This window comes from Balaenoptera ricei, chromosome 8, assembly GCF_028023285.1.
Source record: "Balaenoptera ricei isolate mBalRic1 chromosome 8, mBalRic1.hap2, whole genome shotgun sequence".
Taxonomy (NCBI): Eukaryota; Metazoa; Chordata; class Mammalia; order Artiodactyla; family Balaenopteridae; genus Balaenoptera; species Balaenoptera ricei.
Window position 1 is genome coordinate 21243200 of NC_082646.1, and position 72089 is coordinate 21315288.

A 72089-nucleotide genomic window follows, 5' to 3' on the forward strand; every position below is an offset into this window, starting at 1 on the left:
AGCCATAAATAAATAAATAAATAAATAAAAATTAAAAACTTAAAAAAAAAAGTCAGTGTTTATATAATTATGACTATCAAATATTATTCACCACTGAACCAGATAGTATATCATAATCATATCTTCTTCTTGTATAACCCTTGTTTTTCCTGCCATTCATAACTGCTAACCCCCTTACTCCTGGCTAAATTGCTTAGTTTTCTACATATCATCACTTTTTTCCTCCAGATGATCCAACAGACTTGGCAAACTCTTAGTAATAATTTTTCCCCCAAATTCTCAAACACATTAAATAATCTATCAGTTCCATTTTTTCCTTAAATGACTCCCCTTCACACTTGCACAGGCCTCTGTTCTAGGCATGGTTGCTTGCCAGGTGTGATAAACATCTATCATCCTAGGACTTCCCCTTTGCCACTCTCCTGGGCGCATCCTCGGGTTTTTTGTTTTGTTTTGTTTTGTTTTTTTCTGGAGTCCGTGTCTTCTGCGGTCTTGTTCACTCCACATTGTGTTGAATTATGCTTGTTGGTAACTTCCTCCTAAATGATGTGTTGTGGGCAAATTATTCAAAACTTGCATGTCTGAAAATGTCTTTACTTTCCCCTTACATTTGGTGGGAGTTTGGCTGGATAGAAACTTTTCAGCTATAAGCTATTTTATCTCAGAATTTTGAGGGTGTTGCCATATTGTCTTCTAGCATCTTGTATTGCTGTTTTAAAGTCTTATGTCAGTCAGATTGCTGGTCTTTTGTACATGAAGTAACCAGGTTTTTTTTCATTCGGGAAGCTTTTAGAATCTTCTCTTTATTCCCAGTGTTCTGAAATTTTAGGATAATGTGGCAGACATTGCTATTGGGCCATCAAAAAGCATGCCTTCCTTCTCGGCACAGAGGGGTGGTGGGAAGCCCAGGCGGCCCTGCGTGGCATCTCCCAGCCGCCCTGCTTCTAGGAAGAACCTTGAGACCAGTTCTCTCCAACAGAGGGAATGTGAGTGGTACTGATGTGGTGGTGAGATTGGGGGAATGGACTGAGGTTGGGGAGGCGAGAAACAGGGATACACCTCACTCTTGGCTGGCCAGTATCAAACAGGGGATGGGGCAAGCGACCCAAAGCCGCATTCTTACTGCCAGTCTCCTCCAGTTTCAGCCCCACTCCCTGCTCCCGCCCCTCTGGGGTGCTTGGTGACCCTGAGCTTACAGCTCTGGGTGAAATGACTCCCGGCTTGTTCACAGCCCTTTCTCCTGGCTCTTAGGGTTGCAGTTTTCTCTACTCTGATGAGTAAGTTGCCTCTCATTCATTTTTCCATCTTCCAAAAATTTACGGGAATTCTTTACTGCTGCTCTCTTTATCTTTATGAGTTGCATCATTTTCCCTCCCTTAACTGTTATTTTGGTGGAGTTTGGGTGGATCCAGAAGTGTATTCGTTTTCTAGGGATGCTATGCAAATTACCACTAAACTGGCGACTTAAAACAACAGAAATTTATTCACTCACATTTCTGGAGGCCAGAAGTTTGAAATCAGTTCCACCGGACTGAAATCAAAGTGTTGGCAGGGCCACATTCTTCCTGGAGGCTCCAGGGGAAAATCTGTTCCTAGCCCTTCCAGCTTTTGGTGGCTGCTAGCATTCCTTGGCTTGCTGGCTGCATCACCTCAGTCTCTGCCACTGGGATCACACTGCCTTCTCTAATGTGTGGGTCACACCTGTCTCTTCTCTCTCCTATAAAGATGCTTGTTGTTGCATTTAGGGCCCACTCAGATAATCCAGGATAATCTCCCTATTTCAAGGGCTTTAGCTTAATCATATCATAACGTCTTTGTCATTTAAAGTAACATTCATAGGTTCTGGGGATTAGGACATGGACATATCTTTGGGAGTTGTTATTTATCCTACTACAGGGAGAAAAGATAAAAGCATATGGTCAGTCCACTGTATGTAATGCGGATCCTTTCTATGCTTTGTTTTAGTACCTTTAGATTTTCTTTTATACATTTACATCTTTGATCCAGTTGGAATTTGTTTCAGAATGGAGCTTCCCTGTTATCCCGAACACTAATTATTAAATAGTTTTTCCTTCCCCCTTAGAGAGGAAACAAAGGTAAGTAGCTCTTAAGAGAAAAAAAATAAAACACTCACGTTTATTTTTCTGTATTAAATACAAAAGTATTTTTAAAAAAGTAAAAAAAAAAAAAGATATAATTTTGGTGAAATTACCTTTCTCCTTTGGATCGTGGAGACTGTGAGTGACATGCCCGTCTGTGCATGGAGAACAGAAAGCCCCATCTCCTGTATCACTCATCTGATGGGAACACCCCAGCCTCAGGCTGCAGGATACAGTATTATAGGCATTAGCATTACTGCTCTAGACAAACAACAGTGGGAGAATGATGTGGGGTAGGAAATGATACCCTTAGCTTCCTTCTGGCTTCCCAGCCTCATAAGGAACAATACCCTTTGAGGCCTGCAAGCCTGTCCCTGCAAAACATGTAGTGGGTGGTAAGAAGACAAAGCAAACCAGGTCCCTAGTCAGACTTCCCAGGAACCACAGGCTTGGCCGGTCCCCCAACTGAACCTGAATAAGTGCAAAATGTTCACATTTTCATCCCATTTCTGACACATCCTGGGGCAAATAGTCAATTGCCTCCATAGGGGTTTTTGTGTAGGCTATGAATAAGGATTTTTGTATCTCTGCCTTCTTTTAACCTATTTAAGGAAAGTTTAGAGTATGCCAGGAATAATTGTTTTCATTTAAAGCACTGTAATTTAGTTCCTTTCTGGACTTTGTATGTATGAGTCTCAGTTTGCAGCAGTGCCAGGAAATGCAAATAGAAGAATAATAGTTCTGAAAACTTGAGATTTTAAGCTGGGTCTTTTATTTCTATTTGTTAGTTTTAGTCTTAATTGTGACATTCATATTATTGAAAGAATAACAGATTCAAATCACATTTTTGTTCCAAGTACTAATGCAACAAGTTGCTTCTCAATTTCACACTATTTCTTTTATATATGGGTTATATAAAAGAAATAGGGAGGTTGCCCTCCCCATCAGGGCAAGGTTCCTCTCTCTCTCACTCACACATACACACATATTTCTGGGATCCCAGATCTTTCTCTATAGGTGATACAGATTTTTATGCATTCTAATTTTCTTTTTGTTTTTTACTTTTCATACCTTCTCAGTACCCTTTTTTGTCTAAGTTTGACTGTTTTTTACATGTCCTACACCCGATCTTCCTTCTTGTAATAGTACAGCAACTCAGTCTAATTCTGTATCTTTGTTTTGAGGGTGCCCAGAGAGTGAAGAAGGGATGTGGTGAGTTGAAAGGAAGCATGAGCCAAGGACAAAGAAAGAAGAAGAGGGAAGTACAGTGAGAGGAGATAGTGGCCCTTAAAGAAGATCTTGGGTCTTCTCCTTTGAAATTTGAACCCACTATCAGAATGCACATTTGATTTTGAAATGTATGGAATGTATAGGGTGCCTAACACATGAGCAAGTGTCAGAGCAGTAATAAAAGTTAGGGCCACAGCCACTTTGCTTGCATCTCCTATTTTTTTCCTTGGCTTTTTGTGAAAACCTTGGCATAATGCACTATTGCTTGGTTTACAAGCTATTTATTTATTTATGAAAGTTGCTAAGGTGAGAGCAGAGCTTTTAGAATCAGAAAGACTTAGTTATAATTCTCAGCTTTGCTATGTGCCCTTGGTCAAACTATAAACCTATTAAAGCTTTAGCTTTTTCATAGTGAATGTTTATCTCACGAGAGATAAAGGAGAAAATGTATGTAAAAACCTTAGTATAGTGCTTGGCACTTGAACCAGTTCAGAATATCGGTTAATTCATTCAACAAATATTTACAGAAGGTTTCCTGTGTGCTGGACTGTCTGCTGGGTGCTAAGGATGCTGTGGGAAATGGAACAGATGAGGTCCCTGCCCTCATGGAGCTTATATTCTAGCAGAAGAGGCAGATAATAAACGTGCAAACAAATAAATGAAATAATTACAGGTGTGTGATTGGGAACAGCAGAGAGGACCTGTGTTAGCTGAGGAAGTCACAGAAGGCTTCACCATAGCCTGAGGGATGAGAATGAACCAGTGGACCCAAGAGTTGTTTAAGGCAGAGGAAACTGGATCACTGGTTAGAGATTGGGCTCTACTCGCTGTCAGAGGCCATCAGGGCAAGGTTCCTCCTTGCTTTCTTATGGCCTTTGTCCTTCTATAACCCTGGACACTGAGAATAGGCTCAGACTGTGCCTGTGACTTTCCTTCCTCATTGATCTTCTTATCTAACTGAAATTCAGTAGCCAATCATTATAATCACCACCTTGAACATACCCTAACCTCCCTTTTCCATCTCATGGTACTTTACTCCCTTGGCCCACCCCAACCTTGTTAAATCCAGGTATCAACCCTATGCCCTTGTCTGCCCGCATTGAGTGTAGCAGAAGAACAGCATGTAACCTCATTGACTGGTCTCACTTTACATTCCTGGAGGCCCTTATGCAGCCCAGCAATCTTATGAGATTTCCCTGGTCCTTCTCTCCCCTACTCTCCTCACAGGTTGATGAAGAGAGAGGATAGAGCATTATGATCCCTGCCCTCCCCCACCAGGTGGATAAGAGAGGGACAGGCCTGTGATTCCAAGCTCACTTAGCCCCAGCTCCCCTTCCTGCCACTCTTTCTTCACCAACACCATGTCATGTCACTCCCCAAAGCACAGCTCCCCTCTCTTCAGACATGTATTCTTATTCAGTCACGCCCACAAAATCTGTTCAAAGAATCAAGGGCGCAGGTGACTCTTGGTGGTTGACAGGAGCTGACAGCAAAGGAGTGCAGGTACATAAGACAGGGTCATTTTTTACTAATTGCGCCGTTAATCTTGGACTAATGATCAATTTCTGCCTCTGAGGTTTGCTGTCAGGAAGATCTATGGGAGACCATCTTAAAAGTGGTAGAGTACTAAGTGCATCCACGAACTATAATCCAATATTTGTAATTCAATAGATTTTATTAGCATCACAATGTTCAAATGTTGAATAAACTTTACGTATCTGGTTATTAATCAGTCAGTAATGGGAATCACAAGCCTTCTTTTACACTTTTTTTCTTTCTTTCCTTCTAGTACACATGTGTTTACCATAAAACCACAGCCCTATGGCTTTAATTTTAATACAAGGACTAGCCCTATAATTTTAATATAAGTACTCATTTTTTATTTCTAATCCAAAGAGTGTCACAAATCCACCTCCATCCCATCTCGGTTCCTAAAGTTCAAAGTTTTGCACACTTGCAAAAACAAACCCTTGGTGTTCAAATTAAAATCAGATTTGTTTTCTTTCCATTGCACATTGCTTTTCCCTGCTATATACTCTATGAGTTCATTGAGTTCATTTCAGACTCCTTCCCCTCCCCCCACACCAACCGACTGGAGAGCCCTGGCTGGATGCCTAATGGGCTCTTAGGGGCTGGAATCCACAGTAGATTCCCAATTCCAATCTCTCTTTGTGAGATTTCACAATCTGCCAGAAATTGCGTCCTTTCTACTCTGGCTCCATCTGTTGGACGAAAATGACCAATGCTGCCTAAATTTCCCCATTATGGCTTTGTTTGCAGTCTCCAAATTAAGCAGAACTCTACTACATCTTCCCTTAACATTATACTTAAATGTGACTCTGTGAAGCTCTATTCCTGGACAGAAGGAGTTTAAATGGTTTTTGATCGTACCTCCTGTACACATTTTCTTCTTTGGAGGAAAGTTCCAGTGTTCCTTAAGAGTAAATACTTACTTTGGTTAGTGGGAGCTTATGGAAGCTGGAAACTCCCATTCATTTTCAGTGATCCTCGGTTACTATTTTCAATATGTAAAGGTTCCCTTTCTGGAAGATCTTCTGCTGATAATTGCTACCTCTATTAGAATCACAGGAACTGACCTGGGTCTTGAGTTCTAAGTGAACACATTGCTTATATAGCCTTCCAGTCCCTTTGCCTTCCTTATCTCAGGGAAATCTGGTCCACCATGTTATCTACATATTTCTAACCTTGGAATTGCATTTCTGGCGGTTTCACTTTACTTCTACTCTCAAGTCCAAGGATAAATATCTTTAGTTCATTAATTCTTTCAGCTAATGTTTATTGACTGCCTACTATGAAAAAACATTGATTTATTTAAATAAGAGTATTTAATATACTCGTTGGGAGTATATTAAAATTGCTACCCTCTTGGTGGGGAGAAAAAGGAACACTTCTACACTATTAGTGGGAATGTAAATTGGTACACCCACCAACTATGGAGAACAGTATAGAGGTTCCTTTAAAAACTAAAGATAGAGCTACCATATGATCCTGCAATCCCACTGCTGGGCATATATCCAGAGAAAACCATAATTCGAAAAGATACATGTACCCCAATGTTCATAGCACTATTTACAATAGCCAGGACATGGAAGCAAACTAAATGTCCATCAGCAGATGAAAGGATAAAGAAGATGTGGTATATATATGAATATTACTCAGCCGTGAAATAGAAAGAAATAATGTCATTTGCAGCAACATGGATGGACCTAGAGATTATCACACTAAGTGAAGTAAGCCAGACAGAGAAAGACAAATATCATATGATATTGCTTATATATGGAAACTAAAAAGTGATACAAAATGAACTTATTTCCAAAACAGAAAGAGACTCACAGACATAGAAAACAAATTTATGGTTACCAAAGGGGAAGGAGGGGTGGGGGGAAGGCTAAATTAGGAGGTTGGGATTAACATATACACATACCACATATATAATAGATAACCAAAAAGGACCTGCTGTATAGCACAAGGAACTATCCTCAATATTTCATAATAACCTATAAGAGAAATGAATCTGAAAATGAATATATATATATATATCACTGTGCAGTACACCTGAAACTAACATGATATTGTAAATTAACTATACTTCAATTAAAAAGTTAAACTAAATTTTAAAAATTAAGTTGCTACCCTCCTGAAGAGTATATTCTACGAGATGGGGAAGGGTGGATATGGAGACCGACAGTAAATAAGCAAGTAAACATAAAGAATGTGAGATAGCAAATAAGTGCTGTAGAAAACAGTAAAGCAAGGGAGAGGAGATAAGGAGTGCGGGGTGGTGGGCAGTTGCTATTCTGTGATTTTCAAAGGCCTCACTAAAAATGTAATATTTGAAAAGGTACCTAAAGAAAGTGAGTGAGTGAGGCATGTAGTTATCTGCGGGAAAACATTTTAGGCGGAAGGAACAGCAAGTGAAAGGCCCTGAGGTAGAAGGCCTGAGTGGCTGGAACAGAACAGGTGAGGGGTAGGAAATAAGATCAGGAGGGAGCAGACCAGGTGGGGTCTTATAAGCCACTGTAAGGCTCTTACTTCTGCACTGAATGAAATGGGAATCCATCTGAGTATTTTGAGCAGTGGAATGACATGATCCGACTCAAATTTTTAATAAAATTTGTGTTGAGAAGAAACTACAGGGATAGCAAATGTAGAAGGAGAGCTACAATAGGGGGATATTGCAATAATCCAGGCAAGAAAGGATGGTGGTTTGCTACCAGGGTGGTAGCAGCTGAAGCATAAGAAGTGGGCTAATTTTAAAACGTCCTAAGGATAGAGCTGACAGGATTTGCTGATGGATTGATTGGATGAGGGATGAAGGAGTAAGGCCTCAAGGATGGCAACAAGGTTTTTAGCCTGAGAAAACCGGAGGACAGAGTTTCCATTAGTCGAGACAGAGAAGACAAGGAAGAGGAAATTTTTCTCATGGAGATGATTCAGAAGTCAGTAATGTGATTTAGCATATGTTAATTTGAGAGGCCTTTTGGACATTCAAGTAGAGATGTCAAGTAAGTAGTTAGAAAATCAGATTTGGAATCCAGACTAAAGGCCTGAGCTGGAGGTATACATTTATGCTTCTGTGTGTGTGTGTGTGTGTGTGTGTGTGTGTGTGTGTGTGTTTGTGTGTGTGTGTGTGTGTACTTATTTATTTATTTATTTTGCTCACGCAGCTTGCAGTATCTTAGTTCCCTGACCAGGGGTTGAACTGGGGTTCTGGCAGTAAGAGCACCAAGTCCTAACCACTGGACCACCAGGGAATTCCTTATAGATATACTTTTAATGTCAGGAGCCTTCATGAGATCGCCCAGCAGAAAGAGGACAAATAGAAGGTTTGAGGACTGATCTCAGGGGCACTCCAACATTTAGGGTTGGGGACATGAGGAAACACCAGCAAGGGAGATTGCGAGGGAGCAGAACCAAGAAATATGTCCTTAACATCCACATGTAAATCAATGAAGTTAGAACACTCCCTTACACTTTCCACAAAAATAAACTCAAAATGGTTTAAAGACCTAAATATAAGACATGACACCATAAAACTCCTAGAAAAGAACATAGGTAAAACATTCTCTGACATAAATTGTAGCAATGTTGTCTTAGGTCAGTCTCCCAAGATAAGAGAAATAAAAGCAAAAATAAACAAATGGGACTTAAAAGCTTTTGCTCAGCAAAGGAAATCATCAACAAAATGAAAAGACAACCTACGGAATGGGACAAAGTATTTGCAAACAATGTGACTGACAAGGGCTTAATTTCCAAAATATACAAACAGCTCACACACAGCTCAATATCAAAAAAACAAACAACCCAACCAAAAAAATGGGCAGAAGACCTAAATAGACATTTCTCCAAAGAAGAAATACAGGTGGCCAATAGGTACATGAAAAGTTGCTCAACATCACTAATTATCAGAGAAATGCAAATCAAAACTTCAATGAGGCAGCACCTCACACTGGTCAGAATGGCCATCATCAAAAAGTCTACAAATAATAAATGCTGGAGAGGGTGTGGAGAAAAAGGAATCCTCCTACACTGTTGGTGGGAATGTAAATTGGTGCAGCCACTATGGAAGTTCCCTAAAAAACTAAAAATAGAGTTGCCATATGATCCAGCAATCCCACTCCTGGTCATGTATCTGGAGAAAACTCTAATTCGAAACACACCCCAGTGTGCGTAGCAGCACTATTTACAACAGCCAAGATGTGGAGGCAACGTAAGTGTCCATCAACATATGAATGGATAAAGAAGATGTGATATGTATATATATATATATATATAATGGAATACTACTCACATATATATATAATGGAATACTACTCAGCCATAAAAAAGAATGAAATAATGCCATTTGCATTATTTCCACATGAATGGACCTAGAGATTATCATACTAAGTGAAGTAAACCAAAGACAAATATTATATGATATCACATTATGTGGAATCTAAAAAAAATGATACAAATGAACTTATTTACAAAACAGAAACAGACTCACAGACATAGAAAACAAATGTATGGTTACCAAACGGGAAAGGGGGTGGGGGGAGGAACAAAGTAGGAGTTTGGGATAACAGATACACACTACTATATATAAAATAAATAACAACAAGGTCCTACTGTATAGCACAGGGAGCTATATTCAATACCTTGTAATAACCTATAATGGCAAAGAATCTGAAAAAGAATATAAACATATATATATAACTGAATCACTTTGCTGTACACCAGAAACTAACACAACATTGTAAATCAACTACTATACTTCAGTTTAAAAAAATGTGTCCTTGGGACTTCCCTGGTGGTCCAGTGGTTAAGACCCCATGCTTCCACTGCAGGGGGTGCAGGTTCGATCCCTGGTCAGGGAACTAAGATCCTGTATGCTGCCGTGTGGCATGGCAAAAAAAAAAAACAAACACAAAAAATTAAAAAATTTAAAAATGAGTCCTTAAAGACAAGGGGAGGAAGCATTTGTAGAAGGAAAAAATAATTAGCATGACAAATGCTGCTGGTAGATCGGAGAGGACTGAAAATTGACCATGATATTTACCACGAGGAAGTCATTGATTACCTTGATTCAGGCAATCTCAGTGAAGTGATGAAGTGGAAGTCTGACTTTAATGGTTTACATAGAGAACGGGAGAAGAGAAAAGGAACACAGAATACACATAACTCTTTCAAGGAATTTTTCTGTAAAAGGGAACAGAGAAATAGAACAGTAGGTGGAGGGAGATGTGTTTTTAAACCAAGTCCATGGAGGCATATTTTATATACAATATAATATAAAATAAAATGCTTACATTTTAAGTATACTCTTCTATGAGTTTTGACAAATATACACAAACTAGTTATCACCACTACAATGAACATATAGGATGTTTGCATCACCTCAGAAAGTTCCTTCACGCTTCCTGCTGTCAGCACTTCCTCATCCTCAAACCCAGGCAACCACTGATCAGATTTTTATTACCATTGATTTTGTGCCGGTTCTAGACTTAATATCCTGGAATCATACAATATGCAATCTTTTGTGTTTGGCTTCTTTCTCTTCTTTCTCCCTGTTGTGTTTATCAGCAGATCATTCCTTTTTTTTTTTTTTTTAAACATCTTTATTGAAGTATAATTGCTTTACAATGGTGTGTTAGTTTCTGCTTTATAACAAAGTGAATCAGTTATACATATACATATGTTCCCATATCTCTTCCCTCTTGCATCTCCCTCCCTCCCACCCTCCCCATCCCACCCCTCTAGGTGGTCACAAAGCACCGAGCTGATCGCCCTGTGCTATACGGCTGCTTCCCACTAGCTATCTATTTTACATTTTGTAGTGTATATATGTCCATGACACTCTCTCACCCTGTCACATCTCACCCCTCCCCCTCCCCATATCCTCAAGTCCATTCTCTAGTAGGTCTGTGTCTTTATTCCCGTCTTGCCACTAGGTTCTTCATGGCCTTTTTTTTTTTTTCCTTAGATTCCATATATATGTGTCAGCATACTGTATTTGTTTTTCTCTTTCTGACTTACTTCACTCTGTATGACAGACTCTAACTCCTTTTTTTATTGCTAACTCGTATTCTATTGATGGACATAACACGATTCGGTTATCGATTTACTTGCTGATGGGATATTGGAGTTGTTTATAAATTATATAAAAATATATACTTATAATGTATATATGAGTATAGTATATACAGAAACAAAAAAAATTTGTAACTATGTGTGGTGATGGATGTTAACTAGACTTATTGTGGTGATCATTTTGCAATACATACAAATATAGAATCATTGTTATATACTTGGATGTTAATTTCTTCACATTTTTATAATACAAAGACATTTTATTGAATTCTGCACATGTGCAGAATTTATAAACATGTAAACATTTATATATAATATGTATACTTTTATAAAAATAATGTATATCATTTATATGTATATAATTCATTGTATCATTTATACATAAATAATTTTTACATAATTGTATTTATATATATTATATATTTAATCTTGTCTGGATTAAATCGTCTTCTTTATGTGAGAAAAACCTTTTCTAACCACCAATTAGATGTCAAGGAATATAATGTTAGCATACACAAAATAATTAATATTTATTTATAATCTGTTAGATCCTATGATGACAACAAAATAAAATCTGATTGCATACAAGAGATTTTTTTCCTTTGCTCCCATCCAAATACATCAGGTTGTTATCTTTTCTTTTTTCTACAAAGGCTCATATTGACTGAGCAAGCCAAAGTAGAAAAACTGCTGTAATGAGTTAGAGGAAAACGAAGTGCATTGAATCTAAGGATTATACAGGGATGGAAAGAGTATGAGAATTTTAAGTGAGAAAAGCTAGATTGAGTTCTTGACCCACCACTTCTTAACTATGTGTCCTCGGGCAAGATACTCAACCATTCCCCCAAATCCCAGTTTCTCATCTGTAAAATAAAAGCAATAACAGAAATAACATTCAGGGAGCACATGTTAGGTGCCAAGCTTGCGCTTCATGTGCATTACTCCGTTTACTCTTCACATCAACCCTTTCAGGTGGGTACTGTTATATTCTCAATCTGCAAATGAGGAAACTGAGGCTTGAGAAGTTAAATAATTTGTCCAAGATCTCACAGCGAGTAAGCGACGAGGCAGAGATTCAAAGTTTGATTCCAGAGCCCACAATCTTAGCTATTACACTGTACTACCTTACCATAATAATATAATGTGATAATCAAACTAGTTAATGTATGTTAAAACGCTTAAGTTACTTGGCACGTGTTATTTTCACCTCATTAGAGGGGGTATCATTAATCAATAGAGAGCATCAAGATATAAAGAAATGAGCACTGAGATTGTTAATCAGGGGCCCTGGGATTGTCCATAAATCAGAGCAGTGGCTGTGGCAACGCCGCTTAACACTTCCAGCCTCAGTTTGATTAATCTGCAAAAATGATCAGGTAACATTTAGCTCTTTCTAGCTAGAAAATTACGTTGCTTTGTCATTTTATGACTTTCTGGGCCTAGCTTTCTCTCATCTGCTGGTTCTAAGTTTTCTTCTCGGAGACTTTGTTGCGTTTTTCTCTCTTGTTCCCACCTCCTGAATGCCTTGAGCTCATATACAAGATTTTCAAAACGTATAACATACTTAGAAATATTTGTGAACAGTGGAATGACAAATCTTTTTTTCCTTTGGAAAGTTTTGCTTATTTTGTTTTGTTTTGAGAAGGTAATGCATTTTCACTGTCCAAAAGTCAAAACCCTATCACAAGTCATACACTGAGGAGTTTTGCTCCCCACCCTGACCCTGTCTACCCTTTTTCCCCTGCCTCCATTTCTTACTTTCTGATTCACCCTTCCAGTGATTATCTGTCTATGCAAGTTCAAGCAATATGAGTATAAATATTCCTATTTTCTCCCCCTTCTTACACAAAAAATGATACATTATATTCAGTGTTCCACACTTTGCCTTTTTCTCTTAACAGTGTACCTTGGAAGTTACCTTACATCAGTACACACAAAGAGCTTCCTTTACTTTATTAATTTTTTTAGCTGTGTATTATTCAATTGTGGGACAATACCATCGTTTATTTAGCTAATCTCCTAATGAAGGACACTTGAAGGGCATTTCTAATATTTTGCTATTACAGACTATGCTGCAAATGAACAAACCTGTACACATATCATTTCATATTATACACGGCTGTATCTGTAGGACAAATTCCCAGAAGTGGAATTCCTGGGTTTAAGAGTAAATGAATTTGTAACTTTTATAAATATTATCATATTGCCTTGCATAGAAGTCAGACCATTTTACACACCAGCCAGGAATATATCAGAGTGCCTACTTCCCCACAGATTTACCAACATCGTGCTGTCAAACATCGGATTTTTAAGTAATCTGACAGGGAAAATGGTATGCAGAATGAGTTTAATTTGCATGAAGAAGTAGCTTTTAAAAAAGAGCTGGAACCGCGGTGGGCTGGGGATGGTGGTGTGATTGGGCGATTGGGATTGACATGTATACACTGATTTGTATAAAATTGATGACTAATAAGAACCTGCAGTATAAACAAACAAACAAACAAACAAACAAAACAACTAATACTAAACTTTCTTTGGGTTATTTGTATGGAAATATGTTAATATAAATGTTTCAGACATTACATGAAATTTCTAAAAATCTTATATGTTCTGGTATAATGTTATAAGTCATAATTCTAGTTATTACTTTAAAATGTATATCTCAGAAATAACTAAATTTCCTTGTCAATTGCATTATTATGAACTTTCATAAAATCTTTAACCATGGTCATTTTTAAGTCTTTTGTCATTTACAGACAGTTCTGGGTGTACTCTGATGCTTTTGCAAATATGTTCCTATAAAAGGGTTTCATCCTCAAGGGACTCATGGAAAAGACTCTGACAAGTACAGGTTTCTGGTAACTGACTATACTGCTGAACTGAATGAATAAGCATTTTCAGAACTCTAATAGAAAACTGATGAACTCATAAAAGTGCTAACAAAAGATCAAGATGAAAAAAAAATTAATTACATGGGACTGAGTGAACTGATGAGGATGATTATAATTTTTGTGACTTTCTGCTTGAATAAAAAAAAAGATAAGTACTAGGGATGTAACGTACAACATGATAAATATAATTAACAGTGCTGTATGTTATATATGAAAGCTAAGAGAGTAAACCCTAAGAGTTCTTATCACAAAAAAAAAAAAAAAAAAGAGTTGGGAAGTTGAAATGCTGGTCAAAATTCAAGGTAAATTTTGGTAGAAAGGGATTCTTCAAAGCAGACCCTAAGTCTGAAGCTTTGCAGCAGACTAATACGTAAAACTGACTTTGGAAAGAAACAAAAATATTTTTCAGTAACTCAAAGATTTATGTCAAGGAAGTTCACGGAAATTTGGCAACTGCTCTGTAGTTACTCAATCTTAATCCAGAAAGATCAAATGCTGCATTCCTGCAGACTGGCCTTGAGCTCTCCCGCAGCCCTGTTAACTGAATTTTATTTATTGTTGGGTTCTAGTATGGCCTGCATATTAGTAACTCCAAATTAATAATTGCATATTAATAAACTCCAAAGGCAAAATAATACACATATAATGTCTTGAACAGATATCATAGAGCAAAAATGGCACAAATGATGAAAAATAGGACCGGAGGAAATCCCTTTTGTTAGTGAGTCAATCTCTCCCTCTCCTTCCCCCTTTCTCTCTCTTTCTCTCTCTCTCTCTCTCTCTCTCTCACACACACACACACACACACACACACACACACACAATCCCAGCAGAAGCATTCCTTTCAGAATCAAAGAAATAGAAATGTGTAGATTCTGTTCTACTTTTCCCCTTGACTCCAAGGGAGGAAAGGAATAAATCCATTTTGGGGGGTAGAATGTAATGTAAAATATGTAGTGTTTCTGCTATGTTTGTATGTTATAGAAACCACTGTACTGAAGGCCATCTAGTATCATTTCTTTTGGTAACACTTCACACCTCATTTAATTTAAATACAAATTATGCCTCATCTTATTCATCAAAATAAAATGGTAATAATGCTGATAGCCACCTCATAGGGTTTTTGGTGCAGATTTAAAAAGTCTAACATGTAAAGTGAGTGCTTGGCACAGAGTTAAGCATTCAGTAAATGTTAGCTGTTATCATATTTACTTTTTGCTAGTAAGAAATTTCATGTGACCGTAGAATCTTTGGACATGGAAGGCACAATATGCATTGCTTTTATATATTTAGGAAAGTCTTGAAAACTTAGTGCACAGTGGTCAAAATCGACACAGAAAGTGAGAGTGATGATGGAAAGAGTCCTGCAATGGTTAGTGTTAATGCTAAACTTGTTTGATTTTTAAACTCAAGTGTGAGAGGCAAAATAATGGCCCACATAGATGTCCATGCCCTAATACTTGGAACCCATGAAAGTGTTCACTTATATGTCAAAAGAGTTTTTGCAGATGTTATTTTGGGTAGGACCCTTGAAAATGATTATCCTGTATCATCCAGATGGGCCCAAACTAATCATGATTCCTTAAAAGACAGAACCTGCTGTGGTCAGAGGGAGAGATACAATGATGGAAAAAGGGTCAGAGAGAAGTGATGTGAGATCTCACCCAGCAGACCAGCTGTTGTTGGCTCTAAAAAATAGAATTGAGCTAATCAAACGCAGGAGGCCCCTAAAACTGGGAAAGGCAAGGAACCAGACTCTCTCCTTGAGCATCCAGAAAGGAACAAGGCCCTGCCCACACCCTGATTTTAGCCCAGTGAGTCCCAGTTTGGATCCATCCTATAGAACTGTGAGATAGTCAATTTGTTACAGCAGCAAAAGAGAACTAATAAACTGTCTACTGAAAATACTGCACAACATGAGAGCTGTGAGTTTCAGTTTTATTTGGGGACTTACTGAGGACTATAGCCCAGGGGATGCCTCTCAAATAGCTCTGAGGAGCTTCTCCAGAGAGGCTGGGGGTGAGGAGGTCAGTAGATAGATATGTGATTTTGGAGAAGGGGTATGTGCAATCAAGCACACATCTTGGTAGAAGGTTACTGTTAGTCATGAGGAACAGGTCTCTCAGTTAATGATTTTAGTGCTTTTCTAAGTATGGGAAGATGCAAGAATCTGGGTTCATGGAATTTTCTCCTGAAAATATCTAACTATCTGAGAGCCTGTTCTGACTGTTTTCCCAGAGCACAGAGTGCCTCATCGTTGATCTTCACCCTGAATTCTTTCCAGAGTGTGTTGTACGTCAGTGAGTGCAGTGGCTAATGACTCGATTCTTATAGAACTGGGTGGCGAGTGACATTCCTTAGTTGGCAACACCAAGGTAGCAATCTTTTGCAAGGACATAGAACTTAGGTCCATTTATTACATGTTTTGTACTAAAAAAAATTTAAATGAAACATGCCATGAATAAGTAAACAGCACCAAAACTATACATTCCACTGCCTTGAACTGTAGATGAATTAGGTACACAATATGCCAGTTTGCTGTTCTACATTTGAGATGGCTTAGCCCAGGCCTGAGGCTGAAGACTTTTGAGGTATGGGCAATAAAGTCAAATCACTGGTATTTCAGGGCAATGCTGAATCCATCTCTGTTGGGACATTCAGACATACATTTATAAATGCACTGTGTGGTTTTATCATGCTTGGTGAAATTACATTTTTTGGAAACTCTTTTGGCAAGAAATAGTTTGGCCCACATTTCAGAAATTTAAAATATGGCATATCCTACATTGCTAAAATTGTAGAATTGAAGGACTTTCAGATCATTTTGTGTGACAAAACTTAGTGAAAATAAATTAACATTGTGCAGTTCACCTTTTACAATAGCAATAATGTAAATGAAGACTACTGATGTTTGTTACTGACTCACAGTGCAATATGGTCTTAAAAAAAAATATGCCGACATTGAAATATCAGAATTTTATAAATATCTCAGGGGTGGTTAACTTACATATAAATCCATTTGGAAAGTTTCTGTCTATCTTCTGATGTACTTACACTGTAGAACAAAAATATGTAAAAGACACATTCTAACATTTCAACTATATTGTGTTCTCTATGATATCATTTTTTTGAAACTTACTGACACTTTATTACCTAGTACATTGTCAATTTTATGTGTTCTCTCTGAACTTATTAGAAAATTGGATTAAGTACAGGTTACTACATGTCTGAAATTTATTATATTCTTATTGATAGTTTGATCTATTAGTTACTGAAAGAGGTATGTTAAAAGAATCTCCAATATGATTGCATATTTGCCCATTTCCATGAAATTCTGTTTTATAAATAATATGTATATATACATATATATATCACATATACATAGGCTATGTTACGTTTGGAGTCACAAGATATTGCAGGTTAATTTAAATGTTTAGCATTAGATAGTGGTCCCATTTATATTTTATAATGCATTTTCCCCCTGAAAGTCCATTTAATCAAACAGCACTACAGAAAATTTACTTTCTTTGAATTGTTTTTACCTAGTATTTGTTTTTCTATTCTTTTGTCTTCAACCTTTCTGTTTTCATGATTTTGATGAGTCTCTTCTAAATGTGGTAGAGTCAGAATTTTTGCTTCCTAAATGAAAGTCTGCCTTTTATATTGGTGTATTTAATCCTTTTGATATATTGGAATTTATTTTCAAGATTTCATTTTACTCTTTTAAAACACGTGCCTTTTAAATGCTTTCCTCCTCCTTTTATTCTTTCTTTTGGAGCTTAAATGATGTACTTGTCAGGATAGAGGCCAACCTGCAAGAATAACAAAAAGACTTTAAAATAAGTACCTTAAAGAGTGTAAATGTTGACTTCTCTCTCATGAAACATTTCAGAAGTGTGCCAGGATGCGGGTAGGGGTGGGGTAGGCACTGCCACTTCAACATAGGTAGGCAACTCTACTACCTGAGGTCCTTCAGGTACTCAGGCTGGTAGATTGGTTCTGCCACTCTGCTATCCTTAATGCTTAATTTCCATTTATTTTTACATCTCATGTGATCACTCTGGTTGTTGCCATTTTCTAGCCTGTGGAAAAGGAAAATAGAGAAGGCTTCCTTATAAAAAGTTTATCTGTTTTCACACATCGCTTCCACTTGCAAACAACTAGCAAAAACTGTAATAGGGACACACCTAGCTGAAAATGAAGCTGAGAAATGTGGTCTCTGGCTGGTAAGTCATGTGCTCAGCTAAGATTCAGGGTACTCTGTTCCTAAAAGGAAGAAAGGGAAAAAGGATCCTGCCAATAACACTTTGGTTCATTACTCCTTTCCTGCTTTATATGATATATTCATCCAGTAATAGAAATAGTCTATCTTGCTTGTATTTTTATCCTCTGATGAGATCATAGTTACTGTTATAATCAAGTGTTATTTAGATTTACCCATACGGTTGCTAATTTTTTTGCTTATCATTTCTCCTTGCCTCTTAGCCCTTCCTTTTGGGTTCAATTTTACTATTCTTTAAGAACATTGTGTTGTCTATTGCTGCATAACAAATTGCTCTAATATGTAATGGATTGAAACATCTATTATCTCACAGTTTCTGGATGTCAGAATCTGGTGCAGCTTTGCTGTGACTTCTGCTTCAGGGTCTCTCCCAGGCTGCAATCAACATGTCAATGGGGGATGTGGTCATCTGAAGGCTCAACTGAGGAAGTATCTGTTTCCACCTCACTCAAGTGTTTGTTGACAGGATTCAGTTCTTCGAGGGTGGGCAATTGGACTAAGGTCTTGGTTCCTTGATGGCTGTTTGCCAGAGGCCACCCTCTGTTCTTTGCCCTGTGAGCCTCTCCAACATGGCAGCTTCTTCATCATGTCATGTAAGCATGAAGGCAATAGAGGAAGAAAGCCAGCAAGACAGAAGTCACAGTCTTTTATAACCTAATACCAGAAGTGACATTCCATCACTTTTGCTGTATTTATTTGTTAGAAGCAAATCACTCAGTCCAGCCCATGCTCAAGAGGAGGGGATTATACCTAGGCATGAATCCCAACAGGTGGGGATCATTGGGAGCCAGGTCAGAAGCTGCCTGCTACAAACATCCTCTTTATAAGTTCTTTTAGTAAGAGTCTGAGGGCAATAGCTCTATTAATTGTTGTTGACTTAAAAATGTCTTTATTTCAGCCTCATCTGTTTCTTCTGGGACTTCAAATAGAAGTATGTTAGACCCCTTGATATTGTAACACAGGCCAATGCTGCCATGTTCTTTTTTTTCTCCCCCAGTCTTTTTTATCTTTGGATGTCATTTTGGAAGTTTGTATTGCTGTGTTTTCAGGCTCACTGATCTTTGCTTGTGCAATGTTATTGATTTCTAACCTTTGTACATTTAGACATTTCAAAACACACTTCCAAATGGCTCACCATCAAAGGATAAACAGAGTAGAAATTTGAAAGTATTTAAACTAAACAATAAAGAAAGTATTTTGTTTCAAACTCTGTATGCAGCCAAACATAGAACTTAGGAAATTTTAAATAAAGAACTTTAAATACTTCTTTAAAAAACAAAATTGAAAATTGGTGAGATTATATCTAGATCAAGAAGTTAGAAAAAGAACAAACAAGTAAATCTAAGGAACTTAGAATGAAGGAAATTATAAATATAAATGAATAAATAAAATTAGAAAACAAAGATACAGGTGAGATCAATGTCCAAAGTTGTTATTTGAAAAGCCTAATAAAATCAACTTTTGGCAGAATTATTCAAAGAATATAGGGAGATGACCCAGAAAATAATACATGAAATATAAAAAACAGTATACCTATAGATATATCAGAGGTTTTTTTTAAAGATAAGTAAATAATAGGAAAATTTTATGCTAATAAGTATTGCAAATTAGGTAAAATACACCATTTGCTAGAAATTTATAACTTTCTAAACCAGCTTTTGAATAAATAGAAAACATGAATAAACCTGTAAGTATGACAGATAAATAAAGGGAGGCAATCAAGCATTTATTCCGCTTTTCCTATACAGGCTCTATTTCAGGATATCTGAATAGAAGATGAGGGCAACTCTGTCTCTGCAGAAGTAGCCTAGGTAATCAATGAAGAAGTATTGGTAGAATTAGAACACCAACATTTTGCATGCCCAAGTGAACTGTTCATCAGGAGTGGCTAAGATCACAAAAAGAGACAACCAACTATTAACATTTGAGGGGCATGTTTAAAAGTTTAGAAGTACCTAAAAAGTAAACTTAACAAAGAAATGGGACCTAAAACGGAGCAAGCCACCTGGTTCAAGTTCTTATTTGCATATAATGATTTAATTGTAAACAATGACAGAGGGATTTAATGATTTAATTATAAGCAATGACAGAGGGATTTATAGTGCTGTAAGGTTCACAAAAGCTGTGTTATGTCAGAGAATGGTTCTTGCAAGGGCTGAACTGAGTCCTGGAGGCTGGCTATGCTTTAGCCAGGTGCAGGCAGAGGAGTACATAACATAATGCAGGGGAGAAAGGCATGAGGCAGGACGGATGGGTGGTGGAAAGAGCTTGAGGGATATTGTGGGTCCATCTGAGCAGTTTGTTTTATTTTACTAATAAGTGGTCATTTCAATGGTGATGGAATATCACATAATGATGATAGAATGTCATTCAAGGATTTCATCCAGAAAGTGAAAATAAAGGAATCCTTATTTGAAATGGAGTTGAGAAGCCCTGAAGGGGGAGCTCTCACACACCACCATTCATTGCCCTTTGCAGACTCCATCAGGAAGGAGCATGCCTTTCACTCCCTAACAGGAAGTAGCTTACTTTACACACATCAGCAGGAGAAAAGATGATTTTTCTCCTTGCCCAGCCAATGAGAAACCACTACACTCAGCCAATGAAAAGCTGCCACCACCCTGAATTCTCATTGGCTTCCAATGAACTTTTGTTCAAAACAGCCCCTCCCAACTTCCTCCTCTCCTCTATAAAAGCAAGCCCCTTTTCTCTATTCTCTGACCTTGCCTGTAGTTTGCCATAGCTTGCATGTCCTGAGTTGCAATTCCTCTGCTATCCCTGAATAAACTCATTTTGCTGGTTGAATAACTGGCTATTTTATTTTTAAGGTTGACAAAAGTAACTTGATCATATCAATATTTTAATAGTATTGGCCTACTGGCAGTATGAAGCATACTTTAGAGCAAGATAAGATTGCAGGAAGGAAGGTCAATTAAGACAAAGATGGCAATTTATTTAAATATCAGTGATTTAATTTAAGTTAGAAAACCCACCAATATCATCAGCCATATTAATAAATCACCTGGGAGTGGAATGAGTAATTTCTTAGAGTGAAATATACTTAGGTTTAATTTCATACTCCTTTTAAAAATTTTAGATAATGCTAATTTCTGACCCTATTCCTAAACTATATGGATTGTGTAGAATCTTAAGCATCTACTATTGAATATAGATGTGAAAAATATATGTGATATAAATATATGTTAATAATATAATTTACAAGAATAATATAATTTACAATAATATAATAATAAAATTATATGGATATAATATGTAAGTATATAATTAAATATAATAAAAATAATAAAATGGTCATTTCTTGTGCTTGTGTCCTGGACTTGGGACCAGGAAGACCTAGATTTAAATTTTGGATTCACAATTTAATAGCAGTATAATTCTAAGTAAGTCACAACCACTGTGCACCTCAGGAGGTTCATCTTTAAAATAAGATGGCAGGGATTGTTTTGTTCACTGCTGTGTCTCCAGAACTAGCATAGTGATTTACACACTGCTAATGTCAATAAATACTTACTGATTAAAGGCATGTCTACTCTACAGAGTTGCTGTGCTAATGAAATGAGATAAAAATTGTGAAAGTTTCTAGAACAAATAACCCTAAAATTTATATGGAATCACAAAAGTCCCAGAATTGTCAAAGCAATCCTGAGGAAAAAAGAACAAAACTGGAGGCATAACCCTTCCAGACCTCACACTATACTACAAAGCTACAGTAATCAAAACATCATGGTATTGGCTCAAAACAGACATACAGATCAATGGAAGAGAATAGAGACCCGGAAATAAATCCACACACCTTTGGTCAATTAATCTATGACAAAGGAAGCAAGAATATACAATGGAGAAAAGACAGTCTCTTCAATAAGTGGTGTTGGGAAAGCGGGACAGCTACATGTAAATCAATGAAATTAGAACACTTCGTCATACCATACACAAAAATAAACTCAAAATGGATTAAAGACCTACATGTAAGGCCAGACACTATCAAACTCTTAGAGGAAAACATAGGCAGAACACTCTATGATCTAAATCACAGCAAGATCCTTTTGGACCCACCTCCTAGAGAAATGGAAATAAAAACAAAAATAAACAAATGGGAGCTAATGAAACTTCAAAGCTTTTGCACAGCAAAGGAAACCATAAATAAGACCAAAAGACAACCCTCAGAAAGGGAGAAAATATTTGCAAATGAAGCAACTGACAAAGGATTAATCTCCAAAATTTACAAGCAGCTAATGCAGCTCAATATCAAAAAAACAAACAACCCAATCCAGAAATGGGCAGAAGACCTAAATAGACATTTCTCCAAAGAAGATATACAGATTGCCAACAAACACATGAAAGAATGCTCAACATCATTAATCATTAGAGAAATGCAAATCAAAACTACAATGAGATATCATCTCACACCAGTCAGAATGGCCATCATCAAAAAATCTACAAACAATAAATACTGGAGAGGGTGTGGAGAGAAGGGAACCCTCCTACACTGTTGGTGGGAATGTAAATTGGTGCAGCCACTATGGAAAACAGTATGGAGATTCCTTAAAAAACTAAAAATAGAGCTACCATGTGACCCAGCAATCTGCTCCTGAGTATATATCCAGAAAAGATGAAAACTCGAATTCAAAAATATACATGTACCCCAATGTTCATAGCAGCACTATTTACAATAGCCAAGACACGGTAACAACCGAAGTGCCCATCAACAGACAACTGGTTTAAGAAGATCTGGTTATCATATATAAAATAGAATATTACTCAGCCATAAAACAGAATGCAATATTGCCATCTGTGGCAACATGGATGGACCTAGAGATTATTATACTTAGTGAAGTAAGTCAGGCAGAGAAAGACAAGTATTACATGATATCACTTATATGTGGAATTTAAAAAGTAATACCAATGAATCTATATACAAAACAGAAAGAGACTCACAGACATAGAAAACAAACTTATGGCTACCAAAGGGGAAAGGGAGGGTGGGAGGGATAAATTAGGAGTATGAGATTAACAGATACAAACTACTATACATAAAACAGATAAGCAAAAAGGATTTACTGTGTAGCAAAAGGAACTATATTCAATATCTTCTAATAACATATAATGGAAAATAATCTGAAAAAATATATATAACTGAATCACTTTTCTGCATACCTGAAACAATCACAATTTTATAAATCAAATATACTTTAATTTTAAAAAATTGTGAAAGTTCCTAACACAGTTCTTAACAAAGATACTATTAAATGGCTGCTTTGTGCCAGGCACTATGCCAGCTGCTGGGGATATGAAGATGAATAAGACAGCCTTCCTACTCTTGGGATCTTCAGTCTAAACGAGCTACACGAAGTATTTGTGATGGGGCACATGGTACTGCGAAGCTCAGAGTAGGTGCTCTATAAACATTGAACCTAAATTTTATAACACTTTACAGTTTACAAAGCACTTTCATGAACATTATCCTATTTGAAACAATGGGTACCATAAATTTTACAAGAATAAACAAAAGTCTTAGGCATTCAGCAGAGGGAGGGATGATCTTTTGTGATGAGTAAGCATGACTTCATGGGAAAGATGGAATTTTAGTTGAGTTTCAGAATACAGATGGATTTTGACAGGAGTGAAAGATGGAAGGGTGGGAGTTTTAGAAGACAGAGAAATACGCAAGCAAAAGCGTGTCCTCCGTAATTCCGTATCACTTTTTTATCTGTGTTCACAAACCATATGTTTATAAATTCCCTCTGGAATAGTGCCGAATCTTGATATCTGTAATTTTTGGAATCTACCCTTACTGGCCTTTGAAAATCTGGAAAACCTTTTTTTATTCATCTTTAATTTTCAGGCACATGATTCATGAATTCTGATGATTACTAATGGAAATTACATGACAGTATTCATTTATTCACAAATACTTATTGAAACCTTGATATGCTCAAGGCCTTGTCCCTGGCAGTGCGGGGCCTACTAAGATGAACTATGTATACAAGCAACTACCCCACAAAGCAGAGAGCTGTAAGTGCCCTAACGGAGCTGAAGCTGGATTTACACTAGGAGGGCTGAGAAGAGAGGGATCATCTGCAGCGGGGTTTTTTTGTTTGTTTTTTGTTTTGTTTTCCAGTTCTCCTACAAGTCATTCATCTGACTTTGGAGATTTGATCTTATAAAAAAAAGATTAACTGTTTTTTTACAACCTCCTCTTCCAGATTACTTGCAGGGTTTGTTGTGACCGGTTCAACTCGAACGTCTTTCTCTTCACCAGAAGACTGAGGCAATTTAGGAGCCGAATGACTGCTGACTCTCTGCCCTCAGGTTCAGTACTCACCATACATTGTCTGAGGGACTTTACTCAGGCCTGTACTTTCTTGTTCTGAATATTCTTTAAAGTATCTTCTATTGTGTTTAGCATATTTGCAATATCCACCTGACTTTAGCCTTTGAAGAGTAGCCTTAGGCAGGAAGGCCCAGGAAGAGTTATGGCTCTTTGTGACGCACTATCCCATCCTGCCTGTCAGTTTTTCTAACCCTCAGGATGGCCCTGAAGGATGGAACATCTTATCCATGTAAAACTGTTATGGAGATTCTGACCCTCTAAAAGAATAATTTATCCAAGGTCTCAGAGCTCAAAAGTGGTAGACCTTGGATTTGAACATCGTTATTTCTGACCTCAAAGCCCATGCTTTTCCCACCACAACGTATTAACCGTGATAAAGTGTATTTTAAAATTCATCTTCCTGGTTTTGTAAAATTCTTTTAAAACATCTCAGTTCACCGAAGTTTCCTGTTCAGGCTCATGGATTTCAGGTGCTCAACGAGCATCTATTTGCCATTCAAAGCCTAGGATCATTATCTGCCTTCTTCGGTATCCTCGTTTATTCATTACCGGGATCATTTATAACTTTACAGTCATAGTTATTCTCCTGGGTGTCTGCCTATTGGCTTTCTGAAATTTCCCACTGTCCTTGTTGACAATGGCTAGAATTCCCTTTTATCGTAGTTTTTGAACTCCAAGATGACACTCTCCCATTTTTTTTTCTTAACGGGCAGGAGGAGGAGGGAAGCGCAGGACAAAAGAAAGTGGTTTAGTTAACTGGGGATTGTTTTACTGTATCTTTCCGTCAGACGTTTAGCTATCTTGTAAAATTCATTGTTCTTGCTTGGCAACTCCAGAAGCTAACAAAGCAGCAAGATCAATACAAAACCTGGTCAGTAAGTAGAACAACACAGGCGCGTAGCCCCGCCTCTATAACCACGCCCGGGAGGCGGGGCCGCGCTAGCGGCGCTCGGGACTTATAGGCCACCCGGAAGGCACGCGGGGCCTTGGCGGTGCACTGAGCAGGCCCTCGCCGGGACCCCGGGCGTCAGGCAGGCGCAGCGTCAGCCCGCCCACAGTCTTGGAGCCTCCCTCTCGTGGCCGCTGCCTTGCGGCCTGCGTCTCCTCCCGTAGTTATTCGACCGGCTATGGCCGCTCGTCTCCTGCGTGTCGCCTCCGCCGCCCTCGGCGACACAGCCGGCCGGTGGCTGCTCCTCGCCGGACCCTGCGCGGGAGCCGGCGGCCTCCGGGGGAGCCGGGGGCAGGGCAGGAGCGCCGGGCCGAGCCTGGGCGGCGGCGCAGAGGCGGCGACGCGTACGCTGAGCGTGTCGGCGCGCGCGCAGAGCAGGTGAGGCGCGGGGGGCGCGTGGGCGTTGGGTCCCTGGCAGAACGGCCGCGCTCCTTCCGCCCGCTTTCCGGTTCCGTCGGCTTCTCCCGGCGACGGCGTGCGGGCCACACGCCCGGCCCCGCCCGCCTCTTGCTCCGCCTTCTCCGTGTCCCCGGCTGGTCGCTCGGTGTGGTCGCGGCCTCCTTTCCTTACCGCTAACAAGTTGCCTTTCAGATCCACTGACGCCTGGCGGGGAATGGGGGCCCGGGACCCCCGATCTCCTTGTCCCAGTGCCTCCTGTACCCTCAGGAAAGCCGGGCACTTTGCTGCCGCTGGTTCTCCGTGCGGTTTGGCGAGGATCTAACCTTTGCTATGACCGAAACCGCGGTGACCTTCGTAAGATGCGCCCCGTTCATGTCCTGGCCTGCAGTTTCTCATCGTGCCTTCCTCCTGCTAGGTCAGGACGTTCTGTCTCCAAGTCCGTGTCCATTTAGGATACACCCGCTCTGTCCCCGAGCGTTGGACTGGCGTTGGACTGGCAAGGCAGGGTTTTAAACTGGGCTTTGACACTTATTGTCCAGTTTGTCTAACAGTTAGACAAACTGTTAGAGGATAACAATCGTGTCGGCCTCACAGGATTATTTGAAGAACAAACGAGAGCATACAGGTAATGCAAGGAGTCTTGGGTCTGGCCCGTAGCGAGGACTCAGTAGATCCCACCTGTGAGCGTCAGCTGCCTCCTAGGCTCACAGCGTTGTGTTTTGTATTAAGTGTCGAAAGAGGTGAGAGAAAATTTGCCCAAAATATGTTGCAGTCTTATATTATTGGGCAGATTCGTTTCTCAAAGACAGAATCCCCTTACATACAGTAGAGATAAAATTTCCTCATAATTTCAGAGTATAGCACTGTGTTGGCGCCTTATATAATGCAGGTCTTTGACTCCCTGCTGTTGTGTAGCAGCAAGAAGGAGCTGCAGGGAGAAAGGGTTGGATGTGTATTCCTCTCTAGTTTCTTCTTCATGAGGTTCCTGAGAATAGGGTGGAGTTGTTGCTCATCTTTTCCCCTGTAATCCCATAATATAGTGGGTGCTCAATACATTTTTGTTGCATGAACTGCGAGGGAGATAATGGGGAAGGCAAGCAGGGGTTATTTGTCCCTGTTTCCGTTACACTTTCCTGTCTTTGACCTTCCTCTGCCAGGATGCCTTGTTTTCTGCACTGTATGCTTTCTTGAAAATTTGTGTATAAATTGGGACATATGTTGAACATATTTGTGTAACGAGTATTTAAAGGAACATGATTGCTTTTGTAAATGGGAATTATCTACCCCAAAGTTACTGTTTGAATTGGTACATCAGCTTGTCTTAAAGGGAAGCACATCTGTCTGTTCCCTTATAAACCTGCTTTCCCCCTCATTGGCACGGTTTCCATTGGTGGCCTGTGCTTCCTATCACAGACTTTGGAGCTACAACAAGGTTTTCTGACTGATTATCTAAGACTTATGCTATCCAATATGGTCACTACTAACCACATGTAGTCATTTAAGTTTAAGATAATTAAAGTTAAATAAAATTAAAGAATCATTTTCCCAGTCCCACTGGCCACATTTCAAGTACTGGATAACCACACGTGGCTAGTAGCTACTGTCTGGGACATCACAGCTATAGAACATCTCTGTTATTGCACAAAGTTTGGACAGAACAGTCTAGAAGCTGTAGTTCTGACTTTAAGTTTAACATTTAGATAAGCTTTCAGTAATTGAGAGTCGAAAAACTCCTTTTACTCCAAAATACCCTGATATAGTACTTGACATTTTGTAGTGATTTACGTTGCAAAGGGCTTTTATGTGTATTATTTCCCTTGACTCTTAAGAAAATCCTCTGAGATAGGTGAGGTAGATAAACGAGAATAAAAATTTATATTAAGTAGCATGCAAAACTACGACTAGAACTCACATAGTTTCTGTTTGTTTTTTGAGCACCATTAGAGTTGATAATTCTTTAGCCCATAGGGTCATTTGGAAGAGTTAAGGTGGCTATGGAAGTGGGGAGCCCTAGACGGTGCCCTTTTCTTGGACCAACCACCCCAGGCTACCCCACATAGTGAAAGGGTGGGCATCAGCAGCCGTAACTCCTCTCCCTATTAGAAGCCTGTTAAGGGCTTTACCACAGCAGCCCCTGGACAGCTTTGTCAAAATATCTGCTGTGGTTGAGCAGAATAAATGGCGGTGCATAAAGGGTAACAAGTGAAGAAAATAGTTGTTTGTGGTGCTGGCTGATTCATTGATGATGACAGAGAATTTAGAAGGATCCTAATTATTTCCCAGTGCATGAAATCTTATCCCTTTTGGGAACAGCTAGAAGCTTTTTGCTAGTTCTTAGAATTGGGGAAGAAATCTGTACAAAACCCACAAATACCACTTGTTAATAGTGAATGGATAAAGTTACCTGGATAAAGTACATGTGTATAATGCTTTAAGCAACAAAATGTTTCCACAAACTTTCTCTCCTTTAATTCTCTCAGCAGCTTGGTGAAGTCACTGTTATTGCCATTTTACCCATGGTCACCCAATGAGTACACGTATGTCAGAACCAGGGCTAGAATCTACGTGTTCTGACTCTTACATTCCATACTTTCTCAGCTGCAAAATTACTTTTTCTCTCTCATTTCTGCTTCCTCTCCTGTTCTTTGATAAACCTATTATTACTCTTACTCTACAGTTTTTTTCTGGGGCTGTACACCTTTTTTAATGTGTAGCAGCAGTTCAGGCTCCTTAACAAAAGGACCGGGGCTTTAAATAAAAGTTATCAATCAGTGTTTGTTGAGCTCTACAGTATGTTAGGAATTTTGCATATGTTGTCAAAACTATGAGATAAATGTTACCCGGATTTTACAGAAGAGGAGTCTGACGTCAGAGTTGCAATTCCTTGGCTGCAGCTCAGCTCTAGAGTGCTGCAGAAGAGCAGCCGTGCCCAAACCTCCGGCCTTCAGTAGTGTGTATAAATGATGGAATTCTTTCTGCTGGACTTCTTGTACCTTAGGCTGCCAGGCATTTTTGGATGTCAAATCTCTAGACTTCTGCAGGGCTCAGACCCATATTTCCATCAGGCTTCTGGACATCTGCGTCTGTTTATTATTAAATCAAACAGGTCTAAAGTTGAACTCATTTGCAATCTTCCCCAAAGCTCCTTCTCCTCCTAAGTTAACCTTAAGTTAAACTGTACTCCCTCATTGCCCGAGCTAGAAATTTCAACATTATTTCTTCCCTCTCCAAAACCTTTTAATTCTGCCTCTTGAATATCTCTTAAATCAGTGTCTCCTACACCTTTGCTTTGTGTATGCCCTTTCAATAACCTCCAGTGTGGTCTCCCTGCCTCCAGAGTATCTTCATTCCTAGTCATTCTTCTTCGAAAAAATAGCAGTTGCCTAGTTGAAAATCATGAATGTTTGGGAATACTTGCTTTGAAGCATTTTTTGCTATGAAAAGAAGTAGGAGAGCATATGCCCATTTAAGGGACATTCTCTATCTCTTTCTCTCTCTCACACACACACACACACACACACTTCTGATCAAAATTTTTAATTACTAGGATCCTCTTTTTTCAACATTGAGTTATCAAGGATGACATTATCTGATAAGGCCTCAGCTGCCTTGTTTGGGAAATGAGATGATGGACTTGGTAATTTGCAAGATATTTATAGCTCTGAAATTATGTAATTCTAGGTTTTACTCACACTAAACAACGTTTTCTTTGATGGACTATTACCATCTATTGGCAGTAGTGAAAATTACAACTAATTCGTTTAAGCTGAAGTACATCTTTTCAATTGTGAGGTACAAATTTAAATGACCAGTAGTGGAGGATACGTATCTAGTTGATAATATGATTTCTTTTCCCAAAGTTTGGACTGATGTTTGTGAGAAGGGTAAGAAATTTAAGTTAGTTAGCTAACTGATAACTAGCTGATAGATATCCTATAGTAATGAAACATGTAAGGAGGTATTATATTTATTTTCCCACATATTCAAACAAAGAATACCTTTTTTCTAATCCCTTTGTTTTTCGAGTACACTATATGGACCAAAATGAGATGTTCAAATACTCAGAAAACTATCAAACTGTTGGCTCTCAGTGACCGTACTTATCAGACACTTGCATAACAATTGCCTTATCAGTAGCAGAATGATTTGTTTTTAAAGCTCTCCACTACCGTCACCTAGTCTTTTAGGGACACATTCGTGGAGACATTGTTTTTCAGAGAGCTATGTGAGAGCAAAGCAAACTTCACGAGTGATCATGATTGCTAAGCATTTCATGTAACTGTGACCTGACAGTGACCACTGGGGAGACACATACTACAAGGTGGCCTTGATAGTGACGTACTTGCTATTTCCTTTAAGGTGGCAGAGCTTCCCTCCTGGTAGATGGGTAGATAGATATGCCTCTGATTTGTGGTGTCTCCTTCCCAAATAAACTTGGGAAAGAAAAGAAAATACTGTAAAGGAGGATATTTGCACACACACACACACACACACACACACACAACCTATTTTTTTGACGTTACAGGTTCTTAAAACAATTATTTTAAAGTATCTTTTGAAATTACTAAAAATAATAAAGGACTGCTTCCTTTTCCAGCTCAGAAGATAAAATAACAGTCCACTTTATAAACCGTGATGGTGAAACATTAACAAGCAAAGGAAAAGTTGGTGACACTCTACTAGATGTTGTGGTTGAAAATAATCTAGATATTGATGGTTTTGGTGAGTATGGAACATTCTTTAAAATTTATAAGTGAAACTATTGAATAGGTTTCAGCTTTGTTTTTTCGAAGAATTTTAACTAGAGTATGCTAAGTGAAATATTAAAATTCAGGATGTGTTAGTGTTATTCTCACCTATAAAGAATAAGAGTGACACCGTGTTTCTCTTCTTTGAACATTGAATTAGCTAAATGCCCCAAAGTCTGTTGCTTCATTATGTTATTGATTATGTGTGCAATGCAAAGCTGGGAGTAGGAAGTGGAATTGAAAGATACCAGGTTGAGATAATAAATGTCATATCACGGGGGTAGTTAAATCATTTTAAGTTAGTCTTTTTTTTTTTTTAAACTTTATTTTGACATAATCTTAGACTTATAGAAAAGTTGCAAAAATAGTACAGAGAGTTTCTGTATAATCTTCACTCAGCTTCCCCTACTGATAACAATTTATATAACCATAATACAGTAATCAAAACGCAGAAATTAACATTGGTTCAATAACTAAAAAACTACAGATTTATAGAATTTTGCTAGCTTTTCCACTAATGTCTCTGTTTTGGGATTCAATCCAGGATCCCACATCGCATTTAGTTATCATATCTCCTTAGTCTCCTTCAGTCTGACATTTCCTCAGTCTTGTTTTTCATGACCTTGATACTTTTGAAAAGTACTGGTAAGTATTTTGTAAAATGTTCCTCAATTTGGGTTTGACTGGTGTTTTCTTTCTCTCTTTTTTTTTAATTTAATTTTTTAAAAATTATTTTATTTATTTATTTATGTATGTCTGCACCATGTGGCTTATGGGATCTTAGTTCTCAACTGGGGATTGAACCTGGGCCCTTGGCAGTGAAAGCATCGAGTCCTAACCACTGGACCTCCAGGGAATTCCCAGACTGGTGTTTTCTTAATTACATTGAGCTTGTGCATTCTTTTTATTTTAAGTGAGTTTTATTTTACTTATGACTTTCTTATTTTATTTTATTTTTATTGAGATATAATTGACATGTTAGTTTCAGGTATACAACATGATGGTTTGATATTTGTATACACTGTGAAGTGATCACCTGAACAGTAAGTCTAGTTAGCATTCATCACCATACATAGTCTTGAACGCCAGCTCACCTTCCTAGAAAGGGTAATTAATCTACGTCTTACTAGAGAAGGAAGTGTTTTGTTTAGAAAGTTTTCATTTCTAGGCTTTTGACCATATTCCTTAACCACTCACACAAAGCCCATGTCCTGGAAGCTGCCATCTTAGAGCTCAGGGATACCCTGTATATCACTTGTCAGTTTTGCTCGAGCATTCTCTCTGTCTAGAACGGTGGTTCTTTAAGAGGATTCCATCAGTGTCACTTGGGAAATGCACATTCTCAGGCCCCACTCCAGACCTACTGATTCAGAAAGTCTGGGGTGTGGCCCAGAAATGTGTGTTTTAACAAGCCCTCCATGTGATTTGGTTGCATGTTAAAGTTTGAGAACCATTGGTCTGCAGTCAGGTCCAAGGAGCATATCTGACTATTCTTCTTTCAAGGCACTGTTCACATTGCACTTTTTTTTTTTAATTTTATTATTATTATTTATTTATTTTATTTATTTTTGGCTGTGTTGGGTCTTCGTTTCTGTGCAAGGGCTTTCTCTAGTTGCGGCAAGCAGGGACCACTCTTCATCGCCGTGCGCGGGCCTCTCACTGTTGTGGCCTCTGTTGTTGCGGAGCACAGGCTCCAGACGCGCAGGCTCAGTAATTGTGGCTCACGGGCCCAGTTGCTCTGCAGCATGTGGGATCTTCCCAGACCAGGGCTCGAACCCGTGTCCCCTGCATCAGCAGGCAGATTCTCAACCACTGTGCCACCAGGGAAGCCCCCACATTGCACTTTTAAGAACACTTTTCATATCAGAATTATTTCTCCTCCTCCATTCTCCCATGATATATTAAATATACTTCTCTATGTTAATATTCATCTCAGTTTTCCTTTTTAGAGGGAATATCCCTTTCCTTTATTAGAGTTTGTGCTTTTGGAAGACTGTTATCACTCAGGTAACCAGAGTTGGCACTCAGTAATATTTGCTGAATTTCTGAATCTAATGTCAGTTTCAGGGATAACTGTAACAAATACCATTTGAGTGCATACTACATCCCAGCATGTGTTATCTATTATTGTAACAACTCTAAGAGGTAGATTTTTTTTTAACTTCCGTTTTATAGATGAAGAAACTAAAGTTCAGAGAAATTAATGTTCCCTGGGTCATACAGGTAGAAAGTGAGAAGGCTAAGATTCAAACCTAAGTCTATATCGTAAGGTTGCTGTAAAGATCCGATGAGTTTATCTAAGCAAGGCTAAAGAGATGTTAGCTATTTTTGTTAACATAGTTATTACTACAGGCTCATTGTTCATTATAACAAATTTAAAAAGTACATTAAAAAAAATCAGAACTTCCTATAGTATTTTTTTTATTTTGGGGGTGAGATTTTTATTTTTGAATTTTTGAATTTTATTTTATTTATCTTTTTATACAGCAGGTCCTTATTAGTTATCCATTTTATACATATTAGTGTATATATGTCAATCCCAATCTCCCAATTCATCACACCACCACCCCCACCCCCCGCCGCTTCCCCCCCTTGGTGTCCATACGTTTGTTCTCTACATCTGTGTCTCAATTTCTGCCCTGCAAACCGGTTCATCTGTACCATTTTTCTAGGTTCCACATATATGCGTTAATATACAATATTTGTTTTTCTCTTTCTGACTTCACTCTGTATGACAGTCTCTAGATTCATCCACGTCTCTACAAATGACCCAGTTTCGTTCCTTTTTATGGCTGAGTAATATTCCATTGTATATATGTAACACATCTCCTTTATCCATTCGTCTCTTGATGGGCATTTAGGTTGCTTCCATGACCTGGCTATTGTAAGTAGTGCTGCAGTGAACATTGGGGTGCATGTGTCTTTTTGAATTATGGTTTTCTCTGGGTATATGCCCAGTAGTGGGATTGCTGGGTCATATGGTAATTCTATTTTTAGTTTTTTAAGGAACCTCCATACTGTTCTCCATAGTGGCTGTATCAATTTACATTCCCACCAACAGTGCAAGAGGGTTCCCTTTTCTCCACATGCTCTCCAGCATTTGTTGTTTGTAGATTTTCTGATGATGCCCATTCACACTGGTGTAAGGTGATACCTCATTGTAGTTTTGATTTGCATTTCTCTAATAATTAGTGATGTTGAGCATCTTTTCATGTGCTTCTTGGCCATCTGTATGTCTTCTTTGGAGAAATGTCTGTTTAGGTCTTTTGCCCATTTTTCGATTGGGTTTTTTGTTTTTTTAATATTGAGCTGCATGAGCTGTTTATATATTTTGGAGATTAATCCTTTGTCCATTGATTCGTTTGCAAATATTTTCTCTCATTCTGAGGGTTGTCTTTTCGTCTTGTTTGTAGTTTCCTTTGCTTTGCAAAACTTTTAAGTTTCATTAGGTCCCATTTGTTTATTTTTGTTTTTATTTCCATTACTCTAGGAGGTGGATCAAAAAAGATGTTGCTGTGATTTATGTCAAAGAGTGTTCTTCCTGTGTTTTCCTCTAAGAGTTTTATAGTGTCCGGTGTTACATTTAGGTCTCTAATCCATTTTGAGTTTGTTTTTATGTATGGTGTTAGGGAGTCTTCTAATTTCATTCTTTTGCATGTAGCTGTCCAGTTTTCCCAGCACCACTTATTGAGGAGACTGTCTTTTCTCCATTGTATATCCTTGCCTCCTTTGTCATAGATTAGTTGACCATAGGTGCGTGGGTTTATCTCTGGGCTTTCTATCCTGTTCCATTGATCTATATTTCTGTTTTTGTGCCAGTACCATATTGTCTTGATTACTGTAGCTTTGTAGTATAGTCTGGAGTCAGGGAGTCTGATTCCTCCAGCTCTTTTTTTCCCTCAATACTGCTTTGGCTACTCGGGTCTTTTGTGTCTCCATACAGATTTTAAGATTTTTTTTGTTCTAGTTCTGTAAAAAATGCCACTGGTAATTTGATAGGGATTGCATTGAATCTGTAGATTGCTTTGGGTAGTGTAGTCATTTTCACAGTATTGATTCTTCCATCCAAGAACATGGTATATCTCCGTTTGTATCATCTTTAATTTCTGTCATGAATGTCTTATAGTTTTCTGCATACAGGTCTTTTGTCTCCTTAGGTAGGTTTGTTCCTAGGTATTTTATTCTTTTTGTTGCAGTGGTAAGTGGGAGTGTTCCCTAATTTCTCTTTCAGATTTTTCATCATTAGTGTATAGGAATGCAAGAGATTTCTGTGCATTAATTTTGTATCCTGCAACTTTACCAAATTCACTGATTAGCTCTAGTAGTTTTCTGGTGGCATCTTTAAGATTCTCTATGTATAGTATCATGTCATTTGCAAACAGTGACAGCTTTACTTCTTCTTTTCCAATTTGGATTCCTTTTATTTCTTTTTCTTCTCTGATTGCTGTGGCTAAAACTTCCAAAACTATGTTGAATAATAGTGGTGAGAGTGGATATCCTTGTCTTGTTCCTGATCTTAGAGGAAATACTTTCAGTTTTTCACCATTGAGAATGATGTTTGCTGTGGGTTTGTCATATATGGCCTTTATTATTTTGAGGTAGGTTCTCTCTGTGCCCACTTTCTGGAGAGTTTTTATCATAAATGGGTGTTGAATTTTGTCAAAAGCTTTTTCTGCATCTATTGAGATGATCATATGGTTTTTATTCTTCAATTTGTTAATGTGTATCACATTGATTGATTTGCGTATATTGAAGAATCCTTGCATCCCTGGGATAAATCCCACTTGATCATGGTGTATGATCCTTTTAATGTGTTGTTGGATTTGGTTTGCTACTATTTTGAGGATATTTGCATCTATATTCATCAGTGATATTGGTCTGTAATTTTCTTTTTTTGTAGTATCTTTGTCTAGTTTTGGTATCAGGGTGATGGTGGCCTCATAGAATGAGTTTGGGAGTGTTCCTTCCTCTGCAATTTTTTGGAAGAGTTTGAGAAGGATAGGTGTTAGCTCTTATCTAAATGTTTGATAGAATTCACCTGTGAAGCCATCTGGCCCTGGGCTTTTGTTTGTTGGAAGATTTTTAATCACAGTTTCAATTTCATTACTTGTGATTGGTCTGTTCATATTTTTTATTTCTTCCTGGTTCAGTCGTGGAAGGTTATACCTTTCTAAGAATTTGTCCATTTCTTCCGGGTTGTCCATTTTATTTGCATAGAGTTGCTTGTAGTAGTCTCTTAGGATGCTTTGTATTTCTGCAGTGTCTGCTGTAACTTTTCCTTTTTCATTTCTAAGTTTATTGATTTGAGTCCTCTCCCTCTTTTTCTTGATGAGTCTGGCTAATGGTTTATCAAATTTTGTTTATTTTCTCAAAGAATCAGCTTTTAGTTTTATTGATCTTTGCTATTGTTTTCTTTGTTTCTATTTCATTTATTTCTGCTCTGATTGTTATGATTTCTTTCCAACTGCTAACTTTGGGTTTTGTTTGTTCTTCTTTCTCTAGTTCCTTTAGGTGTAAGGTTAGATTGTTTATTTGAGATTTTTCTTGTTTCTTGAGGTAGACTTGTATTGCTATATACTTCCCTCTTGGAACTGCTTTTGCTGCATCCCATAGGTTTTGGATCGTCATGTTTTCATTGTCATTTGTCTCTAGGTATTTTTTGATTTCCTCTTTGTTTTCTTCAGTGATCTCTTGGTTATTTAGTAATGTATAGTTTTGTCTCCATGTGTTTGTGTTTTTTACGTTTTTTCCCCTGTAATTGATTTGTAATCTCATAGCATTGAGGTCAGAAAAGGTGCTTGATATGATTTCAATTTCCTTAAATTTACTGAGGCTTGATTTGTGACCCAAGATGTGATCTATCCTGGAGAATGTTTTGTGCACACTTGAGATGAAAGTGTAATCTGCTGTTTTTGGATGGAACGTCCTATAAATATCAATTAAATCTCTCTGGTCTATTGTATCATTTAAAGCTTGTGTTTCCTTATTAATTTTTTGTTTGGATGATCTGTCCATTGGTGTAATTGAGGTGTTAAAGTCCCCCACTATTACTGTGTTACTGTCGATTTCCTCTTTTATAGCTGTTAGCAGTTGCCTTATGTATTGAGGTGCTCCTATGTTGGGTGCATATATATTTATAATTGTTAAATCTTCTTCTTGGATTGATCCCTTGATCATTGTATAGTGTCCTTCCTTGTCTCTTGTAACATTCTTTATTTTAAAGTCTATTTTATCTGATATGAGTATTGCTACTTCATCTTTCTTTTATTTCCATTTCCATGGAGTATCTTTTTCCATCCCCTCACTTTCAGTCTGTATGTGTCCCTAGGTCTGAAGTGGGTCTCTTGTAGACAGCATGTATATGGGTCTTGTTTTTGTATCCATTCAACGAGACTGTGTCTTTTGGTTGGAGCGTTTAATCCATTCACGTTTAAGGTAGTTATTGATATTTATGTTCCTATTACGATTTTTGTAATTGTTTTGGGTTTGTTTTTGTAGGTCCTTTTGTTCTCTTGTGTTTCCCACTTAGAGAAGTTCTTTCAGCACGTGTTGTAGAGCTGGTTTGGTGGTGCTGAATCCTCTTAGCTTTTTCTTGTCTGTAAAGCTTTTGATTTCTCCATCAAATCTAAATGAGATCCTTGCCAGGTAGATTAATCTCGGTAGTAGGTTCTTCCCTTTCATCACTTTAAGTATATCATGTGACTCCCTTCTGGCTTGTAGAGTTTCTGCTGAGACATCAGCTGTTAACGTTATTGGAGTTCCCTTGTATGTTATTTGTCGTTTTTCCCTTGCTGCTTTCAATAATTTTTCTTTGTCTTTAATTTTTGCCAGTTTGATTACTATGTGTCTCGGTGTGTTTCTCCTTGGGTTTATCCTCTATGGGACTCTCTGCGCTTCCTGGACTTGGGTGGCTGTTTCCTTTCCCATGTTAGGGAAGTTTTCGACTGTAATCTCTTCAAATGTTTTCTCGGGTCCTTTCTCTCTCTCTTCTCCTTCTGGGACCCCTATAATGCAAATGTTCTGTTTAATGTTGTCCCAGAGGTCTCTTAGGCTGTCTTCATTTCTTTTCATTCTTTTTTCTTTATTCTGTTCTGCAGCAGTGAATTCCACCATTCTGTTTTCCAGGTCACTTATCCGTTCTTCTGCCTCAGTTATTCTGCTATTGATTCCTTCTAGTGTAGTTTTCATTTCAGTTATTGTATTGTTCATCTCTGTTTGTTTGTTCTTTAATTCTTCTAGGTCTTTGTTTAACATTTCTTACATCTTCTCGATCTTTGCCTCCATTCTTTTTCCGAGGTCCTGGATCATCTTCACTACCATTATTCTGAATTCTTTTTCTGGAAGGTTGCCTATCTCCACTTCATTTAGTTGTTTTTCTGGAGTTTTATCTTGTTCCTTCATCTGGTACATAGCCGTCTGCCTTTTCATCTTGTCTATCTTTCTGTGAATGGTTTTTGTTCCACAGGCTGCAGGATTGTAGTTTCTCTTGCTTCTCCCTGTAGTCTTATCACACAGAGATAACCATGAACAGAATCTTTTTCCCCTGATGCCCCAGAAATACAGAAAATTTAATGCCAATACAGTCTTCAGTAGTTTGATAAGAATTCTGCGTTAATTTATACCGACTTAGAAGAGAAACTTTAAACATCATGGATCCTAATGTGTTCAGAAATTTTGGCATGTAAATACACATTTGAGGTAAGCTAAACTAGGTTCACAAATGATAGAGTTAAGACTCAGCCACTTTCTAGAACATAGATGACAGAAATGCAGTCAAGAAGTCTGAAATATTATGTTTATACAGAAGAGGTTGTGATAACAACATTATAGGGGCAACTATTTCATTCATTTCTAAAGTCGAATACAGAACGCCCTTTACGTATTGCCTTCGTTATAGTCATGCTCACAGGTGAACACCATATGCAGACGAGGCTGGCCAAGTACAGAGTGTCTGTACAGTTTCTCCCTGGGTGATCTTATCCCTACTGTGACCTTAAATCCCATCCAGATGCTCATAGACACATTTTTTTTTTTTTGTATAAAATTTACTTTTTTTTTTTTAACATCTTTATTGGCATATAATTGCTTTACAATGGTGTGTTAGTTTCTGCTTTATAACAAAGTGAATCAGTTATACATATACATATGTCCCCATATCTCTTCCCTCTTGCATCTCCCTCGCTCCCACCCTCCCTATCCCACCCCTCTAGGTGGTCACAAAGCACCGAGCTGATCTCCCTGTGCTATGTGGCTGCTTCCCACTAGCTAGCTGTTTTACATTTAGTAGTGTATATATGTCCATGCCACTCTCTTACTTTGTCCCAGCTTACCCTTCCCCCTCCCCGTATCCGTCCATGTAGGTCTGCATCTTTATTCCCGTCTTGCCCCTAGGTTCTTCATGACCATTTTTTTTTTTTTTTTAGATTCCATATATATGTGTTAGCATACGGTGTTTGTTTTTCTAACTTACTTCACTCTGTATGACAGTCTGTAGGTCCATCCACCTCACTACAAATACTTCAGTTTCATTCCTTTTTATGGCTGAGTAATATTCCATTGTATATATGTGCCACATCTTCTTTATTCATTCATCTGTTGATGGACACTTAGGTTGCTTCCATGTCCTGGCTATTGTAAGTAGAGCTGCAGTGAACATTTTGGTACATGACTCTTTTTGAATTATGGTTTTTCTCAGGGTATATGCCCAGTAGTGTGATTGCTGGGTCGTATGGTAGTTCTATGTTTTAGTTTTTTAAGGAATGTCCATACTCTTCTCCATAGTGGCTGTATCAGTTTACATTCCCACCAACAGTGCAAGAGGGTTCCCTTTCTCTACACCCTCTCCAGCATTTATTGTTTGTAGTATTTTTGATGATGGCCATTCTGACTGGTGTGCAGATGCTCATAGACTCTTTTTTTTTTTTTTTTTTTTTTTTTTTGAAAAAAAGTAATTTTTTAATACAGAGGGATGTTCTGTTTTTAAGAAAAGCTTTCCCAATTCTATTACAAGTCTGATACCATATCAACTTTTTTTTTTTTTTTTTTTGATATTTTTTTTTTTTTTTTTTCACACACACACACACACACACTGTATTTTATTTTTACAAGAGATAAATCGACTGACACCAAGCATTGTACATGGATGACCACAACAAAAGCAACAATGATTGCAATTACCAAACATGAAACACACTCATACTATGTCATAGTATTGACATTCAGTCCAGTAATCCTCCACTGTAACAGCTCCTTTACTTTGCAGTGAAAATTGATTTGTATATTCTTTGCCTCTGAGTCCTTGTGGAATTTTTTTTTTTTTTTAAATTCAGACAGAAAGTCACAAAAATTATACTCATCCTCATCAGTTCACTCAGTCCCATGTAATTAATTTTTTTTTTTTCATCTTGATCTTTTGTTAGCACTTTTATGAGTTCATCAGTTTTTCATTAGAGTTCTGAAAATGCTTATTCATTCAGTTCAGCAGTACAGTCCGTTACCAGACTCTTAAGTTTACATTGTTAGCTCACACCATTCCTCTGGGCCCTGGACTTATAGATTCAACTTCCTACTTTATATCTTTGTTGGAAATTGCACAGGCATTTAAACAAGTCAACATATTTAAACAGATTTTGATTCTTTCCCCCCCACCACTGAAGCTTATCTTTCTGAGAATCTTTTCTGCCAGTAGCAAGCATCACTCAGGTGCTCCAGCCTGAAACTGGAGAGCGTCTTTTATTCTTTCTTCTTCTCTATCCTCTACCTTCAGTCCATCAGCAGCTCCTGTCAGATGTGCTCCATGTATGTCTCCAATGTGTCCTGTGTTCACCATCCCTGCAGTCACTACTTGGGGCTGGCTAGTTATTGTGTTCCAGGAACTGCACTGCTCTGCTTCTGCTCTTGAGCCCAGCAGCTAGGGTGATTCATCATAATGCACATCAGACAGGTTCCTTGATTTAAATCCATGAATAACTTTTCATTTAGGATAAAATCCACATTCCTTACCCTAGCCTAAAAGGCTTTGCATTAACTGGCCCCATCTGCCTTTCTTTCTCTCCCCCATTTCTCATTGTTCTTTCTCTCACTTTGGCCACACTGGTCTTTTATCAAGAGCTGAACTCACCCAGAATTTCTAGCTTGGAGACTTTGTACACACTTTGCATTTTTTTCTGCCTGGGACACTTCCCTCTCACTCCACCCTGAATATCCTGTATGTGTTTGCTTTTTATCCATCTGGTCTCAGTTTATCTTACATTGTAATACTTCCTTAGTGGGGCTTTTGCCCAACCACCCAATCCAAAATAGTTCTTTCATTACCCTGAACCTGTTATTCTCCATCGCAGCATCCTGTTCATTTTTTTCATGGCATTCATCACAATCTGTTAATTATATATTTGTCTACTTGTGCATTTTTCTCCTAAGAGACTGTGATGAAGGATAAAATCATCCTTGTTTTATTTATATATGAAGTGAAGTAATGAATGGATAACTGAGTAAAAAGGGACAATTGTAAATTTTGGAAGCAATAAATTTATGAACATTCCTATCCAACTTTTAAATCAGTGTAGATTTTTTGGATTATCTTCAAGTTTTCAGAGTGTCTTATAGTATTCTGTCACTAGGGGGCAGTTACACCTCTCTGATCAAATTTACCTAGTTTATTATCTCAGACTTTGTTTTCTTCTTAAATATTACGTATTTCCTTCATGTGTCTGTTTGGAGGGAAATTATTCAAATTGGGTGACCGTGATAATGATCATATAAATCTCTATTTATTTGTATCATGTTTATTGACTCCTTATTAACATAATGTATTTCCAGCTCTGGTGGATCAAGGTTTACTCTAGAAAATTAGGTTTTATATTTTTATATAGTTTCATATTTTTAATATATAATATTTCCACATAGCTATCCCCTGGAGTTTTGTTTGGGAAAGGGGTTAGGCAGTCTATCTTGTCAGCATCATTACAGATCTCCAAATTATCTTAGTATGGTTACACACAACACAAAACGATCTTTTCCTGGTGGAAAACTCTCAAATTACATGAAAGGAGCAATAGTCTGCAGATAGCTAATTTTCTCTGGGAATTAGTTTTATGGCAGGAATTTCTAAGTTTTTGTGCAAAAGCTTAGTATCAGTCTTGTTTTAAAAAAGAACACCTCAGTTCAGAGTTTTATTCATCATCAACCTTGAAATTAGCCAGTAACCATGCCTTATTTATTCTTAATGTAATTTTTAAATTATGCAAATTTGAAATTGTACAGGTTAACAGTATTAAAGTTCTCACTCTAGTAAAATCAGAAGTACTGTGAAAACCAAAACTTTTGTCAAGAATCCCATAATTTCAAGCTGGCAGGCTGTGCGAATTATAAATTTTACATTTGCTTCCATGCCTTTTACAATTGTAAACAAATACCTGTCAGCCTTTGTCAGTATCATGTGAACTGTGCTGTTTCCAGACATCTGATGTCTGTGTGATTTTTGTTGACTGTAGTGCTGATATTTTAAACTGTGGTTATAATTTAATATCATTTTAAAGCCTATGACAGTTTCAGCCAAGCATTCATTAAGTGTTAATGCCGAAAAATGCATCCAAAAGCGAGTTATTTCGGGACAGAAGTTAAATGTGACAGAATGCAAAGAAGAAAGCCAAAAACCTATCATGATTTGTATTACTGTTAATTTAGGAGACAGAACTCTGAATCATTAGCCAGAATGCCAACAATATTAAAGCGGCACTAAACTGTACATACCTTTAAGTTCATGACAGTTGTTGTGTAACCAAGCAAGGATGATGGATAAAATGCTGGCATCAGGGACTAATACGGCTGTAATGTGTCCCTAAGTCAGTTCAGATTATCGTCTGTTGTAAGCCATGGAGTATTTTTGATTATTTGAAAAGTGGACATAGTAATGTAAAAAGTTTCACTTCAAATGTTTGTTCTGAGTATATTTTGCAACAAAAATATGAGGATTATAGATTTACAAACTATAAGAACCCACTCCCTACTTTACATTTTGTTTCATTGAGAATATAATTCGAATTATGAGACTTCAGCAATTTCAAAATCTTTGAGAATGTATTACTCATAAAATGTGTTCACTTTATGTTTAATATATGTGTATGTATCTATATTTACATATGTATATACACACGCATATATACACATTTACCCTAATAATTTACTCTTATATAACCAACCACTTATAAAGACACTAAAAGCTGACAGCTGTCAGTGCTGCTTTGGGGCTGTATATAAGCATAAGTCACATAACTTTTGTGCTTTCAATCCCCAACTATCCACATGTATTATTATATCAGTGTACCCATATTTTGATCAGCTATCAGTTTTAGATTGAAGGTTCTATAGTTGTTGCTTTTGTATCCCTTTTCCTTTGATAGATTGCCTCCCACTGTGTGTTTTGTAGAGTTGTTCCCTGTGTATGTGATAAGCATAAAAAACAACAAACACTTCCCATTTTAGGGATAGGTTTTTTTTACCAAATCCATTTTCAGGTCAACTAGTTGGCATTTGGAATTTGTTTTCCCATGGAAATACTGTTATACACGGTGGCTAAATTTTTGGGGCCAACCCATAGAACCTGTTTCTTCACAACTAACTTAATAACCATTTATAGCCTGGTTTCTATGAGAAAATGCATTGCAACTTCTAACTTTTAATACCAGATCAAGAACTCCTTAACTCCTTGGGCCCACCTACTGCACACACACAATGCACACACCCCACATACACTATGGGGACTCCACTTTGCAGTCTGGCATTGGGAATATATATAGTGCTGATTTTCAATGCAGATAATTTCATGTTGGATAGGAGCCTGGGAATTCTGTGATGCTGAAAAGGAGTTAGAAGATGAGGCCCACCAGGAACGTCATCCACTTTGTTCTTGCCTATAGCCTTTGGGTTGTGGCTCTAGTGGAGTTGGGAGCAGCAGGGATGTTCAATAAGGATGTGAACTCTGTTCAAATGGGATATAGAATTGGTGGCAGCTCCCGTGTTTTAACTGAAAACAAGTGGGCAGTGCCAGATCAGCTGTGGTGCAAAATCAGATGCTGATAAAGGATATCTATGAAAAGCCTACAGTTAACGTCATGCTTAATGCTGAAGGATGAAATGCCTTTCTCCTAAGATTAGGAACAACGCAAGGATATCTATTCTCACAACCCTACTAACATCATGCTGGAACTCTTTGTGTAATGAAGCAAAAAAAGAAAAAAGAGGACTTCCCTGGTGGCACAGTGGTTAAGTATCCGCCTGCCAATGCAGGGGACATGGGTTCGATCCCTGGTCCAGGAAGATCCCACATGCTGTGGAGCAACTAAGCCCGTGCGCCACAACTACTGAGCCTGCGCTCTAGAGCCCACGAGCCACAACTAGTGAGCCTGTGCGCCGCAACTGCTGAAGCCCGTGTGCCCTAGAGTCTGCGTGCCGCAACTACTGAGCCCACCACAACTGCTGAAGCCCGTGTGCTCTAGGGCCCGTGTGCCACAGCTACTGAGCCCGTGTGCTACAACTACTGAAGCCCGCACACCTAGAGCCCGTGCTCCACAACAAGAGAAGCCACCGCAATGAGAAGCCTGCGTGCCGCAACGAAGAGTAGCCCCTGCTCGTCGCAACTAGAGAAAGCCTGTGCGCAGCAACGAAAACCCAGTGCAGCCAAAAATAAATAAAATTTAAATAAATAAGTAAAATAAAATAAAAATAAAATAATGAAAAAAGAAAAAAAATTAAAAGGCATACAGATTGAAAAGAAATAAAACTGTTTTGTTTTTAGATGATTATTTACATAGAAAATCACAAGGAATCTATAAAAAAAATCTTGGAACTAAGTGAGTTTAACAAGGTCCTAGGATACAAGGTCAACACACAAAAATCAGTTGTATTTCTGTGTACCAGCAATGAACAGTTGGAAACCAAAAAAATTTTTTAAAAGAACATTTACAAAAAAAAGAACATTTACAATAGCTCCTCAAAATGAAATTTTTAGGTTTAAATCTAATAAAATATGTATAGCATCAGTATCCTGTAAGTTATAAAACTCTGATGAAAGAGAGCAAAGACCTAAGTAGTGGAGAGACATACTGTGTTCATGGATTGGAAGACAACATAGTAAATAAAGATGTCAGTTTTTATTGATATATAGATTTAATACATTTCCCATTAAAATCTCAGCAGGATTTTTTCTAGATACAGACAAGATGATTCTAAACTTTTTATGGAAAAACAAATGAACTAGAATAGCCAAACAATTTTAGAAGAGAAAGATAAAGCTGGAAGACATATGTATAGTACAGATCTTAAAACTTGATGCTACAGTAATCAAGACAGTGTAATATTAGCAAAAACATAGACACGCAGATGAGTGAAATAGAATTAAGAGTTCAGTGGTAGACCTGTTAAAAATATATCTAGTTGAGTTTTTTTTTTGGAAGAGCTTTACTGAGATATAATTCACATACCATACAGTTTACTCATTGAAAGTATACGTTGTTTTTTTAGTATATCAGAGAGTTGTGCAACCATCACCACGGTTTTGTTTTATTTATTTTCTAGCTTTATTGAGATATAATTGGCAATTAACATTGTGTAAGTTTAAGATGTACAACGTGATGGTTTGATACACATCTCAGTTGCAAAATGATTACCACAGTAGGGTTAACCTCACATCATTCCTTTTTTGTGTGTGTGTGGTTAAAACATTTAAGATTACTCTCAGCAAATTTCAAGTGTGTGATACAGTATTATATCTGTAGTCACCATGTTTTACAGTAGATCCTCAGACCCTATTCATCTTATAGCGGAAAGTTTACACTCTTTGACCACCCTCCCCATTTCCTTTAGCCCCCACCACTACTCTCTGTTTCTACGAGTTTGACTTTTTTAGATTCCACATATAAGTGAGGTCATACACTGTTTGTCTATCTCTGTCTTACTTATTTCACTTAGCATAATCCCCTCAAAGTCTATTTATGTTTCACAAATGGCAGGATTTTCTATTTTATTGCTGAATAGCCTTCCATTGTGTGTGTATCTATACACACACACACACACACACACCCCACATCTTATTCATTCATCCATGGACATACACTTGGGTTGTCTCCATATCTTGGCTGTTGTGAATAATGCTGCAGTGAACATGGGAGTGCAGATATTTCTTTGACATAGTTATTTCATTTCCTTTAAATGTATGCCTAGAAATCGGATTGCTAGATCACATGGTAGTTCTATTTTTAATTTTTTGAGGAACCTCCATACTGTATTACATAGTGGCTATACTCTTCAGATCTTCTGCCCATTTTTAAATTGGGATGTTTGTTTTTTTTGATGTTGATTTGTATGAGCTGTTTATATATTTTGGAGATTAACTCCTTATTGGTCGTATCATTTGCAGATATTTTCTCCCATTCAGTAGATTGTCTTTTTATTTTGTCAGTGGTTTTCTTTGCTATATGCAAAAGCTTTTAAGTTTAAGTAGGTCCCATTTGTTTATTTTTGCTTTTATTTCCTTTGCTTTATGAGACAGATTTAAAAAGTATTGCTGTGGTGTCTAAGAGTGTTCTGTTTTCTTCTGGGAGTTTTATGGTTTCAGGTCTTACAGTTAGGTCTTTAATCCATTTTGAGTTTATTTTTGTATATGGTGTTAGAGAATGTTCTAATTTCATTCTTTTACATGTAGTATCCAGTTTTCCCAGCACCATTTACTGAAGAGACTGTCTTTTCTCCGTTGTATATTCTTGTCTTCTTTGCCATAGATTAATTGACCGTAGGTGTGTGGGTTTGTTTCTGGGCTCTCTATTCTGTTCCATTAATCTATGTGTCTGTTTTTATGCCAGTACCATACTGTTTTGGTTACTGTAGCTTTGTAGTATAGTCTGAGTCAAGGAGATTGATACTTCCAGTTCTGTTCTTCTTTCTCAAGTTATTTTGGCTCTTTGGGATCTTTTGTGTTTCCATACAAATTAAAAAAAATTTTGTTCTAGTTTTGTGAAAAATGCCCCTGGTAGTTTGATAGGGATTGCATTGAATCTGTAGATTGCCTTGGGTAGTATGGTCATTTTAACAATATTAATTCTTCGAACCCATGAACACAGTGTATGTTTACATCTGTTTGTGTTGTCTTTAATTTCTTTGATCAGTGTCTTATAGTTTTCTGAGTACAGGTCTTTTACTTCCTTAGGTACATTTACCCCTAGGTATTTTATTCTTTTTGATGCGATTGTAAATGGAATTGTTTTCCTTAATTTGTCTTTGTGGTTCGTTGTTACTATATAGAAATGCAGGCTGTGACTCCAAAGGCACAGCAACACAGGGGAGTTTCTTTTGGATGATGAACCTATTTTGTATCCTGGTTATGATAGTGGGTACACAAACTTATACATGTGTTAAGATTCATAGACCTGTATGCCAAAAAGGCAAAAGTCAGATGCTTATTAACTGGGGAGCTCCCTCTAATTTCAAGACCAGGAAACAAATAAATTGGCAGAAATACCCATCATGAAATCATGAGATGAAAAAAAAAAACGGAGTAACTTTTTCTTAAAGTTTTCTTCTCACAGTTTTAGGCTCACTGTTAAAATCTTTTTTCCTCCTAATACCTTTTCAGAGACATGTCTTCACTGTTCTCTAAAAGTTTTTTCTTTTTTATAGAACATATTTTTTATAGAACATATAGTTTAAATCTAAAAAAAAAAACCTCCAAAAAACTGCTCAGATTGTCTTATTATTTTGGAGTTTTTCAGGATTGACTATTTCTCCTTATAAGTACTATCCACAGGGTTTGTAAATCTTTGCTCCAGATTTTTTTCTGTAGTGATACTTGTACCACTATATGACCATATGTGTCTCTGGTTCAGTGGTAGCCATCTTATGCATGCTGAGTTGATTTCATTCTGAGTTTTAAAGTTTCTATTATATTTGAGTTTCTTCCTAGTACAAAGAATAAGAAAAGCATACCTGTTGACAACTTGTGCTAGAAAAAGTTTGAAAGGAACTGTAAAATAAGGAGGAATCCTGAGCATGGTGCGTTTATCTAAAGAATAAATATGGGACTAGAATGTATAATAGGAACTTGAGTGTAGGAACCAAAAGTTAATCTTCTGTATATATTCAACATTTGTCAAATTCTTACTAGAATACTCTCTTCAGCTCTGAACTTGGCAACTTAAGCAAGATGTGGAAATAATTGGCAAGGTTCCTGAGAGGAGCAATGAAAATTGTTAGAGAATGAAAATAAAGCCTTTAAGAGAAGGTTAAAAGAATTGAGGTTTCCTAGGGAAGAAAGTGAAGAGCTGGAACACGGATGGTAACTCTTCATTTTGACTGACCAGATGGCAAAAAAAAGGAATGTCCTAAATTTTCTGGAGGGATTTATTAACATGTGAACTTTACTCTGCATTCCGAGATGATTGAGACCATATTGTATGCACTCTCTTCTTCCCTGGGCTTTCCTGATGTCACACTTTTCTGGTTCTCTCTCTACCATTTGACACATTTGTATTTTGACTCCTTTTCTTGGAGGGGGCGGGTCTCTCCTTGACTCTCTCAGTTTCTTATCCTTCTTTTCTTCTTTTTCCCCCTCCTCCTTGGTGAAATCTCCTGACTTTTGCTTCTGTCTTGTTCATGTCAAATCCATCCTTTACACACAGGCACCAGCAAGATCTATCCAGAATAAACATACCGTGTCACTTTCCTACACAGAATCCTTTAGAAGCTTCCCGTAACTTCAACAGCAACCACTGTCCTCCAGGGTCTGGATCCAGGAGAGGGGCAGTGAAGTGACAGGTGCTCATAACCCCTGGCCAGAAACATCTCTGTGTCAACCCACCCACTACGAGCATGCTAGTTTACCCACCGTGTCAGGAAGCAGGGAGTGCGCTTATAGGACAGCTCAAGCTCCTTTAGGAGAACATGAGAGACCTCCATGCTTGGTCCCCTGTCTGCCTCTATAGCCCCTAGCACCGCATCCCGCCCGGGACTGTGAGTTTTGTTTTTCTTGCATCTTCTGTTACACATGGCTTGCAGTTCTCAGGATTTATCTTTTTTTAAATAATAAAACTATGAAGGAAAGTTATAAGCTTTTTAAATTAGGAGAGTTGCTTGGTATACTTTATAAGGAGGTTTTACGTACTTTTTAAGACAAAAGATGCTGGATTTCCTGAATTTTGTCCCATAGTATCTTCAGAGCGATTTGCCATTTTAGTTTTGAGTTTGTCTTGATTGGGTATTGATGAGATAAAAACAGAAAACAAAGTTAGTGTATATTTATTGAATACTAGGGAACAAATCCATTAAGAACTGTAATTCTTCTTTGTGGAGTCATAAAATGTTAGAGAGAACAGGCCCTTAGATATCATCTGCTTCAGTCTCTCATGGTACAGATGAAAGAAAACCGAGGCCCTTGAGAGGCTTGCCCAGGACACAGCAGACAGTATGGCAGATGCATCTAGAGCCCAGATGGCCTCAGGGTTGTACTACACCAGTTCTCCTTTTACTGCAGGGGTTTCCTCCCTCCCTCCCTCCCTCTCTCTCCCTCCCTCCCTCCCCCTCCCTCCCTCTTTCCCTCTCTCCTTCCCTCTCTTTCTTTCTTCCTACCTACCTACCTATCTGTATTTTTTTAAGCAGAGGAAGCTTACTTCTTTTTAAGTAAAATATATCCATTTACCTTTTTCTGTGAAATGCCTCAAATTTATACAAAAATAGAAAAGGAAAGTACTTGTTCAAATAACCAGTTGGTGTGGGTATATATTTGTGTATTACATAAATGTACTGAATATATGTATATATAATGTTTATATATTTAATATTCACATAAAGTGGATTAGATTATTGAGTGGCAGAAATTCATAGTTGATTCATTTAACTTCTTGGGTTTAATTCTTACTCTTACGTTTAAAAAAGTTGAATGACTCTTAAGTTTTCTTATAACTTCCAAATCATAATAATTACCAGCACTTGAATAGTTCTTATTTTCTACCAGTCACTTGTGGTTGCAAGTACCTATGTTAAGTACACACTCATATGTAATTCTTGCAACTATTATGTGAGGTTGGTACAGTTACTATTGAGGAAATTAAGGCAGGAGGGTGTAGTGGCCCAAGGTGATGCCATTAGTAAAAAGTGGAGCTGAGATGGAAGCCAGGGAATCTGGCTCCACAGTCCATGCTTATGACCCCTGTACATCACTATATGGTGTCTCTGTGCTTTATCTTGTTACTGCTTTGAATGAGATTTAATAAAAATGAATGTTTAAGGAAGCCTCTCTCTTCTTTCTTGACATTTTAAAAAATAAAATATGAGTAACAAATGTTTAACTTATAAAAGAACAACTCTTGTTAAAATGATAAATTTGTTCTGAGGAAAATTAAGAAGTTCACTAATTATTGATAGTAGTTCTATTAATATTTTATATAGTGTTTATTGACCAAAAGAATCTAAATCAAACTGAAGTTACTCCTAGGACTCTATAATCTTTACAGTTGTATAGTGGCTTTAAAAATTATTATTCAAAAACAAACCAGAATAACTTTTTTAGGTAGAATTTAATGAGAACATGATTCTGGATGATTCTGTTTTGTCAGATCCTCTTCTGGATGTATTTTAAGAAAAGCCCAACCAGACTGAGGGAAGGGATTTAGAACTATGTCATTACGTAAGAAAAATTTGGAGGGCCTGGGTACGCTCAACCTGGAGAAGAAAGAACATTCTCAAATATATGAACAGCTATTGTTTAGAAGGATTCACTAACTAAACTCACAGAAACAGAGAATAGAAAAGTGGTTGTCAGGGGCTTGGGGGAGGTTGGGAAATAGGGAGGTGAATAGGTAAAAGGGTATAAAATTTCAGCTCTGAGATGATTAAGGACTGAGGATCTAATGTAAATCATGGTGACTGCAGTGATAGCACTGTATTGCTGAGAGAGCAGAACTTACATGTTCTCACTAAAAATAAATAAGTAAATATATGAGGTTACAGATGTGTTAACTAAATGAGAGGAGTCCTTTCACAGTATATACGTATATCAAATCATCACGATGTATGCTTTAAATATCTTACAATTTTATTTGTCCGTTATACCTCGGTAGAGCCAGAGAGAAAAAAAGGATTTGACTTCATGGGATAGAATTGGAGCAGTAGGTGGAAAGTTACAGAGTGACAGACTTTTAGCTCAGTAGAAGCCGAGTGTGAAATTGGCTGGCTTAAGCAGTGAGGATTTCTTTGTCAGGAAGTTTTCAAGCAAAAGCTGGGTAACCCCTGGGAAAAGGATGTTGCAGAGCAGATTCATAGTTTAGTTGGACTGGATGACTTTTCAGTTCCCTTTTAACAGTCCCTGGCATATTAATATGCACTCAATAAATAACTGTTAAATTAGTGACTTTTAAAAACATGGAACGGGAGAAATATTCTTCTCTCTTTATTTTAAACCAGTGTGACTCTCTTTTTTTAATGTACAAAGAACTCTTTTAAAATTAATTAATTAATTAATTTTTGGCTGCGTTGGGTCTTTGTTGCTGCACGCGGGCTTTCTCTAGTTGCATCGAGCGGGGGCTACTCTTCATTGCGGTGTGCGGGCTTCTCATTGCGGTGGCTTCTCTTGTTGCAGAGCACTGGCTCTAGGTGCGTGGGCTTCAGTAGTTGTGGCACATGGGCTCAGTAGTTGTGGCTCGTGGGCTCTAGAGCTCAGGCTTAGTAGTTGTGGCACACAGACTTAGTTGCTCCACAGCATGTGGGATCTTCCCGGACCAGGGGTCGAACCCATGTCCCCTGCATTGGCAGGTGGATTCTTAACCACTGTGCCACCAGGGAAGTCCCAAACCAATGTGACTCTTAAAGTGACTTATTTGATTCTGTCCTGATTATAAGGAGAGATTGAGAGAGAAAAATATTTAACTTTAGATGTTGGTTTGGTTACTTTCTGGTTCCTCTTATATACTGTGCGGCTTTATAAATTGTGTTGCGTTCTCCAGGAAAAGGTAAGTAACTTGCATAGCTGTTATATAAATCATTACTATATAAGTTTAAAATGCATGCATTTTTGTATGTATGCATATCTGAGTTTATTATTAACTTGTAAGCTCTTTGGTATTAGGATTTGTATTTTTATGTTTCCCCTCACAGCATCTAGTTCATACCTTTTAAAAATAATATTTGAAAGTGATTTCAAATTGTGTGTGTGTGTGTGTGTGTGTGTGTTGGGTATGGGGGGGTTGTCCCTAATTCTCATTGTCATTCAGAAATAAAGTCCTATCATTGATGTATGCTAATGCTGATTTTTAAATTTAGAAATTATTTAATTAATTCAAGTCAATTTTGAATTGTGTTGAATGTAGAGGGGAGCATAGTCAATGTTTGTTGCTTTTGTAGGTGCATGTGAGGGAACCCTGGCTTGCTCCACCTGTCACCTCATCTTTGAACAGCACATATTTGAGAAATTAGAAGCAATCAGTGATGAGGAGAATGACATGCTTGATCTGGCATATGGACTAACAGATAGGTAAGATTTTTGGACCACTTCCGTTGTAATAATAATCTAGGAGGATAAAAGTTTTATTAGTTCATGTCTGTCTCTGACCAGAGACATGTAATATGCATGCATGTAATAGGGTTCTCCCAGTGTAGATAGATAACAGTCACAGACTTTGAATATCAAATATGTGACATTTCTGTTATGTATTCTACAGTTTAACCCTTATGAAACTTTTAACAAAAGTAAAAAAAAGATTAATTGGAAGTATTAGAAGCATAAGTTCTAGATCCTAATAAATCTTTTTTCATCTATTTTTATTCCAGGAATTAATATTTATCACAATTTAATGAGTTGGGATTAAATTTAATGCTTTTTATGGTATTCTTGAAGGACAGATTTGATAATTGAAAGAAATTATAATGGAAAATTTTACCTACTTGAGAGAATACAATTTTTAAAAAAACTTAATATAAGTAATTATGTTAAAATGAATACTTCTATTTCTAACTGTACATTAAAGTAAATTAATCAGAGCTTATTCTTGTTATTAATAAGTAGAATTACTCTTTTTTTTTTTTAAATGGCAAAGCAAGGAGGACGTCAAGAAGGACAACAAAGGAGGTCAACTGGACTCAGTGAATGGTTTTTTTTGTTTGTTTGGGTTTTTTTTATAAATTTATTTATTTATTTTTGGCCGTGTTGGGTCTTCGTTTCTGTGCGAGGGCTTTCTCTAGTTGTGGCAAGCGGGGGCCACTCTTCATCGCGGTGCGCGGGCCTCTCACTATCGCGGCCTCTCCTGTTGCGGAGCACAGGCTCCAGACGCGCAGGCTCAGTAGTTGTGGCTCACGGGCCCGGTTGCTCCGCGGCATGTGGGATCTTCCCAGACCAGGGCTCGAACCCGTGTCCCCTGCATTGGCAGGCAGATTCTCAACCACTGCGCCACCAGGGAAGCCCAATAGAATTAATCTTAAAAGTGGTAAGGTTTATAGTAGCAAGAGATATCAAGTGATACCTTATTTTTTTTTTTTAATTATCTAGTCTTTTGGTTTGAGTTAGGGAAGATAGGTAGTTAATTTACTGTTTCAAGGGACAAGATAAGAGTTTATTTAATTAAGGTTGGCTTTGGTGTTTAACTGTAATTTGGTGGCCCTAATGAAAAATAGTTAAAAAAAATAAGAAATAATAGTAATAATAATAATAGCTTTATTTCATGTGTATCATGTAACCACAATTTTATTAGATCCTTAAGATAAACCCTCTTATCTAATAATCCTCAAAAAGTTTTTAGGTCATTGGTATTTATTGTGGCTGCCATCTGCCTGTCTCCCCTCACATCTTCAGGTGCCACGTTCTCTATCAACACCTCCTTTTTTTTTTTCTAAAGGATAACACACAGAATACACTCAATGTTGTGTTAATTTGGTTCTGAAAATTGTTTCTTTCAATGTGAGGGGTAAATCATAGCTAACTGCTTGCCCTTTTATTCAGATGAAATTTGTAGGCACATGTAACAGATAACATTCTGAATGAAAAAAAAAATGAGAGAAATTGGAGAGCTGCATTTAGGAGAGGTACATGAGTGTGAGAAGATACAAGAGACCTGTTGTAAATGTAAACTAGCCAAGAACTTTGATAATAAAATTCAGAAGTTTTAGAACAAGATAATGGAAAGCAGGAAATAGCTTTTATGGCATTTTATAGCTGATATTCTTAAGTACACAGAATTTTTGTAGAAATGCTTTGTGGGGAAAGAGTATAATGCTTTTCACAGGTAGGATTTAGAAAACACTGACATATTTGGAGTGAAAATAATTTTGCTCAAAGATAGTAACTGCATGTAAACTTCTATTTCTAGGGTACCATATACATCCAAACAAAGAAACAAGGAAACTCAGTCTTTAGTTCTTAGGTTTATTTATTTATTTATTTATTTATTTATTTACTTACTTACTTACTTACTTATTTGGCTGCACCAGGTCTTAGTTGAGGCACGTGGGATCTTCATTGCCACGTGTGGGATCTTCATTGCAACATGGGGGATCTTTAGTTGTGGCTTGCAAATTCTTAGTTGTGGCATCCATGTGGGATCTAGTTCCCTGACCAGGGATCAAACCCGGGCCCTCTGCATTGGGAGCGTGGAGTCTTAACCACTTGACCACCAGGGCAGTCCCATAGGTTTATTTTTAAAATTAAGTGCTATGTAAGTGTCTATAATTTTTAGGATAAAACAGCATCATTTTAATGTTTATTTTAGGGTGTACTTAACCTTGACTAATGATGGATTGTTGATACACGGGCTCATATGGCACTTACTGTACTGGTTACATGTCTCCTTTTCCCCATTAGAGCAGGAGCCATGTCTTATTTCATCATTGTGTCTCCAGTGCCTGATTCACCAAAGGCGTCACCAACTGTTTTTGGAATTAATGGTTGGTAGAGAGATTCAGGAATTATCTGTGAATCTATTTTTGATAGTTGTCATTGCTCCCTGCTACCAGTTTCCATGGATAATCTACACAGAGGCCTCAGTTTCCATATTTGTAAAATGAGGATAATAATAGTACCTACCTCATAGGGTTGTTGTGTCGTGTCAACTAATAAATGTACGTGAAGCTCCTTGAACAGTGTCTGGTGAAGGAAGCATTCATTAAATGGTTTTTGTTGGCATTCTGACTATAATAATATTAATTCAAATGCCGGAAACAAAGCTTAGTTCTTGTAGATTTGCTCAAGGCCACAGAGAGAATGACAGAGCCCTGGTTTGGATCAGTTACATTGGACCCCAAAACCCTTGGTTTTTTACTATTTGACGCTTCTTCTCTGCATTGAAAACCAAACTTTAAAAGTAAAGTTAACGTTAACACCTAGTATATTTCCACTGTCAGGTGTATATGGAGAAAATGTCTTCAAGGTTTGCACAAGTGTGAGATTTTGTAGGATTAATAGTGAAGTCAAGGAAGACTTGCTGTCCGTCTCCTTCTGTAGAGGTGTAAGACACTTTCTGCACTGGTAGACCCTAGAGCCGGAGACCTTCCAGGAGGAAGTAGGGGAGTGAGAACAGCCACAGTGCCACTGCCTTATCTTCTAGGGCTATAGAACCAGCAAGGGCTTTCGGTGCCACCCCTCCCTGTGTTCCCCCACACAGTTCTTGTTCTTCTGTTACTACACTTACTTTATTCTGCCCTGTATCACTGGTAGCTCTTTCTGTCCTGTGCCCCTTACTAAAAGTTCCTTGAAGGCTAGCATTACCCTACTCATCTTTGTATGAACACCAAGAGTAACCAACAGTCTCTCTAGGGCTCACCACAGTCCTAATGAATTTGTCTAAATTGGCTTGCCTTATTTTTTCTCTTGCAGACAGAGCTTAATGCATAATTGAGTATTGTCAGGGCTGTTTCTATTCAACAAATAGGAATTATTGGTAAAAGGGGATTTTTTTCTATCAGCAATCAATATTTCCCATGGCAGTAGTACTTACTCCTTACTCAGAAACCTCCCAGTGGTCCCTCGTTGCTCACCAGTAAGAACCTGAACCCCTTCACTGGTGTTCAGAGCTGTCCATGGCTTGACCACCTTTCTAGCCCGTCACTCCCCTGTCCTCGTCTGGCCTGCACAGCAGCCAGGCCAAAAACCCAAACTGCCTCAAACATGCCTTGAATCCCTATTAGCTTTGCCTCAAATGCCTTTCTCCTTTATCTTTTTTAAAATATTAAGTTCTAGCCAGCCTTCAAAGCCCATTAGAAACACCATCTCCCCCGTCAGAAGTCAGTGCTTTCTCCTCAGCCCTTTCAGCTTTCTCTCTCTGTGGCATTTGTCACAGTCTCATGTGTTAATTATCTGCAAATGTGTCTCAGCTCTTCTATTTGATTGAAAGTTCACGCCTTAGTACTGATATTAGCAACTAATCCTCATGGCGGTCCTGTGAGGAACCCACTTATTATGCATCTTTAGGATGAGGTTGGGAAACTAATATTTGGCAGGGTTAAGAAAGTTGCTTGTGAACACGTCATGTTCAGTGTTGGATTCTGGACCACTGGTCTGTTTGGCTCTAACCCCTGCATCCCTGGCACCCAGCATGTAAGAGGTGTTCAGTAAGGATCAAAGTGAGTTGCTGTTCTTTTGCAAACCCACTGACATTTAGTTCTGTGCCTTTTGATGCTCAGCAGGTGCTTGACGAATATGTTGACAAAACCAAGACCTACATACCACATTCCATCAAACTGAAGACAATTTGATTATAAGACTAATATAGTATTTTTTTTTTAAGTTTTTTTATTTTATTTATTTATTTTTTGGCTGTGTTGGGTCTTCGTTTCTGTGCGAGGGCTTTCTCTAGTTGTGGCAAGCGGGGGCCACTCTTCATCGCAGTGCGCAGGCCTCTCACTGTCGCGGCCTCTCCCGTTGCGGAGCACAGGCTTCAGACGCACAGGCTCAGTAGGTGTGGCTCACGGGCCCAGTTGCTCCGCGGCATGTGGGATCTTCCCAGTCCAGGGCTCGAACCCGTGTCCCCTGCATTGGCAGGCAGACTCTCAACCACTGCGCCACCAGGGAAGCCCAGTATTTATTTTTATGTGCCATTAAGAAAGAAAAAGCTCTGCTGATTAAAATATGGTGTAAAATGATCTTATCACTTAGCGTTTTATGCATACTGAAAGAGCTATTTATACTTAGATTTAGAGCTATTTAGACAGATTTGTACATCACTGTACAAATATGAAAATATGAATAAAATTGGTCATAATACTGAAAAAAATAAAAGAAAATGGAATTACAGTTATTCTTTCAATGACAAATATTTACTTTCCTAATATCAATTTATGCTGGGTCTCTATTGTTAATTTTTGTTTTGTAATCTTTTTGGACTTATTTTGAATGGTAATAAAATTCAACACATAGTATTAACATAGTTCCCATAACCCAGTTGAAGAGACACTTCTGATGTGACTGATACCTCACAGTGTAGCTGTGATTGTAAGATGCCATTGATTTTAAGATGCATTTGGTTTCAGAGATGTTAAAATTGTGGGAAAAATATGCATCTGATAATTGATGACTTACGTCTCTGTGTTTATTCCAAATTTCTTGTTTTAAAGGCTTTAAAAAGTGTAGCTTTCTTTTATAGACTGTATGGTTTTAATTATCTGGGAATTGATTAGTCATTCTCTTGGCATTGCTAAAACCTCAGTTCTCTTCTCCACTGTTGTGCCTTCTCATCATTTCATTGCTTGTCAGTCCTGTCACCAAAAAGCAGTAGTTCCAGTGAAACAATTAGTAGAAAGATTAAAATGAAGCTTTGGCGTATCACACTTTTTGTTTTTCATATTTACATTCTGTTTTCCTCTAGTTGAAAGGGTTGGATGTATCTTTTTCTACTTAATGGAAATTTAAAAGGTAAATAAATCCCTATGCTTTGGGTAAGAAAAGGTCCTGGTAACTGCATTGCCTTGTGAATAATATATACTTAATACTAAATCATACCTCCTCCCTTTTTTACACAGATCGCGGTTGGGCTGCCAAATCTGTTTGACAAAGGCTATGGACAATATGACTGTTCGAGTACCTGATGCTGTGTCTGATGCCAGAGAGTCCATTGATATGGGCATGAACTCCTCTAAGCTAGAATAAATAGGAATATTTTCACAACATTTTACCTATTTTTATAATTATTATTTCTTAATGTAATTAAATGAGAAGATGGATGAATGCATTTATTGTTATGACTAGATTTATTACTTTAATTCACCTTGTGTAACTGCTGAATTTTTTAGTTCTGAAAGAATCATCTTTATTTTGATTAAATTATAAAAACAAATCAAATATTAGAAAGTAGTTAATATGAAAAAACCTTATATATTTTATCTGTGTTTGATTAGCAGCGTTAGCAAAATGTTTTCACATAAATCTTATGCCTACTTACCTATAAAATAGGTTAAAAAAAGGTATCATTATCTCTGTTAGATGTGGTGGAGGCAGAGATGTAAAATGGCTTGTCTAGGGCCATACAACAAATTAGAAGGTCAGTACTAGAACTGTATCTTGTTATTACAAGTTATGTGTTGAGATCGAAAGTGGAGAAATTAGGAATATCATAGTTATAGCTGTAGTTAAATGTGAATGTGTATGGATGTGTATTAAATTGCTCAGTAAGCTGATTAATTTCAAAGATAGTTATGACCTTATAAATCAATATTTCAGAATTTTGATTCAGTGAAAAGTGTACGTCTGAGCACAGGTAATGGAGCGCTGTCAAAGATGTTTGGTGTCAGTTCTGACTGAACTGGAGGAATAAACTAAAAATTAGATGTCTTTATTTTTTTATCCTAATCAGAATGTCCTGTCTTTGTAATCTTTTAAAAATAATGCCTGTGACAGAATGGACATCTTATGGATTAGGTTTTCTCTGTCCTGAGCTGCAGAAGGAAGCGAGTGGGCTGCCATCCCCTCGGCGAGGACAGAGCCTCACATTGTGCACTGAGCACTATGGGCACGGTCCTGGGGGGGGCGGGGGGGGGGGGACTCGAGCACCTCAGATCACTATCTGCGCATGGCAGGCCTTTGTACTTTATCTTTACTGTGAATACACTGGTAAATGATAATAAAGGGGTACAAAGTATGCTCTTGGAAGTATAATAAAACATTAGTTTGGACTAATGGTGGGGAAGGGCAGAAAAAACTAGTTAAAAGTGAATTATAAAGTTGAGTTAGCTTCAGGTACATCTGTGCACTTTGAGCATTTGCACAAATACTTGTCAAGTATGGTGTTGGACCTACAACGTTGTGTTATGTCCATCGGGGTACAGAGATGAACATGATCAGGAATGCCCTCAGGGAGCTCACCTTTTATTAGGAAAAGATAATATATATGTATGCACAAATCATTTGCTTCAACTAAACTGACCAATTTGCCAAATAGAATACTTTTAAACTAATTAACATGTATAAAGTGATTAAGGAAGAACTCAGGGCTTCTAATGTTCATCTGACACTTGATAACCATCGAGTGCCTTCTTCGTGGAGAGTGTCCCACTTTTAGAGCACTTCAGAACAGTCTGACCTCTTAGCTAGCTTCCATATTCTCCACGTGTTCTTGCATGGATTCCCTAAATTCTCCTTTCCAGGGCACTTTAATGATGACACCCAGCTTAAGACTCTACACTTTAGTCTAATTGTCTCAGATTTCAAATTAAGAGAGCTTCTTATTAATGAAGTTTAATTGTATTACTTAAATAAAACCTACTAAACTTATTAAGTGGAGCATATAGCCTATAATTGTTTTGTATAAAAGTTATTTTCTTCAGTTTGAAAAAAAATCCATGTTAGATGTGTGTGCGTTCTAGGTAATGGTATTCAGTTATCTGTTGCTGCAGTTTTATTGTCTCAGTTTCTATGGGTCAGGAATTCAGAGAGTGCAGAGCAAGGGTGGCTCATCTCTGCTTCACGATGTCTGTGGCCTAAGCTAGAGGACTTCAAGGCCAGGTGCTGGAATCATCTGAAGGCTTATGATTCCCTCATGTGACTAGCAAGTTGATGCTGGTATCAGCTGGGGGTCTTGCAGGGGCTGTTGACCGAAACACCCGTGTATGGCCCCTGCACGTGGCCTGGGCTTCCTCACAACATGGTGGCTGGCTTCTGAGAGCCAGTGCCCTAAGAGAGCGTATAAGCATTGCTAGGCAGAAGCTGAACGTCACACAGTATCACTTCTGCCCGTTTTTTTCATTAGAAGTGAGGCATCAAGTCTGACCCATCATTTGAATTGAGGGGTGTCAAATGATTTGCAGACATGTTTTAAAGCCATCACAGTAACCGTTATTTTCAGGTTAATTTACTGGCACATCATTGCCTGTGAAAACGGGCCTTTTAACTAACAGTGTTCTAAACTTTTGAAGAGGGGTTAGATTTTACTCTTGTATTGTGTTTCAGAAGATTCCTGTGTCTTCTTTGTTATGATGGTTCACTTGTTTTATTCTCTGACTCCTCGCAGTTTTCTTCTTGACAGTTGATTTAAATCAGAGGGAAGAGTGGTGGGTTTCCTTTCAATGCTGTATAATTTTAGTTTACATTTTTCTGTCATTCTGTCATCAAGAAAGGCATCTTCCTTTGGTATAGTACTCCATATCATTGTTGGTTACGTGCTAATACTTAATGTTGTATTTGGTTTTCACTGATAAAACCAGCCTGTAATTATATAAGTAATTCAGAATTGCTGAATTTGTTTTTTTTTTTTAAGTGAACCATTCTAAAAATTTCCAAAACCTTTTGATTAACTTTCATTGTGAAAATACTGTCTAATTTTTGTCTTAAAGGACTGCTTTCCTATTTTTTAAATAACTATTTAAGTATCATATGGTGATCCATGTGATTTTTATAATGGTCATTCAGCAATAGAATAATTATGTTTCACTTGGAAAAATGTTTTCTAAGGGAAATTTAGATTCAGTATATGTTTTCCCATCTCTTCTTTTTCTTCCTTTTTACAACTCTTTTAATTGCTTTTCCTTTTTATAACTACTTGAAATTTTGTGGTAAACCACATTTTGGGATCAGAATTTCTTAAATGGCTTTCTTATGTATAGGATAACATCACTCTAAATGAAAAGACAAATAATTGTATTACATTTCTAAAAATAGCCTGTGAAACTTTATTCTAAGTGTAAACCATTCAGAGATGTTCAAATATTACACGTAAACCTTGTTGCCTATTGGAGAAACATTTAAGAATAGAAATATGATCTTGGTTAAGCAACAATAGGATTCCTTTAATATGTCAACACATCACATGATATCAAGTTATTTTTATCAGATTTTCTTCTGTTTAAAAGTTTCTAGAAGCTGAAAAATTAGAAAACCAGCTGGAAGGAGGAAGGCATGATCACTTGCAGACAGAAATAAATGTGGCTATAACAACAGAAATAGGAAGTTAAAAGATAATTTAAGTCTACCAGAAGCAACTTAAGAGAGAAGTTGGTGGGAAAGATCTTTACAGTGAGAGGCATTACCTCTCCAAAAACTGTTAGTAATAACCTAATCAATGTCTTATTCCTCTTTCCTTTTGACTCCCATTTGCTTATCTTATTATCTGGATGTATTATTTGTCATTTAAGTTTTAGACTTGATTTGGTAATAATTTATAAAATTAAGCAGAGCCATTGTGCCTTTCTGGCTTCCTTTGTCTGCTAGTCATTTCTGAAGCCATTAACACTCAGTTTGATTTACCCCAGTGGGTTTCACTGCTCCCTCATCTTTCCCAGTCCTCTGTCTCAGACTGTCCTTTTTAGTATTTGTTACATGTGGCACTTCCTACATTTTTCTCCTGATAGGTTAAGCTTTTTAAAAGTAAGGACTGGGTTGTGTTCAACTTTGTAACTGCAGTTTCTTTTGTGGTATTTAGCCCACAGTAGGTATATAATACATAGTTGAATTAATCAAAACCTGGTCTTATGCTTCTAGCATTTTGCTCTTTGGCAGTCACCTGCTATTGATGAGATTACATGAGCTCAATATAGGACTTACACTGTGCCTGAATCTTAACTCTAACTTAACAGGAGTCCGGATACATACGAGTGTTTTCTTGAGAGGTCAGGTAGTCTCCACTATGTTTAAAAGGACGGTGTTCAACTTGCCATCTTTTTAATTTTTTTTTTTTATTGAAGTATAGTTCATGTACAATATAATGTAAGTTACAGGTGTACAATGTAGTGATTCACAATTTTAAAGCTTATAGTCCATTTATAGTTATAATAAAATACTGGCTATATTCCCTGTGTTGTACAATATATCCTTGTAGCTTATACATAATAGTTCGTACTGTTTAATCCACTACCCTTATCTTGCCTCTCCCCACTTCCCTCTCTCCACTGGTAACCACTAGTTTGTTCTCTGTATCTGTGAGTTTGTTTCTTTTTTGTTATATTCACTAGTTTGTTGTATTTTTTGGATTTCACATGTAAGTGATACTATACAGTATTTGTCTGTCTGACTTACTTAGCATGGTATCCTCCAAGTCCGTCCATGTTGTTGTTGTAAATGGCAAAATTTGACTTAAATCATTGCAAAATTTTTTGGATCCGTCTCCTAAAGCAAAAGAAATAAAAGCAAAAATAAACAAATGGGACCTAATTAAACTTAAAAGCTTTTGCACAGCAAAGGAAACCATCGACAAAATGAAAAGACACCCTACTGAATGGGAGAAAATATTTGCAAATGATATGACTGCTAAGGGGTTAATATCCAAAACATATGAACACCCTCTACACATCAACATCAAAAAAACAATTCAATTAAAAAATGGGCAGAAGACATGGATAACCATTTTTCCAAAGAGGACTTGCACATCGCCAACAGACACACGAAAAGATGCTCAACATTGCTAATCAGGGAAATTCAAATCAAAACCACAATGAGATATCACCTCACACCTGTCAGAATGGCTATCAGCAAAAAGAACACAACAAGTGTCAGCAAGGATGTGGAGAAAAGGGAACCCTTGTACAGTGTTGGTGGTGCAGCCACTGTGGAAAACAGTATGGAGGTTTCTCAAAAGAGTAAAAATAGAACTACATATGATCCAGCAATCCCACTCCTGGGCATATAACCAGAAAAGATGAAAACTCTTAATTCAAAAAGATACGTGTACCCCAGTGTTCATAGCAGCATTATTTATAATAGCCAAGGTATGGAAGCAACCTAAATGCCCATCAACAGATGAATGGATAAGGAAGATGTAGTGTATATATACAATGGAATACTACTCAGCCATAAAAAGAATGAAATTTTGTCTTTTTTTTTTTAACATCTTGGCTGAAACAGTTTTTGAATGAGCTGAATGCAGGTCCATCTGCCGGGTCTTAGATCTTGTAGGTCACTGGTTCCTGAAGTCTGAGTGCTGAGGTCCTATAGGTGGTACGTGGACTCCATCCCTTTGAATCATGTGACACTGTTACGACCACGCCTGCAAATCAGTGCTGCTTCATCTTGGAAGTGTCTGGCATCCTGTATGTCTGATAGCACTCAGCAAGTTCTCATCAGCATTATGTTTCCTGTTGGTCCCGATGGGCATTCTTCAGGGCTGTGGAAAAGGGGTAGGGAGTCACAGAATCTTACCAAACCAAGCAAGTCGAAGACATGTTGAAAAACACTCAGTAATTTTGTTTTAATGTTCTTTAGTAGAGCCTTACTTTGTTTTGTAACAGAAGTCCAAAGTCTGAATGAGCCTTAGAGAGACAGCAAAGTAAGCTCTCTTATGTAGTGCGGGAAAAGCACTACAAAAGTTATCGTTTGAAAACCTGGGTATGTTTTAAAAAATTATCTAAAACTTGGAAATAAAGCAAAAAGATTACTGCAGGTCTCTTCAAAGTTGTACTTAGAGGATTGCCTAACTGGTCCATCTACGGATCATCTGCTGTTCTGGGGCAGGGGAGTTGACAAACTATCCTGTGGGTCAAATCAAGCCCATCACCTGTTTTATGTAAATAATGGCTTATGGCAACATAGCCATTCTCATGCATTATTTATTGCCTTTTGCTGCTTTGATGCTACAACAACAGAGTTGAGTAGCTGTGACAGGGACTAAATGGCCTGTAACGCCTAAAGTAGTTGTTCTCTGGCCACATACAGAAAAAGTTTGCTGACTTCTGCTCCAGAGGAGGTAACGTTAACTTGGTACTTACTATTGACTAGGACCCAGTCCCTCTGAAGTTAGATGTTAAGTAACTTAGAGAAGCTTGATAAGTTGCAAAGGATTTGTTTGCTAAAAAAGGTAACTCCAAGAATTATGGTTTTCTTGCCTTGTAAGGCATTATCCAGTTTTGTATCTATCTCTGCAGTCTTACTACAGCCTTCTTTTTCTCCTCTGTGCATGCGTGTGTGTGTGTGTGTATTTGTGTATCAGTTTCTCATGTCTTTGAACCAGCCTTGTCATTCTGCTGATCCCCTTGCTAATGAGTTAAATCTTTGACATGTGATCACTATATATTTGTAAGAGAGTTCTTTATAATTTATAGAAAATTGTACAGTGACCGCTTGAGGCCTGGCTATGCCTCCTCATGAATGTTCCATCTTGAGATAGTCACTTAACCCTACTGGGTCTCTGGTTACATATCTGTTAAGTAGAGATGATGATACCCATACTTAAGCCAAACTACTCTCTCATCCGTATAGTAATATCCACTGGACAAAGTTTAGTAATTATTTAAATTCAAAAATGATGCGTGTAAACACCTTTGTCAACTGGAAAGCACTGTGGTTTTTGGTTGTTGCTTCTTGACAAAATTCAACCCTTAGGTATTAAAACATAGAATTCCTATTATGTATGAATTGCAAACTGAGACTTGATTATTTGACTTTTATATTCAGAGTAGTTATTTTTAAAAAGCAGATGTATAAAGGGATTAATTTAAAACTTAACTACCCATCTGATAAATGCACTAAATATGGAAGTGCTTTATTATAATATTTTATGTTAGAGACATATTCCATTGATAACCACATATATTAAATTCTCAAGAAGTAGTTATGAGTTGAAAATTTCTAGGCTGTAATAACTACAAAAGGAAGCAAATAAGAATACAGCTGTGTATGTGGTCTGGAAATAACTCTGCCTTTTTATTGATAGAAAAAGCAAGGAGCAACTTCCAATAAAAGTGAAAGAAGGGAAGGACTTGTTGAAAGTGGAAGTATAAATTTTTTTTTTAACATCTTTATTGGAGTATAATTGGTTTACAATGGTGTGTTAGTTTCTGCTTTATAACATAAAGTGAATCAGTTATACATATACATATGTTCCCATATCTCTTCCCTCTTGCATCTCCCTCCCTCCCACCCTCCCTATCCCACCCCTCTAGGTGGTCACAAAGCACCGAGCTGATCTCCCTGTGCTATGCAGCTGCTTCCCACTAGCAATCCATTTTATGTTTGGTAGTGTATATATGTCCATGCCACTCTCTCACTTTGTCACAGCTTACCCCTCCCCCTCCCCATATCCTCAAGTCCATTCTCTAGTAGGTCTGTGTCTTTATTCCCGTCTTACCACTAGGTTCTTCATGACCTTTTTTTTTTTTTTTTCCCTTAGATTCCATATACATGTGTTAGCATACAGTATTTGTTTTTCTCTTTCTGACTTACTTCACTCTGTATGACAGTCTCTAGGTCCATCCACCTCACTACAAATAACTCAATTTCGTTTCTTTTTATGGCTGAGTAATATTCCATTGTATATATGTGCCACATCTTCTTTATCCATTCATCCGATGATGGACACTTAGGTTACTTCCATGTCCTGGCTATTGTAAATAGAGCTGCAATGAAAAATTTAGTACATGACTCTTTTTGAATTATGGTTTTCTCAGGGTATATGCCCAGTAGTGGGATTGCTGGGTCGTATGGTAGTTCTATTTTTAGTTTTTTAAGGAACCTCCATACTGTTCTCCATAGTGGCTGTATCAATTTACATTCCCACCAACAGTGCAAGAGGGTTCCCTTTTCTCCACACCCTCTCCAGCATTTATTGTTTCTAGATTTTTTGATGATGGCCATTCTGACCAGTGTGTGTTTGGTTTTTAAAATGGTGCTGAAGAACCTAGGGGCAGGACAGGAATAAAGATGCAGCCGTAGAGAATGGACTTGAGGACACGGGGAGGGGGAAGGGTAAGCTGGGACCAAGTGAGAGAGTGGCATGGACATATATACACTACCAAATGTAAAATAGATAGCTAGTGGGAAGCAGCCGCATAGCACAGGGAGATCAGCTTGGTGCTTTGTGACCACCTAGAGGGGTGGGATATGGAGGGTGGGAGGGAGACGCAAGAGGGAGGAGATATGGGGATATATGTATACGTTTAGCTGATTCACTTTGTTATACAGCAGCAACTAACACAACATTGTAAAGCAATTATGCTCCAATAAAGTTGTTAAAAAAATTGTTTGATTTTTAGAGCAACATCAATTCTTTCAAACCACGTAGTTCCTCATAATACTGAAATACAAATTGCTGTATGGAAACCTGTTTTAAAAGGGGTAACAGCACTACCGTGATCAGCTTACTCCCCACCCACTAAATTGGGATATACATAAGAGTTTTAATATAGTTTTTAAATCAAGCTCAAAAAATTTTTTTTACATATTTCTTGACAGCCCAATCTAATTTTTTAAAGTATGATCATTGGATAGATCTTGCATGATAGGTAAACCATTCTTCAAACAAAAGCTAAAACACTTTGGGGAAATTTTTGTAATTCTATTATAGGGAGTAGCGTGCTCTGGCTGCTCAGTTTTCAGCTGGGTCCTGGCAACCAAGTGAACTTGCCGTCAGCTTCTCATGTATACAGTAATTTCAGGTGATGAGATCTACTTAAGATCAGATTTCAAGACCACGGCTCCATAGCTCCTGTGGTGTTTTTTTTTTAAAAATTCAGTCTCTTTTATTCATTGTTACATTCCAAATGGCTTGAGGGGAGTATCTGAGGCATAATAGGTGGTCAATCAATATTGGTTGAATTTATTGAGTGAAGCTCCTCTGAAAGGACCTACTTCCTTTGCCCACCACTGTGCCCTGAAAGGTTTCTGGGGTAAAAATAGGGGGGGGCTTGAGAGGAGAAAATCTCGGGTTAGTGTTTTGGATTAAATAAGTGTGATTATGTTAAATGAGTTCGTGAAACCAAACAGAAAAGCAAAAAGGTTATGTACCATCAACAGCTTCTGAGGTTAAAGTCTTGGGTTATAGCTCTTTTCAGGACGATGAGGAGACAAACTCTCAAGTGTTTTTTTAGTCTTCATTACTTTTACCAGACAGTTGAACTCTTCAGGAAGACAAAATGATTATTTGTTTTAAGGATGCTGCCAGAATTAAAAAACTGAAAATAAAGTGTTCATATACCCAGCAGGGGAGTGGACATACTTTGACCTGGCAACTAGCTCTACCAGCTTCTACTGTGTGTCCTGGGGTGCCCTGCCTCGCGATCACACCTTTAGGGTATGGAGGCTTCTTTTATAGTAGAGGACGAAGAGAGGGCGGTAAGAAGCTGACTTCCCTGGCTTTTCCTTTCTCCACCAGGGACTAAAACGTTTGTCTAACAGTTGCAGCAGCTCTCAGCCAGCCGGCTGGTTACCTTTGTGTAGTCATCATTTGCAGTCTTGGAGCTCTTCCATAGCCCCAGTGAAACCCCATCCCCTGCAGGTGAGAGCCTCATCTTGATGTGGTTAATGTGCACACCTCCAAACATCCATCCTCAAGCTCAGAATTCATGCCGAGCAGCAGGATAACAGAATTTATCACAACGCATTAGATTGTGAAACCACCTGTTGGCACTCATGTGTCTCCATTATTACACAACTTTTTTTTTTTTTTTTTTTTGGCTGCACCTTGCGGCATGTGGGATCTCAGTTCCCCAACTAGGGATCGAACCTGTGCCCCGTGCTTTGGGAGCACAGAGTCTTAATCACTGGACCGCCAGGGAAGTCCCACACAGGTTATTTTTTTTTAAATAAATTTGTTTATTTTATTTTTGGCTGCGTTGGGTCTTCGTTTCTGCGCGTGGGCTTTCTCTAGTTGCGGCGAGCGGGGGCTACTCTTCTTTGCGGTGCGCGGGCTTCTCATTGGGGTGGCTTCTCTTGTTGTGGAGCACAGGCTCTAGGCACGTGGGCTTCGGTAGTTGTGGGATGCGGGCTCAGTATTTGTGGCGCACGGGCTTAGTTGCTCCGCAGCATGTGGGATCTTTCAGGACCAGGGCTCGAACCTGTGTCCCCCGCATTGGCAGGCAGATTCTTAACCACTGCACCACCAGGGAAGTCCCCACACAAGTTTTTTATGCCACAAGTCCAATTTTGTGGACTGACTACAGCCTTCCAAACTAAAAGTTGGGGAGAGAGCAAAGGAAAAACTGAACAGGAAATAAGAAAGTCAGCCATCATCAACTAATGCAACTGCACAGAAAAGTTGAAAAATATTTTAAGTGTTTTCAAAATGTTTGTAGATATTAAAGAGCCAAACCATCTGGGTGAAACATTCCATTGCTCTCATTTTTTGTAGGGGCATTAATTTTGAACTGGAAAAATCTCACCCCTGCCCAAGTTAACATACTTTGTACTTATCACCTCATCCCAAACTACCAAACATGTTAAATTCGAATCCATAATAAAACTTAGAAGTGCATGGCTATTAATGCTTTTCTTTTAAACATTTGACCATGAGGTTTGAGAAGGAGAGGAATCCCTACCCGTCCCACTCCCACCTCCTGCCAAGATATTAATTCCACACTAGCTCCTTCTCTCCAGCCCGTCCTGCCCCTCCCCACTTCATGTCTTTTTTTTTTTTTAAATCAGCTCCTTAAAGCCCTCTGATCTGATTCTTTGGGGGTGCTCTGCCTACCCTGACTCCTACCTGACCCTACCTTGTCTCTTTCCTCCTCTTTGTTAGTGCCCATTGTGTTCTCCTTTACTAAGGTAACTTCCACGTCTAACCCAATACTAGCACCGAGTACTTGGCTGGAGAGAGCTTATTGGTAGGACTCATTAGTCTGGAAAGAATTTTTCAGTTTGATCACCTGATAAACCCAGACTGGAGATGAGGGGCTATGATTTTGACTAAGGTGGAGACATTTAAGAATGTTTAGGGTCAGTTTCTGAAGTCTCAGAAGTCACCTGTAGGCTCCCCTACACATGAGGGCACATGAGGTCATGGCCTGTCTAGGGAGGAGGACAGGAGGGTGGCCGCAGCTGCTATTTCACTCCAGCCAGTTGTTGCCCAATCAGAAGTCAGGCCAGTATTTTCAGATTTTTTTTTTTCTCCAAGAGAAGCTGGGACCCATATTTTCATGTGAAATCTCCTGACTGTGACATGTTTGCAAGGATATTAAGTTGTTTTAGCTTTTGTTTTTAATACTATATGGGATAAATAAAACAGCTATGAGCAGATAAAGTGGGCGGCCACCTTGCAACCTCTGGTCTAAGAATCCCTGGGAAGTGAGTCAGTTGGGTCCTAACTATTAGGACTTTCATTATACTCAAAAAGCTCTGAAATGTCAACATGGGTCTCTTTCAGTGAATCTGATTTTCAAGGAGCCTCAAAGTTGATTCTCTTGCTAAGGGATCTCCAGTGTTAGGAGGCTTGCCAGACCTGGGGTGAACCTGCAGACTGACCATGGGCTGGAGTGGATCACCCAGCCTCTCTAGGTATTCTGCCTGATTCTAAGAAGGCCTCCAGGCTACAGGGGCTTCTGAAGGGTCTGTATCCTCTCCTGTCATCATATGGAAAGGGCTAGGTGTGTCATCCAAGATCTCACCAAGTCTTGCTTTCATAGACCTAAGAAACCTTCCACAAGCCTGGATTAAAACTATCCTCCATTAGGATGATCAGTCTGCAAGCAAATCGGATCGTTTCATGTTCCACAGGTGAAGTCCGTGCCCCTGCATATAGCATGTAAGAGACTCTGAGCCTCATAGCTTATGCTCTAGTAGCACAAACTCCCTGGTAGTTCCCTGAATACATCATGCAGTTTCATAACTGCATTTAGACTGATCCCTGGAGCACCATCCTGCCCCTTCCTGGCCTGGCTAACTCTTGATCCTCTTCTAGATGTCTCTGGGAAGTCTTCTCTGGATTCCCAGCTGGGGTTAAATTCCCCCTTTCTGGGCCTCCCCAGGGTATTTGCCATATTAGAATGTGCTGAGGTTGGCTGTTGGTGTTTGTCTGCCACTAAGCCCCATTCTGTGTATCATAGTGCCCAGAACATGGTGCCTGACACACACTCATCAGTCAATAGATGCTTTTTCTGAAGTGTTGGAAGGCAGGGAGTGGGTGCCTTCATGCTAGGGGGATAAGCCATGTGAACACTAAAGACAAAACCCAAAACCCATAAAGTCCTAAACATCCCAAACTCAGCAAGGAGTTATAGTATGAATAAAGAAGCCCTGGTAACATGGCTTGTCCCTGGTTTGGACATGTTCTTTGTCTTGGAGCCCTTTAAATGTGTTTCATAGTTACTTATGGTTAAGTTTTGTTCTTGTCTTTTTCATATTTTGGAGGGGCAGAGACTTTTGATCTAATAAGGTGTGTGACCTTGAAAGAGAAAGGAAGGGAAGGAGAAAGGAAGATAATATCCATTTATTCATTTAGCAAATATTTATTGAGCATCTACTAGGTGCTGGGGATTCAGCGAGGACAAAAACCAAGCAAACGAAAAAAACCTCAAATTCCTGTCCTCACAGCTTACTTTCCAGGGCAGGGGTAGGATAGAGTGAAAATATAGGATATTTTAGATGGCAGTAAGTGCTTTGGGGAACAACAAAGCAGAGGAGAGATAAAGGCATTGAGGTGGGGAGAGTCAGGAGCTGAATTTTAAGTGAGGTGGTCTCTGAGGTGGAGAGCATGCCAGTGAGGTGGACAGGCCCGGGAAGGACCAGGATGGGTTAAAAGGTCTGTGAGTGAAGGTGCGTTTCCAGAGGGAGCAGGCCCTGGAGGCTGGCATGGACTTGGTTTTTTTTTTTTTTAAACCTTTGGGTTTATTCATCTATTTATTTATTTATTTATGGCTGTGTTGGGTCTTCGTTTCTGTGCGAGGGCTTTCTCTAGTTGCGGCAAGCGGGGGCCACTCTTCATCGCGGTGCGCGGGCCTCTCACTATCGCGGCCTCTCCTGTTGCGGAGCACAGGCTCCAGACGCGCAGGCTCAGTAGTTGTGGCTCACGGGCCCAGTTGCTCCGCGGCATGTGGGATCTTCCCAGACCAGGGCTCGAACCCGTGTCCCCTGCATTGGCAGGCAGATTCTCAACCACTCCGCCACTAGGGAAGCCCTGGACTCGGTTTTATTGCTGTGGGATGGAAGCCGCAGAAGGGTTTTGAGAAAAGCAGTGTGATGTTCTGACTCATCATATGCCCAGCTTTCTGTGCTAGGTGTTCACATAAACTACCCCATTTAATCTTGTAAAGCACCCTGCAAGGTATGTGGTAGTGTCATCATTTTGTAGGCGAGAGCTTGTAGGACCTTTTTCAAAGTCAAGCATGCAGTAAGTGGGCGAGTCAGGGAGACTTGACCTCTGTGTAAGCCCTGGATTCATCCTCTGCAAAATAGGAATGATTTCTATAAACCCTATGCAGTTATTGTGAAAATCAAATGCTAATGTATATAAAGGGCCTAGCAAAGTGCTTGAGGAACACAGTGAATGCTAATTTCCTTCTTTGTCCCAAGGTCGCACTCATAATTAAGGACAAAGTCGATGCTTGATAAAAGGCCTCCGCATTCGGAGAGCCTGAAGCGGGCACATGCATGCACTTCATAGATCTTAGTTTCCTTCTCTCTCCTTTTCCCCTCCTGTCTGTGGGTTCAGTTTCCATACCTATCTATGGCGCCTGTTGGACTGCTCTCTAAGGCATTTCCAGTTAGAAAGTCCTTTATTGGTTCTACATTGTCTGAGAGGGTTTTTACACCCCCTCAGCAACCAGTGGAGGCGTGTGTGCACTGTGGGAGCTCCATACGTCTCCATGGGTGATTGGAGATGGGCGATGATGGGATGCGCAGGCTAAATGCCAGTGTCGCCCTCAAATTTGATTGGGTCAGTGGTCTTCCCAGAGGGGCATGTCTGAGTGCCCCAAGGAAGATCTTAGAGTTTCTGAAAATGAATGCAAAATACAAAATGTCACTGCTTCCCCAACGATGCTGGGGTGATTCTGCCTCTCGTATGTCATCCTTATTACTTTATAATTACCTTCTGACCTTTACTGACTCTGACAGTTGTGAGTCTTTAAAAAAGATTCAGGAATATTACCGTTATGCAGTTGCTTAGAAACAGGGCCTAAAATACATCTGGCTTTAATAGAAGAGCTAAAATGAGTTTTCATTTTTTGGCATTGTCTCTCTTTTCTCTGTTCTCTCCTCCCCCCACCCTTATTTGGTATCAACCATGAATTGCAGTAGAATTTCTCACTAATCCTTTCTGAACTGTCTGAAGCCAAGATATTTAACATCGAGAGCATTTTTCCATCATGGGAAGCTTTAGCAACACTAACTTCGTATTAGGAAACCTAATCCCTAGCCCACTTACGCACAGCATGTATAAAATCTGTATTGTCAA

The 72089-nt window shown here is 38.3% G+C and overlaps 1 protein-coding gene across 1 annotated transcript; it reads left to right on the forward strand.

The window, feature by feature from the left end:
- The first annotated feature begins 25380 nt into the window (after positions 1-25380).
- FDX1 (ferredoxin 1) lies at positions 25381-58354 on the forward strand. The gene is made up of 4 exons (XM_059930408.1): positions 25381-25774; positions 30393-30517; positions 51928-52057; positions 57529-58354. Exons 1-4 carry the CDS (start codon positions 25575-25577, stop codon positions 57653-57655), a joined length of 582 nt encoding a protein of 193 aa, XP_059786391.1. The 5' UTR covers positions 25381-25574; the 3' UTR covers positions 57656-58354.
- Positions 58355-72089: the final 13735 nt, after the last annotated feature.

Bases quoted from the DNA above. Each gene is read 5' to 3' on its own strand.
- FDX1 (XM_059930408.1), top strand. From the start codon at position 25,575: ATGGCCGCTCGTCTCCTGCGTGTCGCCTCCGCCGCCCTCGGCGACACA. The intron at 30,518-51,927 runs GTGAGTATGGAA...TTGCTTTTGTAG, and splicing joins TCTAGATATTGATGGTTTTG to GTGCATGTGAGGGAACCCTG. The intron at 52,058-57,528 runs GTAAGATTTTTG...TTTTTTACACAG, and splicing joins GCATATGGACTAACAGATAG to ATCGCGGTTGGGCTGCCAAA.